Here is a 70,341-nt window from a genome sequence, read left to right on the forward strand (position 1 = left end):
TGTGCGACTGAACAACAACAAAAGTCTTCTCCAAAGAGTCAGGAGTGCACACAGGCTGAGCTCCTCAGCCAAAATCTACGCGCCTGCAGCAGTTCGTTAGAATTATCCCCTGTTAACCTCTCGTATCAGGTCTCAGAACGGCTTTAAGCCACCGAAACTGGGACTGCTTTACAGTGGAAAGACTGGATGGTTTTCACTACGGTTTTTACTGATGCCCGGGAGCTTTCAAAGGGTAATGATGTCGGGCTCGTTCCATTTGCTTGCACACAGAACAGACATTTTCGTCTTGCTATAAATGGCTTGGGGCCAGTGTTCCCTCTAAGCTGAGTTAGTGTGAGCCAGCTCACAGTTCTTTAGCCTCCGGCTCACACATTTTTGTCTCTGCTCAGGAAGGGATGGCTCCAGAGGCAAACTAATTTATGCAGTAGTCAAATCGCTCACTCACAACTTCAATGCCAGTAGCTCACAAAGTAGAATTTCTGCTCAGAAGACTCCACAGCTTAGAGGGAACATTGCTTGGGGCTGCAGTGGCTCAGAGGTTATGATGCTGAGCTGCAGACCGGAAGGTTGGTAGTTCGGCAGTTCGAGACCCGAGTGCTGCGTGAAGGAGTGAGCTCCTGTCTCTGGCCCCAGCTCCTGCCGACCTAGCAGTCTGAAAGCAAGAAATGGCAAGTAGATAAATAGGTACCGCTTCAGTGGGAAGGTAACAGCATTCTGTGCGCCTCGGCGTTTAGTCATGCCAGCCACATGACCACGGAGAAGTCTTCAGACAGTGCTGGCTCTTCGGCTTGGAAACAGAGATGAGCATCGGCCCCAAGAGTCGGATTTCAAGCAAGGGAAACCTTTACCTTTTATAAATGGCTTGCCTTAATGCTCCCCAGCAAAGTTGGAGGTGGTGGAACCGTTTCTTCTGTTTTGGGAAAGATCTTCATCCGGGAACAAGAATCCCTTTCCTTGTCTATAAAAGCCAGACCAGAAACCGCATGCCCACAGAGACTTGCAGAGGAAAGCAGGCAGGGGCAGCAACTATGGGGAACCTTTAAGCAAAAATGCGGGTACAGAGAACGACTCTGTCCAGCAGGAAATAGTCTTAGGATCATTGGTAGCAACAGGGGGATACCTGTTTGTTTCTGGGAGGGGAGGGGCTGTGGCTCAGTGGCAGAGCATCTGCCTTGAATGCAGGAGGTCCCAGGTTCAATCCCCGGCATCTCCAGTTAAAAGGATCAGGCGGTAGGTGATGTGAAAGACCTCAGCCTGAGACTCTGGAGTCTGAGTAGACAAAACTAACCTTGATGGACCAAAGGTCTGATTCAGTGTAAGGCAGCTTCATGGGTGTGGCACCCCCTGGGGAGCAAGCAGAAGGGGCAGTGATGCCATGTAGGGACTTTGGGATGACCAAGGTGGTTTTCCAGACTCCCATGAGGCCAACCAGGAATAGGAAGGGTTTGCAAGTCTGTTCCTCCACAATCATAATCAGGGGTCATTTCCTGCGGGATCGCACAGGAGCAGAGCTCTGGCAGTAAAGAGCCCAGGGGGCAGGCACATGCAACAAGCCCCACCCCCTGCTCCCAGCAGCCTTCAGTCTGAGCAAGAAGCAGCCAGGTACCGTATTTTTCGGACCATAAGAGACGCACCTAGTTTTTAGAGGAGGAAAACAGGGAAAAAAATATTCTGAACCCTGGGGCTCAGTATTTGGTCCATAAGATGCACACTCTTTTCCCCTCACTTTTTTTGGAAGAAAAAGTGCGTCTTATGGTCCAAAAAATACGGTAAGTTGCAGAGCACCCCCCCCCCGGCTCCCCAGTCCAAAACAGTCCAGAGGCACCTTTAAGACCAAGTTTTATTCAGGTACAAGCTCTCCCTCCTCTGCGAGGACAGATCTACACGTTCCCCCCCCCCCATAGCTAACAATCCAAAACAGTCCAGTGGCACCTTTAAGACCAAGTTTTATTCAGGTACAAGCTCTCCCTCCTCTGCGAGGACAGATCTGCACGTTTCCCCCCCCCCCCCAATAGCTAGCAATCCAAAACAGTCCAGGGGAGCCTGAGCGGGGGGTGTTGCCTTCTGACACACTTCCGGTGATGTCAGGGGGTGTGGCATATGCAAATGAGTTATGCGAATGAGCCCCTGCACCTCTTTTTCTACGAAATGACCCCTGGTCACAATTAAAGAGGGGGGTGGGGGTGGCAGAGAAGAGAGCCAGGCAAGTCATTGTGATGGATTTTCTTGGGTAAGGTTATGTTGACACCTGATCTGCACTGAAGCGCAATACACCACAAATGTCTGAGCAACCTGAGGCGCCCATCTACTCTGTTGTCCTTCAAGATCCTCTCCCCAGCAACTGGTTATTACTGGGCTTCTGGGGCTCCGAAGCCATACGACGTGGCCACACGACTGCTCTTACCTGGGCAAGGGTGAGCTATTCCATCCCTTCCGATGCACCTCCAGTCGACAGGGCTCTCATGAGCTGCATTCATCTTGGGCTGCTTCCGATGGCACGTAGCCTCCCGCTGGCTCGACCAGATAACCGTAGGAGAGCCCTACCATGATCTGTAGGAGGAGAAAGGGGAGGAAGAGGAAGGGAGGCCAGAATTCAGTCCCAGAACCTATTTTTGTCATCAAGGCAAGGGTGAAGAACTAGATGGAACCCCTTCCCAGAAGACCCTCATGGGCTCAGATCACTCAGGAGTCCTCAAATCCTACCTTTCCCAGTAAACCCTTTATAGGAACTCTCCGTCCTAAACACATTTAACTGAATGGAACAGACATTCTTCCCCCCTCTCCTCAACACCTCCAGCTGGATCTCCAGCCTGAGAGCCAGTTTGGTGTAGTGGTTAAGAGCGCAGACTCTAATCTGGGAGAACCGGGTTTGATTCCCCATGCAGCTGCGGGTGTGACCTGGGGTCAGTCACAAGTTCTCTCAGAGCTGTTCTCTCAAGGGCAGTCCTCGGAAGAGCTCTCTCAGCCCCACCTGCCTCACAGGGTGTCTGTTGTAGGGAGGGGAAGGGAAAGGGATTGTAAGCTGCTCTGAGACTCCTTCGGGTAGTGAAGGGCAGGGTATAAATCCAATCTTCTTCCTCCTCCGTTGCCTCACCCAGGTTCAAATTCTGGATATAAACTTCTGTGTGCATGCACTCTTCTTTAAATTAATTGAAACAGACTTCCTCAAGCCTTACATATGGGAAGGGAGGCTAGTTGCCAGCAAGGGCTAGTTCGAATCAAGATCCGTAAGTAACTGAGAGATAAGTATAACTAAGATAGGATTAAAGCAGGTTTGGAAGCGGTGGGGGAACTAAAGGTATAGATGAATTGGCTCCCAGCCATGTCAGCCTAAGAGCGGATGGCCTCATCTGCCCTGCTGATAGGGAACTCAGAAGGCATTTAAAGTTTAAATGCCTTCTGAACTCACCAAGTCAGTGGCACAACTCAGCGAGTGAACTCAAGGCATTTAAAGTTTAAATGCCTTCTGAACGCCATTATATCCTATGGGGTATACCCCATAGGGTATAACGAAGCTGAATAAATTTGGGTTTCCCGAATATTTACCCGAATCCCAATACAATACCAATATTGGAATTCAGGAATATAACAAAAACAAGAGAGTGACATATGAAAGACTTTTAGATAAAAATGACAATTTAAAAACAGAAGAAAAACTGGCCGCGCAAAGTATCAGGCTCACGGGGTGGGAAAATATTCAATTAAAGACAAGAATCAACAAAGATAAGAAAGTAGGATTTCACAGTAGTAATAATGAAAAAGGCATTTAAACTTTAAATGCTTCTGCACGCCATTATACCCTATGGGGACAGTCCCCATAGGGTATAACGAAGTTGAATAAATTTGGCTTTTCCAAATATTTACCCAGATCCCAATACAATACCAATACTGGGATTCAGGAATACTGATATTTTTGGGGTCCAATAGGCCTGAATCGGAAATGTCCTGAATATTTTTTTTTTGCACACACCCAGTTAGAAGGATGACCTCATCTCCTGACTTATTAGCATTTCTCCCCTTCTCTGAGTGGCATTATTTCTTTAAGAAACCTAAGACTGCTGAGTTCTGTGTTCCTGGAACTGGTAGGAACAGGGCATAAAGGGGACTCTCCCTTGGCCCGGGCAATTCTGAGTTAGTTTCTTCTCCCAGACCTTCTTCTGCCACCAACATGAGATGACGCTCCCTCTTCAGGACAGGTGAAGTATGACCCAGTTCCTCCTGCTCTGTTTTCCTTCCCCAGATCTTACTTCCGCATCTTTCCCCCCCTTCCTTACCTGCTCGTAAGTTCTGACCTGCCCCACATTCCTCTGAGTCCCACCCGGCAGGTTCCTTCACCCTCTGGCATCCCTGTTGTTCCACAGTTCAGACTGGAGTTCCCTTTTCCTTCTTGCATCTTCCCATCTCCCATCCGGTCCAATCTTCCATGTGCACACACACCCCTTTTGCACATTGGACCGACCCTAGGATCTCCCCCCCCAAAAAAACCCCACTAATCTGCACACCCTTGGAGGAACAGTCCCTTCAAATGTTTTTTGCAAGCCACACCGCGAGTGAACCCGGAAGGGTGCACCTTCCGGGTTCACTCGTGCCACGGCTTGCGGGACGCACTTAAAGGAACGACCTCTTGAAATGCTGAGCTAAAAAATTCGGCAATCCCAATTATTTCCCAAATCCCAATATCATACCAATATTGGATTCGGGAATATCAGGAAATACTGGTACTTGGGGGGTTCAATACACCCGAACCTGAAAAATATAGATTTATCTTTTCGTGCACACTCCTACAATGCATATTGTAATTACCTTGATTAGAGCAGAGGGGAAATCCTGGGGGGGGGGGAGGCCAGGAAAATTAGAATCTGAGGTGAGATAAGACTCCCATGTCCCTACTCAGCCCCGGAGGGGGGGGTCCATTGTTCTGAACTTAGTTTCAGAGGGCAGTCCTGTTGATCTGCGGTAGAAGGGCAGTGGGGGTTCAGGACAGACAAAAGGAAATACTGTTTTACACAGAGAGTGATTCAAATATGATGCAGTGGTAGCCACAGAAATAAAGAGGTTTAAAAGAGGCTGAGATAGATTCATGGAGAACAAGTCTATCAGTGGCTACCACTGGTTCCAGAGGAACTGGTTGGCCACTGTGTGAGACAGGAGGCTGGACTAGAAGGACCATTGGTCTGATCCAGCAGGGCTCTTCTGATGTTCTTATGAAGGCCTCTATGCCTTGTTATTGGCCATCCAGAGGAACTGGTTGGCCACTGTGTGAGAAGGGATGCTGGACTAGAACTATTGGTCTGATCCAGCAGGGCTCTTCTGATGTTCTTATGAAGGCCTCGGCCTCTGTGCTGTTGCTGGCCCTCCAGAGGAACTGGTTGGCCACTGTGTGAGACAGGATGCTGGACTAGAGGGACCACTGGTCTGATCCAGCAGGGCTCTTCTGATATTCTTAGGAAGGCCTCGACCTCTCTGCCCTGCTGTTGGCCCTCCAGAGGAGCTGGTTGGCTGCTGTGCGAGACAGGATGCTGGACTAGATGGACCACTGGTCTGATCCAGCATGGCTCTTCTGGTGTTCTTATGAAGACTTCAGCCTCTCTGCCCTGTTGTTGGCCCTCCGGAGGATCTGGTTGGCCACTGTGTGAGACAGGATGCTGGACTAGAGGGACCACTGGTCTGATCCAGCAGGGCTCTTCTGATGTTCTTATGAAGATTTCAGCCCCTCTGCCCTGTTGTTGGCACTCCAGAGGAACTGGTAGGCCACTGTGTGAGACAGGATGCTGGACTAGAGGGACCACTGGTCTGATCCAGCAGGGCTCCTCTGATGTTCTTCTGAAGGCCTTGGCCTCTATGCCCTGTTGTTGGCCCTCTAGAGGAGCTGGTTGGCCACTCTGTGAGACAGGATGCTGGACTAGAGGGACCTGATCCAGCAGGGCTCTTCTGATGTTCTTAGGAAGGCCTCAGCCTCTCTGCCCTGCTGTTGGCCATCTAGAAGAACTGGCTGGCCACTGAGTGAGACAGGATGCTGGACTAGATGGACCACTGGTCTGATCCAGCAGGGCTCTTCTGATGTTCTTATGAAGGCCTCGGCCTCTCTGCCCTTTTGCTGGCCATCTAGAAGAACTGGCTGACCACTGAGTGAGATAGGATGCTGGACTAGATGGGACTACTGGTCTGATTTGGCAGGACTCTTAACGTTCTTAAGATTTAGAGTCAAGTCCAGTAGCACCTTAGAGACCAACACGATTTTGGGGGGTATAAGCTTCCAAGAGCCAAAGCTCAGTGCTATCTGATGAAGTTTTGAGAGCTTATACCCAAAAAATCGTGTTGGGTTTCTACGCCGCTACATGACTCAGAACTAGCACCTATGGAAACATCTTTGGGTAAACTCTCAGGGTAACACAACACTAGGAATTCATGACTGACAACGGCTACTGTTTATGAATGAACGCCTTGTTGTACTTGAATGAATCGCTTGCTGTGACACTGCTGAGAAGCGTCCTTGCAAGGACAGCCATGCCTTTCAAATCGCTTTGAACCCGCCTCTTTATTTCCCAGCTTTCTCCACTTCTATTCTGTACCTTTGGTTGGATCGATAAAGACAGAATTGGTTCAGCGCCTGTCTCTTCCCCTCTCGGTCTCCTTCTGGGGGGAATATTAAACCTCAGCAGAATCTGCATATAGGTTAGAAGGTTCCTTTTACCATATGTGGTGGACTTGTGACAAAGCTGTGAATTTTTGGACGGAGGTCCATAATGAAATGCAGAAAATTTCGAAATGTACTTTTAGAAAAGAACCAGAAATACTACTTCTGGGTCTTAAAATGGAAGAAGTGAATGTGGCAAAGAGAACATTGATATGGTATCTGATTTCAACGGCTAGAATGATTTATGCTCAACGTTGGAAGCAAGAAAGAATACCCGAGTTATGGGAATGGATAAGGAAGTTGCTTTTTTATGGCAGAAATGGACAAAATGACAAGGGAACTAAATAACAAAGAAGATGAAGGATTTTTCGCAGACTGGAAGGACTTCAAAGATTATTTAGAGAAACACTGGGATGTTAAGAATAATTTGTTTTGCTTTAATAATAATTAAGAATTAGATTACAGATATGTTGGAAAGAAGACAACTATAGAAAATGTTACCTATGAGGTTGAAAAATACGAAAAAGGTTGCAAAAGAAACTGAGAACTTTTAAGTATGGTTTAAGAGGAGGGATAGAACCAGAGAATGGGACGTGGTGGGGGTGGGAGCGCTGCGGGACGCGTGAAGCAGGGGAGGGAGGGTGATAGGGAAAAGGGATATATTATGAATGGTGAAATGGTTAAATATTGGACTTGTTATATCCTGATAATAAAATTGTTTTTAAAAAAAAGAATCTGCACATAGGCAACTGTAAAAGATCCCCGGAGCCAAGGGTGGGGCCGCTGACACGTCTATGACATGAGTCTCTTTTTCTGATAACAGTGCAGATGCAGCCTCAACGTGGGAAGGTGAAGCCACTCTGGACGTGGCCAGAAACTACAAACCACGCACCCCCTCCTGCTACTCTTCAAGGCCTCTTCCCTTCCGCCTTGTCATTCAACTTTCCAGGGCTCTTTTTGTAGAAAAAGCCCAGCAGGAACTCATTAGCATAATAGGCCACACCCAACAGCAGGAACTCATTAGCATATTAGGCCACACCCCTGACAGCTCATTGGCACATTAGGCTGCACCCCCATGTTACCAGAAGTGTGGTTATCCAGCCACACCCACCTTTTGCTTGTTATTCTGTTTACCTTCTTTGTTGTCAAAACCCAGGGCCTTTTTTGTAGCAGGAACTCCTTTGCATGTTAGGCCACACACCCCTAATGTAGCCAATCCTAATGAGTGTCTGCTGTTGGGTGTGGCCTGTTATGCTAATGAGTTCCTGCTGGGCGTGGCCAACTCGGGAGCCAGCCGGAACTCCATTCCTGTGCGTTCCTGCCCAAAAATAGCCCTGCATCTTTCCCAAAAGGGCTTCTCCCGCCGCCGGCAACTCACCATCAATAGGGTCAGCAGCACCATCATGGCTCCTAACATGATGTACAGGTTCTCCGTCAAACTGCCCGCCCACAGCGGTCCCAGGATTGTTGCGATCCCCCCTACGGAGCGCCGGAGGCCTTGGCTGAACCCTGCAGGGGAAAGGGGTGGCAAAAGTGTTACAGGGATGCTTCATCACCCCCCGTGGCGGTCAAGTGCCTCCCACGGGGCTGGCCCGTCAGTCCCAGGGAACAGTTCTTTGCAGTGACAGAGGCTTGCAAAATCATGCATGGGGTAGGGAAGGTAGAGAGAGAAGTCCTTTTCTCCCTTTCTCACAATACGAGGACTCGTGGGCACTCCGTGGAATTAAGGAAGTGGTGGTGGCTACAAGCATGGACGGCTTCAAGAGGGAATTAGATAAACATCTGGAGCAGAGGTCCATCAGTGGCTATTAGCCACCAGGTATAGATGGAACACTCTGTCTGGGGCAGTGATGCTCTGGATTCTTGGTGCTTGGGGGCTGCTGTACCTTCCGACATTCCTATAGTCCTACCACCTTCTGATAATACAGTCTGGTCCACCTGGTCATTTTGGCCTCCCGAGACGGGACGTGGCCACTGTTCCCTCTAATTGTTTCCAAGGAAGAAGAGAAAGAGGAAGAAATTGGGATTTATAACCCGCCCTTCACTTGGAGTCTCAGAGCGGTTTACAAACTCCTTTCCCTTCCCCTCCCCACAACAGACACCCTGTGAGGTAGGTGGGGCTGAGAGAGCTTTGACAGAAATTGCTCTTTTTCAAGAACAGCTGTTATCAGAACTATGGCTTGCCCAAGGTCATCCAGCCAGGTGCAAGTGGAGAAGTGGGGAATCAAACCCGGTTCTCCCAAATTAGAGTCCACGCACTTAACCACTACACCAAACTGGAAGAAGAAGGGGGAGGAGAGGGAGGAGGAGGAAGAGGAAGAAGAAGAAGAGATTGGATTTATCCCCCGCCCTTCACTACCCAAGGGAGTCTCAGAGCAGCTTACAAACTCCTTTCTCTTCCCCTCCCCACAACAGACACCCTGTGAGGTAGGTGGGGCTGAGAGAGCTTTGACAGAAATTGCTCTTTTTCAAGAACAGCTGTTATCAGAACTATGGCTTGCCCAAGGTCATCCAGCCAGGTGCAAGTGGAGAAGTGGGGAATCAAACCCGGTTCTCCCAGATTAGAGTCCGCGCACTTAACCACTACACCAAACTGGAAGAAGAAGGGGGAGGAGAGGGAGGAGGAGGAAGAGGAAGAAGAAGAAGAGATTGGATTTATACCCCGCCCTTCATTTGGAGTCTCAGAGTGGCTTACAAACTCCCATCTCTTCCCCTCCCCACAACAGACACCCTGTGAGGTAGGTGGGGCTGAGAGAGCTTTGACAGAAATTGCTCTTTTTCAAGAACAGCTGTTATCAGAACTATGGCTTGCCCAAGGTCATCCAGCCAGGTGCAAGTGGAGAAGTGGGGAATCAAACCCGGTTCTCCCAGATTAGAGTCCGCGCACTTAACCACTACACCAAACTGGCTCTACACCAAACTGACTTACTGAGTGGAGCAGTTTCACATCCTGAGCAGAATGTAACCGCTCTCATCTTAAAATGGGCCATGGGTAGTGCCAGGCCCTGCCCGGCTCCAGAATGCTGCTGAGTGGGGCTTCCCGTGTGAATGCGCGGCTGCTAACGCACACAGCTTTGAGGGAACACTGGGCCACGCCACGGTCTTTTGCCTCTCGGAAGCCGTTGGACACAGACACAGGAGATCAGGCCCGCCAAGCAATCCAACGCTGCCGGAAAGCCAAGCTGTGCATTCAGCAAAGCCTGGCAGTAACCGGACCCAGGGGAGTACAGCCAGATCGGGAAGAGAACACACTGACCCGAGACACAGAAATCCGGGTGGAAATAAGACACTGCTCCCTGCCGTAGCCGCTACCGAGAAAAAAGAAGGAACGAAAGCGCTGCTAAGTTTATTCTGAGGTGGCACGTAGACAACCTGTGCTGCGCCAGCTACACTGGCTTCCAGTGGAGTACCGAGTCGAGTTCAAGACTTTGGTGTTGACCTTTAAGGCCTTGAGCGGTCAGGGACCAACGTATCCGTGGGATCGTCCCCTCCGGTATGTCCCCCGGAGAGCACTACGCTCCTGCTGGTGATCCCAGGCCCCAAAGACATCCAGCTGTCCTCGACCAGGGCCTTTTCAGCCCTGGCCCCAACCTGGCGGAACTCTCTGCCATCGGGGCCCTGTGGAACCTTACGCAATTCTGCAGGGCCCGTAAGGCAGGGAGGCCCTCAGTCACTGAGGGGGCCCAACATCGCTTAGTGATCCCAGGCCACAGGGAAGCCAGGCTTGCGGCCACCAGGGCCAAGGCAGGCCCGTAGCTAACGCGGGGCCCATGGGGCCCGGCCCCCTAGAAGTTTTTATGGGCCCCCTTCCTGAGCCTTGGCTCCCCTACCTCAGCTCCCCCTGATTGCCTGGCAGCCTGTTGGCAGGGAGGACAAGGGCAGTGATTTCAGAGGCTGTCCCTGGTGCTGTGCTGTGGGAAGAGGCACTGGGGCTCCTTGGGAGGGAAGCTGGACCCAGAGGCTGTGGCTGCTGCAGCCCTTGCCCTGGAGCCTTTGATTGGATTAGCAGGTGACCCCCCCCCCAGGCCCCCTCCCTAAAAAGTCCTTAGCTACGGGGCTGGGCCAAGGCCTTTTCAGTGGTGGCTCCTACGTGGTGGAATGAGCTCCCAGAGGAGATCAGGGCCCTGTGGGACCTCCCACAGTTCCGCAGGGCCTGCAAGACGGAGCTCTTCCGCCAGGCTTTTAATTAGGAGCCGCCACTACCAACACCACCGACTATTTGGTTGTAACAACGGGGTGATGGGATGGGCCCAGTATAAAGATCTCGCTACCAGTGTTCCCTCTAAGCTGAGTTAGGGTGAGTTGGCTCACAGTTTTTTAGCCTCCAGCTCACAGATTTTTGTCTTAGTTCAGGAAGGAATGCTCCAGAGCAAAGTAAATTATACATTAGCCAAATCGCTCGCTCACAACTTTAATGCCAGTGGCTCACGAAGTGGAATTTTTGCTCACAAGACCACACAGTTTAGAGGGAACATTGACGCTACACTATTGCCATGGGGTCGGGGCCGTTGAAGCGGGCTTTTGGGTACATCTACAGGTCACCATCTGATTCGATTGATTTGCTCAAATTGGTAACATCATTGAGCCCTTTGTTAAATATGGTTGATTTTATGCTGTTTTTAATGTTTTATTTGGCACATGTTGCCCTTATTTGTAAGCTGCCCTGAGCCCGCCCGTGGGGAGGGCGGGATATAAGTGTAATAAATAAATAATTTCAATAAGGGTTTAAATATATGACAAGACCACTCCTATATTTTCCCTCAAGTTCCTGTGCTGGGTCAGAAGCCTAAACTAATATCTGTGATGGGGTGGGACAGTTAAAGCTTATAAAATAAAGAAGAAATACACACCACTGAAAGGCAGCTCAGCCACTGAGGGGAACTAAAAATATTTTTGGCGGGAAAATCTGCCGGGGAGTGGGGTCTGCCGTACCCCTCTTTCGAAAAGCAGCATTCCAAACCTGCGGCCTGAAACGGTTTAGTCCATTCTACCCTTTCAGAATTCAGCTTCTTTTTGCCTGCTGCCTGTGTAGACCAGGTCACCATCTAGAGACCGAATAGGGATGCCGACATCCAGGTGGGACCTGGGGATCCCCCAGGAACTACAGCTCACCTCCAGACTACAAAGGTGAGTTCCCCTGGAGGAACCGGATGCTTTGGAGGGTGGACTCTATGGCACTGTACCCCACCTGAGGTCACTATCCCCGGGCTCCATCCCTAAATCTCCAGGAGTTTCCCAACCTGGATAAGAAACATAAGAGATGCCAATGTTGGATCAGGCCAAAGGCCCATCCAGTCCAACACTCTGTATCACACAGTGGCCAGAAATACCAGTGCCATCAGGAGGTCCACCAGTGGGGCCAGGACATTAGAAGCCCTCCCACTGTTGACCCCTCCCCCAAGCACCAAGAAGACAGAGCATCACTTGCCCCAGCCTGAGAGTCCCTATCTATCCCTTGTGGCTGATAGCCACGGATGGACCTCTGCTCCATATGCTTATCTAATTCCCTTTTGAAGCCGTCCATGCTTGTAGCCGCCACCACTTCCTGTGGCAGTGAATTCCATGTGTTAATCACTCTTTGGGTGAAGAAGTACTTCCTCTTATCTGTTCTAACCCGACCACTCAGCAATTTCATTGAGTGCCCACGAGTTCTTGTACTGTGAGAAACGGAGAAGAGTCCTTCTTTCCCTCCCTGCTCTATCCCAGGCATAACCTTGTAAACCTCAATCATGTCACCCCTCAGCCGTCGTTTCTCCAAGCGAAAGAGCCCCACTCTACCCCGCATCCCCTGCCACTGGCCCGGGGGACCTGGCAACCCTAAGACCGAAACAAAGAAGGTATCCATCTCAGGAATTCAAGCACGGTGCCAGTAAGTTTACCAAGAGAACCCTCAAGACTTGCACGGCAGGAGGTGCCCAAAGCTGGAGGAAACTCCAACAAAGGGAAGGAAGAAGTAGAAGTAAAGCAAGACTTATCTTATTTTACATGTAGTTACAACCGCTAGAATATTATATGCTAAATACTGGAGAAGAAAGGAGACGCTTTCCAAAGAAGAAATAATAACCAAACCACTTGAAACTGCTGAAATGGATAAATTAACTTTAATTTTTGAAAGGACATAAAGAGGAGGATTTTGAAAATACATGGTGAAAACTTCACAGACGGATTGAAGAATACGTTAAATGAAGCCAGAACATAACTGGAATAATGGACAATGAGAGTATCTATAATAAAATGTGCAAAGGTTTTATTTCTTTATTTATTTATTTGGGATTTGTATCCCGCCCTACCCAAATGGCTCAGGGCGGGTGACAAGCGGCAATGCCGAATAAAAACAATAAAACAATGTTATATACATAATAAAATTTGGTGCTCTACTATTCTACATTAAGTCCCCCTAGATATGCAACATCCCACATTGACGGCCAGTTTTATTAAATGGCGTGAGCGCCAGGAGTGATATTTTTCCCATCTCTGCCAGGGCGGCATCTACCCCCCCACCCAGTAATAGGGGTAGATGATAAGATGGTATCTCAGTGGTGGAATAGTGGCAGCGGCGGCTCCTACTCAAAAGCCTGGTGGAAGAGCTCCGTCTTGCAGGCCCTGCAGAACTGTATAAGGTCCCGCAAGCCCCGGATCTCTTCCGGGAGCTCGTTCCACCAGGTAGGAGCCGCCACCAAAAACGCCCTAGCCTTAGTTTGGGCAAACTTCACGTCTCGGGGGCCTGGGACTTCCAGGAGGTGGAGACGGGGTCCCCGATCGTTATAGATAACATTATAAAATGTAGAAATATACTTTTACTGAGAGATGTATGGATAACCTAACAGATAATTCAAAGAGCTGGAGAGATTCTCCCATTGTATGTTTGTGTGTATTATCGTTTGGTTTTGTTTGACTTTGTTCGTTCGTTATAAAAATAAAAATTATTTACAAAAAGAAAGAAAGATAGAAGCCGAGCTGACGGGTTGGGGAGGCGCCGCGAGCAGGCTTACCTTGCGTCCTCTCTGCCGTGACCTTGGAAAAGAGCGACACCTGGGAGACGGCGACAAAGGGCAGGCCCAAGACTTGCAGGAAGACGCCCACCACCAGCTCCGCGAGGAGCCAAGCAAAGCTGCCTGTGGGTGACAAGGAACACAGGAACATAAGGCATGAAGCCGCCTTATACTGAATCAGACCCTCGGTCCACCAAGGTCAGTGTTGTCTACTCAGACGGGCAGCAGCTCTCCAGGGTCTCAGGCAGAGAACCAGGAAGAGAGGATGGATGGAGAAGACCTTCTTGGAGGCCACCTGGCAGTTGAACACCCAATGCTCACAGCAGGAGTGGAAAGACCTCCTGCGCGGATCGGATGCCGCAGACGGAGCTTTCAGTTCGGCACCCAAATATTAACCAGCCCGCAGGCAAGAGTGACAAACGATACAAGCAATGTGGCAAGCTTGTGGCATTTGACATTCGGCAGGAGCGAGCCGCAGAGGCTAGATGTAACCTGCAGATTCTTCTAATGTTGTTCGTTAATGCATCTCAAACAAATTATTTTATATCTTGACTCAAGATGGGTAGCCGTGCTAGCCTGTCTGTAGCAGTAGAAAAGAGCAAGAGTCCAGGAGCACCTTAAAGATTAACAAACATTTGCGGCAGGGTAGGAGATTTGAGTCACTGCTCAAAGAGCAAGAGCCGAGTAGTACCTTAAAGACTAACAACATTTGCGGCAGCGTATGAGCTTTCGTGAGTCACCACTCAAAGAGCAAGAGCCGAGTAGTACCTTAAAGACTAACAACATTTGCGGCAGCGTCTGAGCTTTCGTGAGTCATTGCTCAAAGAGCAAGAGCCGAGTAGTACCTTAAAGACTAACAACATTTGCAGCAGGGTAGGAGCTTTCGTGAGTCACTGCTCAAAGAGAAAGAACCGAGTAGTACCTTAAAGACTAACAACATTTGCGGCAGGGTATGAGCTTTTGTGAGTCACCGCTCAAAGAGCAAGAGCCGAGTAGTACCTTAAAGACTAACAACATTTGCGGCAGGGTATGAGCTTTCGTGAGTCACTGCTCAAAGAGCAAGAGCCGAGTAGTACCTTAAAGGCTAACAACATTTGCGGCAGGCTGCGCACAACCTCGAATAAAATTTTATGGATCTTAAAGGTGCCACTGGACTCCAAATTTGTTCCAGAAACTTTTGTTGATTGTGAAAAGGTGAAGGAGTTACACTAAGCTTTGATAATACAAAGACATAGTTATCATCACTGTTCCCTCTGAGCTGAGTTAGTGTGAGCCAGCTCACAGTTCTTTAGCCTCCGGCGCACACACTTGTGTCTCCGTTCAGGAAGGATGGCTCCAGAGCAAACTAACTGATGCAGCAGCCAGATCGCTCACTCACAACTTTAATGCCGGTAGCTCACAAAGTAGGATTTTTGCTCACGAGACTCCACAGCTTAGAGGGAGCATTGGTTATCAGATCACGGTTGTATTTCGTTCTTTACCACCTGGAGGCTGGCAAGCTTACCAGCAAGGCAGTTCTTACATTCTCGGCATTTATTCCACCAGCGGGATTTCCTAAGGGCAGAATGGGCCTCCAAGGACGGAGTCCACTAAACGCAGGAACTGTGTGGCGAGCACAACTTCAAGAGCCTGTTTACTCAGAGAAGGGGAGCAGATCAGGGGAGTGAGAGATGCCCCCCCTTGTTACCTTGGGGTCGGGCAAGGAAGACCAAACACCAGATGCAGGCCACGTTGCAGATGACCAGGCCGACCACCAGGATGACGCGGTCCTTCAAGCGGGCACTGAGGCAGCGGACCAGGAAGAAGCCGCAAATGACCTGGAGGGTGACGAGAGAAGGGCGAGGACTCAGCCACGCCACGCAAACCGGCAGGCGTCATCACACCGAATATACGGAGTCACACGTTCCGGTGTGTGGCTTACACAGGTAGCAGTATTTAGTTTCTGAGAGCAGAGTTTTTAAATAAAGGAGACAGATGACTTGCCCTGGCCCGGGGGACCCAGGCAAGCCCCATCTCAGCTAAGCAGGGTTGTCCCCGGTTAGTACTTGGCCGGGAGACAGCCAAGAAAGTCCGTGGCCGCTACACAGAGGCAGGCAAGGGCAAACGGTTTGCCTCTAGACTTGGAAATCATACGGGGTCGTCATCATCGTCAGAGATTGGATTTATACCCCACCCCTCACTACCTGAAGGAGTCTCAGAGTGGTTTACAATCTCCTTTCCCTCCCCCTGCCCACAACAGACACCCTGTGAGGTAGGTGGGGCTGAGAGAGCTCTCTTGAGAACTGCCCGTGAGAGAACAGCTCTGAGAGAACTTGTGACTGACCCAAGGCCACCCCAGCAGCTGCATGTGGAGGAGTGGGGAATCACACCCAGTTCTCCCAGATTAGAGTCCACACTCCTAAACAATACACTGTAGTTATTGACGGCCCTTTCTATCACCATCATATATTCTACTGGCTCTTCTAAAAACCACCAATAAGATAAGAGAAGCCAATGCTGGGATGGGCCAGTGGCCCATCCAGTCCAACACTCTCTGTCACACAGTGGCCAAACATACCAGGCGCCATCAGGAGGGCCAGGACACTAGAAGCCCTCCCACTGTTGCCCCCACCCCAAGCACCAAGAATACAGAGCATCACTTGCCCCAGACTGAGAGTTCCTAACTATCCCTTGTGTTGTTGTTCAGTCACACAGTCGAGTCCGACTCTTCACGACCCCATGGACCACATCACGCCAGGTCCTCCCGTCTTCCGTCATGTTCCGGGGCCTGCTTAATTTCATGTTCGTTGCATCGAGAACACTGTCTAGCCATCTCATCCCTTCTTCTTTGACCTTCAGTCTTTCCCAGCATCAGGGTCTTCTCCAGCGAGAGCTCCCTTCTCATTTGGGGGCCAAAGTATTTGAGCTTCAGCTTCAGTCTCTGGCCTTCCAGGGAACAGTCAGGGTTGATTTCCTTTAGGACTGACTGATTTGATCTCCTTGCAGTCCAGGGGACTCTCAAGAGTCTTCTCCAGCACCATAATTCGAAAGCATCTATTCTTCGGCGCTCGGCCTTCCTTAGGGTCCAGCTCTCGCAGCCCACCCTCCACAGCCCGAGGGTCGTGTACGGGACAGGTCCTTACCTCCACACCGCAGAGGAAGTACATGAGGCTGTTCTCCAGCTCCCCAAAGTTCAAGTAGCGCTGGGTGATGGGTGTCACCATGGTCTAAAGAGAGAAACAGCACAAGAGTATTTATCATGGGGGGGAAACCCCAGGGTATACCCACCGCCAATGCTCCCTCTAAGCTGTGGAGTCTTGTGAGCAAAAATTCTACTTAATGAGTTGCTAGCATTAAAGTTGTGAGCGAGCAATCTGGCTCCTGCATAAATTAGTTTGCTCTGGAGCCATCCTTCCTGAGCCCTTCACTACCCGCAGGAGTCTCAGAGCAGCTTACAATCTTCTTTCCCTTGCCCTCCCCACAACAGACACCCTGTGAGGTAGGTGGGGCTGAGAGAGCTCTCTCAAGAACTGCTCCCGAGAGAACAGCTCTGAGAGGACTTGTGACTGACCCAAGGTTACACCAGCAGCTGCATGTGGAGGTGTGGGGAATCAAACCTGGTTCTCCCAGATTAGAGACCTTGCTCCTAACCACTACATCAAACTGGCTCTTCCATTGAGATGGAAGTTAGCAGTCCATACAAGTAGGTAGAGAGTAAGCAGCAAATCAGCATACAGCATAACCTTTAGGTGTTAAACAGATGCAAGGACCAAACTGGAATCACAAGTTTAGTTTGTGTGGTTATTCCAGTTTGGTCCTTGCATCTGTCAAACAACTTTATTATGCTGTATGCTAATTTCCTGCTCACCTTCTACCAGTGCTCCCTCTAAGCTGTGGAGTCTTGTGAGCAAAAATTCTCCGTTGTGACCTACTGGCATCAAAGTGGTGAGCTAGCAGTTTAGCTTCTACACAGATTAGTTTTCTCTGGGGCCATCCTTCCTGAGCTAAGACAAAAAGGTGTGAGTCGGAGGCTAAGAAACTGTGAGCTAGCTCACACTCACTCAGCTTAGGGGGAACACTGCCCCCCACATGATCAGTGCAACATGAGCACAAAAGGCAGCTGGACCACGGCATGGCACGTACCCACTCAGGAATAAGAGTATGAGATCCGTTCTGCATGGGGGAAGAGGGAACAGAGGGAGTTAATGCTACCATGCTCCTGTCTCCCTGATCTCTACAGGCACGCTCATTCCTTCCTTTTGCACGAAAGTCAAAGTGTGCGTGGGCTCAGATCTGACAAAGAAGACTCCTCCACCTTCAGAAAAATCGTCCAGTAAGGCTAGAGCAGGGGTGGCCAAACTGCGGCTTGGGAGCCACATGCGGGTCTTTCACACATATTGTGCGGCTCCCAACAGGACGGCTGGGGAAGTGAAGGGGAGGCATGCTTTCCCTCCCTCCCTCCCATCTATTTGCTTTCTTTGTTTCTCTCTCTCTCGCCTTTTCTTTCCACCTCTTTCCTTCTTTCTTTCCACCTCTCTCTCTCTCGCGCTTTTTCTTTCCACCTCTTTCCTTCTTTCTTTCCACCTCTCTCTCTCTCTCGCTCTTTCTTTCCACCACTTTCCTTCTTTCTTTCCACCTCTCTCTCTCTCTCTTTCTTTCCACCTCTTTCCTTCTTTCTTTCCACCTCTCTCTCTCTCTCTCTCTTTCTTTCCACCTCTTTCCTTCTTTCTTTCCACCTCTCTCTCTCTCACTCGCTTTTTCTTTCCACCTCTTTCCTTCTTTCTTTCCACCTCTCTCTTGCTTTTTCTTTCCACCTCTTTCCTTCTTTCTTTTCACCTCTCTCTCTCTCTCGCTCTTTCTTTCCACCTCTTTCCTTCTTTCTTTCCACCTCTCTCTCGCTTTTTCTTTCCACCTCTTTCCTTCTTTCTTTCCACCTCTCTCTCTCTTGCTCGCTCTTTCTTTCCACCTCTTTCCTTCTTTCTTTCCACCTCTCTCTCTGACAAATAAATATCATTAGCAAACAAATGAATATCATTGGACAAATAAATATCATTATCAATATCTGTATTTACCCCCTTTGTTTTTATATTTGGCAGGCGCATTTAATGTTAATAAAAAGCAAATGTGCATATTTTAAAAAATAAAAATGTATGTGTGATATTTGCTTCTGTCTTGCAGCTCGCAAACATCTGACGTTTATTCTATGTGGCTCTTACCCTGAGCAAGTTTGGCCGCCCCTGGGCTAGAGGAAGACAAGGAAGATCAGGGTCCAGGCGACCCTGTGACTTCCAGGCACAGACAGGAAGTGATGTCAAGTTGTACGCCATAGTGTGGTGTCCCTCCAAGCCGCCCCCCCCCAAAGGCTCCCGCTGGTTGCCAGCACTGAGCAGAAACCTGCGTGGCAATTGTGTACTTGAAATATTTACATCCTGCATTATCTTCGCCAACTCAAGGATGCTAACGAGGACAAAGATAGTCCAATGAACCAAATTAAGAACATGTTTAAAAGGCATTCTTGTTTGGGAGGAGACGGAGCTCTGTGTGCAAACTCCTATATTTGTGTGCAAACACCTAACACGAGAGGCAGTGTAGTGGTTAAGTGCACGGACTCTAATCTGGGAGAACCGGGTTTGATTCCCCACCCCTCCACTTGCACCTGCTGGATGATCCTGGGCAAGCCGTAGTTCTGTCAAGAGCTGTCCTTGAAAAAGAGCAGTTTCTGTCAGAGCTCTCTCAGCCCCACCAACCTCACAGGGTGCCTGTTGTGGGGAGGGGAAGGGAAAGGAGTTTGTAAGCCGCTCTGAGACTCCTTTGGGTAGTGAAGGGCAGGGTATAAATCCAATCTCTTCTTCTTCTCCTATTTTATCAATTTTTATCTTATTTTATTTATTGCAATTATATCCCGCCCTATCCGATGATGGGCTCAGGTTGCCTCGCGCCAGAAACAAAATACACTGAATATATAATTAAGAACCTGTTCAACAAAACAAGATGGCAGCTAAGAAACTTAGCATAACCAGGGGTCATTTCCTGTGGAAGCGCACAGGAGCGAAGTTCCGGCAGTAAGGAGCTCAGGGGGCAGGCACATGCAACAAGCCCCGCCCCCTGCTCCCAGCAGCACTCAGTTGGGCCATGAGGAGCAAGAAGCAGAGCCCCGCCCCCCGCCTTCAGGTACAAACTGTCCCTCCTCTGTGAGGGCAGACCTGCATGTTCCCCCCCCCCCCCCTGTTTGAACACCCAAAAACGACCGCGGGTGAGCCTGAGTGGTGGGTGTTGCCTTCTGACACGCTTCCGGTGATGCCAGAGGGTGTGGCGTATGCAAATAAGTGATGCTAATATTTTATGCTAATGAGCTCCTGCACCTCTTTTTCTACGAAATGACCCCTGAGCATAACATTACTCCAGAGCAGCCCAATACGCTTCCTGTCAGACGTCAGACCTACCTCCAGGGCCGTTTGATTGAAGAGGGTGATGAACTGGGCCGTGAGCAGAACCACCACTTCCTCCCTCAAGTACTCTGGAAGGACAGAACAGAGCTCATCAAGTCCCGCAATGCCGAAGCAGAGGGCAAAATGGCTGGCCCCACCTGCCCCCATCCAACTAAAAGGGAGACTGGAACCAAGGAGTCGGAATTTGCTGATCTGTTAGCAGCTGCGGTGGCTCAAGTGGTTAAGACGCTGAACTGCAGGCTGTGGAAGCTCAGCAGTTTGAGACCCAGGTGCTGCAAGACGGAGTGAGCTCCCGTCTCTAGTTCCAGCTCCTGCCAACCTAGCAGTTCGAAAGCAAGAAATTGCAAGTAGATAAGTAGGTACCACTTCAGTGCGAAGGTAACAGTGTTCCGAGCGCCTTGGTGTTTAGTCATGCCGGCCACATGACCACGGAAACGTCTTCGGACGGCGCTGGCTCTTCAGCTTTGAAACGGAGATGAGCACCGCAACCCTAGAGTCGGATTCAACTGGCTTTCGAGCAAGGGAACCTTTACCTTTACCTTCAGCAGCTGTTAGCAGCTTCCACTGTGGACGGCAGGTTTCCCCCTACAAAATACGTCAAGCTGCAGGCCCGCTTTGTAAAAACTTTTAGTGGCTTCCCATTCGAAAGAACTGATGTGGAAAAGCTTAACAGGTTTGTTTTTTTACTCGTGGAGAGAAGTGTCTTTTAGGACGTAACGAGGGACGTAGTCCATCCAGGACCTCGTCACCTATTCACACAGATCTGGAAAAGTTCCCCTGAACATTTTCTTCTCTCCCTTGCTCGATCCCTGGTTTATACTCTTTCGACAAGAGTTGGTCGTTGTTTTTCATTGTATGATACGCTGGGCTAAGATAATTCAAATGCACACTAGGATGAGTTGAACTTAACAGCTGTATTTGTATGTACATTTACTGTTGAGCATTGTTAGTTCCAGGGCTATTTTTGGGCAGGAACGCACAGGAACGGAGTCCCGGCTGGCTCCCAAGTTGGCCACGCCTAGCAGGAACTCATTAACATAATAGGCCACACCCAACAGCAGAAACTCATTAGGACTGGCTACAATTAGGGGGTGTGGCCTAGCATACAAAGGAGTTCCAGCTCCAAACAAAAAGCCCTGGGTTTTGACAACAACCAAGGTAAAGAGAATAAGAAGCAAAAGGTGGGCGTGGCTGGATGACCACACTTCTGGTAACATGGGGGTGTGGCCTAATATGTGAATGAGCTGTGCTTTCAGGGGTGTGGCCTAATATGCGAATGAGTTCCTGCTGTTGGGTGTGGCCTATTATGCTAATGAGTTCCTGCTGGGCTTTTTCTACCAAAAAAAGCCCTGGTTAGTTCCTTATGTAAGCTTCAGAGGACGGACTCTAAAGCATCACCAACCAGACTGAGCTCCGTCCCCTCTCCAAGTACCACCCCTACGTTTCCAGGAACCTCCCAAGCTGGAACCAGCAACCCGATCAGATCTTTGATACCGTGGTGTTCAGGCTGCTGTAGGCATTGCTAAAGCTTGAACACGTATGAAGCTGCCTTACACAGAATCAGGCCCTTGGGCTATCAAACTCAGTCTTGTCTACTCGGACTGGCAGCGGCTCTCCACGGTCTCAGGCAAGGGTTGCCAACTCCAGGTTGGGAAATATCTGAAGGTTTTGGGGGTGGAGCCTGGGGAGGGTGGGGCTTGGGGAGGGGAGGGACCTCAACAGGGCACAATGCCATAGAGTCCACCTTCCAAAGCAGCCATTTTCTCCAGGGGAACCGATCTGTCATAGAATCACAGTATCATAGAGTCCGAAGGGACCTCCAGGGGTCATCTAATCCAACCCCCTGCACAAAGAAGGAAATTCACAAATACCTCCCCTCACACAAGCATGGCCCAGAGGATGCCCAGAAGATGACAAAAAACCTCCAGGATCTCCAGCCAAACTGACCTGGAAAACAGTTGCTTCCTGACCCCCAAAGTGGCGATCGGCATTTCCCTGGGCGTGTAAGAAAGGGCCACAGGAACTAAGCCCTGAGGCAGCCCTTCCTGCCCTCCCTTCTCATGATCTGCCTCAGTTCACAGAATCAGCATGGCCGTCCGATGGCCCTCTAGCTTCTGCTTGAAAACCTCCAAAGGAGGAGAGCCCACCACCTCCCAAGGAAGCCTGTTCCACCGAGGAACCACTCTGTCAGGAAGTTCTTTCTCACGTTTAGCCGAAAACTCTTCTGATTTAATTTCAGCCCATTGGTCCTGGACCAACCTTCTGGGGCAACAGGAAAAAACTCTGTTTGATGATGGGGATCGAACCTGGGACCTTCTGCTTACGAAGCAGATGGTCTTCCATTGAAGCCCAGCCCCTCCCCTCAAGTTTCCTAGCCAAGACCAATGTTCCCTCTAAGCTGTGGAATCTTGTGAGCAAAAATTCTACCTTGTGATCTACTGGCATTAAAGTTGTGAGCGAGTGATTTGGCTACTGCATAAATTAGTTTGCTCTGGAGCCGTCCTTCCTGAGCTATGGCAAAAATGTGTGAGCTGGAGGCTAAAAAACTATGAGCTAGCTCACACTAACTCAGCTTAGAGGGAACACTGGCCAAGACCCAAGATCTTCTTAACTCTGCCTTCAGCTACTCTGCCATGAAAAGGGACTCACCTCTCCAGGCACTGAAGTTTCCAAAGGGGCTCTTCTCTCTCACACTGGCTGCCTCCTCATCCGCCAAGTGGCCGTTCGGCACGTAACGGCCCTCGTCCCCCTGGACAGGCCCCCGGGGTTCAGCGCGGGTGCTCCCATAGCCACCCGTCTCCGCCTCCCCCTCTTGGCCCCCCTCATGGCGCATCAAGGGCTCTTCCTCCTCTTCCAACACATCCGACGGCGTGGGCACGACCCTCTCTGAGCAAGGGGGTGGCAAAAGCGGGAGATCGTGGTACATGGTCATCACAACGAACTGAAGCAGAAGCCACACCAGACACATGAAGAGCTGGGGACATATGAGAAGAGAACAGAGAGAAAGAAATCTGAACACTTTCGTATAGTTCAGAGACAGCAGCACGGAAAAAACCCCACAAAGGGAAACAGCAAGAATGGGTGGCGGCTACGAGCATAGACAACTTCCAGAGGTGATTGGAGAAACAACTGGAGCAGAGGTCCATGAGTGGCTATTAGCCACTAGGTATAGATGGAACTTGAGAAACCTGTATAAGGGTCGAGAAGCAACAGTTAGAACTGGATATGGAACAACTGATTGGTTTAGCATAGGAAAAGGAGTACGACAAGGATGTATATTGTCACCTTGCTTATTTAATATATATGCAGAGTACATCATGCGAAATGCTGGCCTGGATGAATCACAAGCGGGAGTTAAGATTGCTGGGGAAAAGGTCAACAACCTCAGATATGCAGACGATACCACTCTAATGGCAGAAAGTGAAGAGGACCTAAAGACCCTCTTGCTCAGGGTAAAAGAGGAGAGCGCAAAAGTGGGCTTGAAGCTCAACATCAAAAAAAACTAAGATCATGGCATCCGGCCCCATCACTCCTTGGCAAATAGAAGGGGAAGTTGTGTAAGTAGTGACAGACTTCACGTTCCTGGGATCCCAGATCACCGCAGACTGTGACAGCAGCCATGAAATTAAAAGACGCCTGCTACTTGGGAGGAAAGCGATGGCGAATCTAAACAGCATGATAAAAAGTAGAGACATCACCCTGCCAACAAAAGTCCGCATGGTCAAAGCAATGGTATTCCCAGTAGTCATGTATGGCTGCGAGAGTTGGACTATAAGGAAGGCCGAGTGCCGAAGAATAGATTCTTTCTAACTATGGTGCTGGAGAGTCCCTTGGCCTGCAAGAAGATCAAATCAGTCAATCCTAAAAGAAATCAACCCTGACTGTTCCCTGGAAGGCCAGATAATAAAACTGAAGCTCAAATACTTTGGCCACCAAATGAGAAGGGAGCCCTCACTGGAGAAGGCCCTGATGCTGGGAAAGACTGAAGGTCAAAGAAGACGGGGATGGCAAAGAATGAGATGGTTAGACAGTGTCATTGATGCAACGAACATGAAATTGAGCAAACTTCAGAGGACAGCGAAAGACAGGAGGGCCTGGCGGGATCTGGTCCATGGGGTCGCGAAGAGTCGGACTCGACTGTGCGACTGAACAACAACAACAACAACAAATAGATGGAACACTATGTGTGGGGCAGGGATGCTCTGTATTCTTGGTGCTGGGGGGGGGCAAGAGTGAGAGGGCTTCTGGAGTTCTGGTCCTGCTGGTGGACCTCTTGAAGGCACCTGGGTTTTGGCGGGGGGGATTTCAGGGGTGTTCCAGGGGTGGGTGGGGACGTTGCCGACATGCTGATGTCACTTCCAGACGTGATGTCATCACATCGGTGGCATCAGGGGCGACGCTCTACTTTTTGGGCAAACCTCTACGGTGAAAGCAGCTACAAACCATAGAGTTTTGCCCAAAAAGTAGAGTGTCGCCTCAGACGTCGCCGATACGATGACGTCACTTCCGGAAGGGACATCGCCACATTGGCAATATCACACGGGGACGTCTGTTTGGGGGTGGGGCAGGAGCCCACAAAAGCGGGGGATTCCCCGCCCCCACCTGGGGACTTGCAAGCCTAGTAGTGGGGTGGAAAGCGGCGTTCCCTCTAAGGTGAGTTAGTGTGAGCTAGCTCACAGTGTTTTAGCCTCCGGATCACGCATTTTTGCCTTAGCTCAGGAAGGGATGGCTCCAGAGCAAATTAGTTTACGCAGCAGCCAAACTGCTCACTCACAACTTTAATGCCAGTCGCTCACAAAGTAGAATTTTTGCTCACAGGACTCCACATCTTAGAGGGGAGTGCCTTGAGGAAGAATCAAGATCTGCCCAGCAAACATGATGTTTTGTGTTAGACAATCCTCTGGTGCCACTACTCACCCCAGGCGATGTGTACTTGTTGACCACGAAGGGTCCCAGCCGGAAGTCAAAGAGACACAGGAAGAGGTTGCAGGCCGGCCCTGGAACAGACGTGGCAGGTCAGACGCCCACAGACAGGCAACATGGTGGCAGGAACCCAAGGGAAAGGCGGGGCATAAACAGCCAGACAAAATAAAGTTAATAAAGACCCAAGCAAGGGACAAAATCCTGGACATACGTCAGGGAAAGGTTCCGGGAGGGGCCAGCAGACGTGATCCATTAGACTCATTTTCACACATGCTAAACAAGGCAGTTTCAATCTACTCCAGCAACTGTTTGCGAGTAGATTTTGCCATTCCGCACGGTAAAATCCAGTTGCAAAGTGCTGTGGAAGTGGAAAAAAGAAGAAGAGGAAGAGGAGGAAGAGATTGGATTTATACCCCGCCCTTCACTACCCGAAGGTGTCTCAGAGCAGCTTACAAACTCCTTTCCCTCCCCCTCCCCACAACAGACACCCCCTGTGAGGTAAAAGAAGAAGAAGAAGAGATTGGATTTATACCCCGCCCTTCACTACCCAAAGGTGTCTCAGAGCGGCTGACAAACTCCTTTCCCTTCCCCTCCCCACAACAGGCACCCTGTGAGGTAAAAGAAGAAGAAGATAAGAGATTGGATTTATACCCGGCCCTTCACTACCCAAAGGTGTCTCAGAGTGGCTTACAAACTCCTTTCCCTTCCCCTCCCCACAACAGACACCCCCTGTGAGGTAGCTGAGGCTGAGAGAGCTCTGACAGGAACTGCTCTCTTTTTTTTCTTTTTTCTTTTTTCAAGGACAGCTGTGCCAGAACTATGGCTTGTCCAAGGTCATCCAGCCAGGTGCAAGTGGAGGAGTGGGGAATCAAACCCGGCTGCAGGCTGTGGAAGGTCAGTAGTTCAGCAGTTCGAGACCCGGGTGCCGCAAGACAGAGTGAGCTCCCGTCTCTAGTTCCAGCTCCTGCCAACCTAGCAGTTCGAAAGCAAGAAATTGCAGGTAGATAAATAGGTACCACTTTGGTGGGAAGGTAACAGCGTTCCGTGCGCCTCGGTGTTTAGTCATGCCGGACACATGACCACGGAAACGTCTTCGGACGGCGCTGGCTCTTCGGCTTGGAAACGGAGATGAGCACCGCAACCCTAGAGTCGGATTCAACTGGCTTTCGAGCAAGGGAAACCTTTACCTTTACTTAACCACGACAGCAAACTGGCTCTTGAAAGTGCATTATTTTGTGTGTGTGAAAGCACCAGCTGACGGCACAAAGAATCCCAAATTGGAGTGACCGATAGGAAGCTGAAGAATTTTCCCCACCATGGACAGAAGTCTTCCCAGTTCCCCCTCCCCAACAAAGAGGTTCACATTTGGCAACCGCCTTGGAGCCCCCGACACCCATCTCTATTGCCAAATAAGTGTGCCTGGAAAGGCACTGAAGGATCCTGTTTAACAGCCTGCAGGCATCCACTTACTTCATTCAAAATTTGCATCTCTCCCAATAGGGACCCAAATCAGCTTACACAGTTCCCCTCTCCTGTTCTGTCCTCACAACAACCCTTTGAGGTAGGTTAAGCTGAAAGGCTGGGACTGGCCTGAAGACACCCAAGCAAGCTTCCATGGCAGAGTGGGAATCCGAACCAGGTTTGATGCCCCACTCCTCCACTTGCAGCTGCTGGATGACCTTGGGCAAGCCACAGTTCTGATAAGAGCTGTCCTTGAAAAAGAGCAGCTTCTGTCAGAGCTCTCTCAGCCCCACCCACCTCACAGGGTGTCTGTTGTGGGAAGGGGAAGGGAAAAGAGTTTGTAAGCCGCTCTGAGACACCTTTGGGTAGTGAAGGACGGGGTATAAATCCAATCTCCTTCTCTTCTACTTCTTCTATAATCATCATCACCACCATCATTATCATTAGGGGAAAGGGAGCAACAGAACCAGCTTACCGATCAGCAGCCCAACCTGCCGGCAAGCCATGACCGCCGCAAACACCGTGGCTCGCTCCTGCGACGTGGTGGACCGCGTCAGGTGGCCGAAGATGGACGCCCCCGCTCCTGTCCCCACACCTGTCCGTCCAAGCACAGAGGAGACGGGAAGAGATGGCACCCACACATCCCCCAGTGGCCACCCCTTCCCAGGCCTGCAAAATATGCCTTAGAAGCCGTGCCCGCCTCTTACCCGCCACCAGCCGGCTGCTGAGCACCATCCATTTAGAGCCGTCGACGAAGTACATGAAGTTCCCTGAAAGAGAAGGCAGGGAGATACCTGTTAACATGGTTTACGGTCCTCCTTTCTCCCAGGGCAGATTACACACGATCAGTATGAACATAAAAATCGGGACATCCGATAACCAATGCATAGGGAAGGGCTGTGGCTCAGTGTTGAAGAATCTGCTTGGCATGCAGAAGGTCCCAGGTTCAATCCCTGGCATCTCCAGGGAAAAGGAACAGGCAGGAGGTGATGTCAAAGACCTCAGCCTGAGACCCTAGAGAGCCACTGCCAGTCTGAGTAGAAGAGGGAAGAAGAAGAAATTGGATTGATACCCCGCCCTTCACTACCCAAAGGAGTCTCAGAGCGGCTTACAAACTCCTTCCCCTTCCCCTCCCCACAACTGACACCCTGCGAGGCCGGTGGGGCTGAGAGAGCTCTTTCGAGAACTGCCCTTGAGAGCAATGCTCCCTCTAAGCTGAAGAGTCTTGTGAGCAAAAATCCTACTTTGTGAGCTACCAGCATTAAAGTTGTGAGCGGGCGATTTGGCTACTGCATAGATTAGTTTGCTCTGGAGCCCTCCTTCCTGAGCCGAGACAAAAAATGTGTGCGCCGAAGGCTAAAAACCTGTGAGCTAGCTCACACTAGCTTAGCTTAGAGGGAACACTGCTTGAGAGCTTTTTATCCTCACAGCTTTTTATCCTCCAGCTCACAGATTTTTGTCTTAGCTCAGGAAGGATGGCTCCAGAGCAAGCTAATTCATGCAGTAGCCCAATCGCTCGCTCACAACTTTAATACCAGTATCTCACAAAGTAGAATTTTTGCTCCCAAGACTCCACAGCTTAGAGGGAACATTGCTTGAGAGTACAGCTCTGAAAGAACATGTGACCAGTGTTCCCTCTAAGCTGACTTAGTGTGAGCTAGCCCACAGTTTTTTTAGCCTCTGGGGCTCACGCATATTTGTCTTAGCTCAGGAGGGACGGCTCCAGAGCAAACTAATGTATGCAGCAGCCAAATCGCTCGCTCACAACTTCAATGCCAGTAGCTCAGAAAGTAGAATTTTTGCTCACAAGACCCCACAGTTTAGAGGGAGCATTGTTTGTGACTGACCCAAGGTCATCCAGCAGGTGCATGTGGAGGAGTGGGGAGTCAAGCCCGGTTCTCCCAGATTAGAGTCCGCGGTCCTAACCACTACACCAAACTGACCTCGACAGACCAAGAGTCTGATTTAACATAAAGCAGCTTCATGTGTGCTCTGGGATTTGAGAAGTCTGGACCCACCAGGAAGGAACTGAAGTATTCACAAGACACACTCAGCAGTACGGAAGCCTCATAAATAGGATCCAACCTACAATAAAGCTATAGGCAGCAGTATAGACCACGGTCTCAAACACAGATCCAAGTAAGTGTGTGAACTGTTTTGTACAATGCTGCCCTAGCACCCGCACAAAAAAAGGCCTCAGTTTGGCGTACTTTGTGGAAAGCCAGGAGAGGGGGGTCCTTCCTGAGCTTCTCGGGCAGGCCGTTCCACAAGGTGGGGGCCACCACGGAGAAAGCCCAGGTGCGGGCAGCTGTTGATTTTGCTCATCTGCAGGTTGGGACTAGCTAAGGCAGGCTATCAGGGAAGACTGACGCACTAGTGGTATACCTCTTTGGGTGTGTAATGTACCAATCTCTGCCCGCGTGCAACACAAAGGCTCCACACGGTTAGGCTAAACCTCCGAGCTTCGCTACGAGGAACAAAGGACTAGCAGTGATGGCGAACCTTTTAGAGACCGAGTGCCCAACCTGCGACCCAAAACCCACTTATTTATCGCAAAGTGCCAACACGGCGATTTGACCTGAATACTGATGTCTTACTTTAGAAAAAACAACTCATATATTAACTTAAGATGATCCAAACAAAGTAAGGAAAGCAATCCCAAATGCTTTCATTTACTTAAAATTATTTGGCAGAGAATTCGACACTTTAATGATGGTCTGGGCCTGGCTGAGGCGATGGCACGCGTGCCCACAGAGAGGGCTCTGAGTGCCATCTCTGGCACCCGTGCCATAGGTTTGCCACCACTGGACCTGAGGATCCTAGCCCACACCAATCGGAGATCTAGGCTCCCAGCCGAGAGCCTGTGGAACTCTCGGCCACTGTAAATAGCCAATGACTCGAGTGGGGTGTCTTTTGGGTGTGGGGTTTTCAGGGGATATAAACCGGCCTGTGAGCCGGTAAAAGTTGTCTTGTTCTTACTGAATATAAGTCTTAGAGCTGAAATCACAAAGTATGTCTAAGGACTTTTCAGGGTGGAAGGGAAAAAAAACCTTTCTTTCTTTTATGCACTTGTGTCATGATCCCAGGGGGTCTCCGCCTTCCACCGCCACCACCCTGGACTTATGGTCCCTGTTGAGAAGGCCCCAGGGTACCCTCTCAAGTACATATAAAATGCCCCTTTTACAGCCGAGAACACACAGGCGTGATGGACCCAGGCAGAGAAAACAATTAAACAGAAAGGGTTTATTAAAAACAACACTGGGGCAGGGAAAACAAGGCAAGGCAAGGTGCTTAAAAGGGTATAACAGTGTGAAAAGGCAAAATAAACATAACCTAACTAACTAACGCAGCTACCTGAGCAGAGGTCCATCAGTGGCTATTAGGGACTCTGGGGCAAGTGATGCTCTGTCTTCTTGGTGCCTGGGGGGGGGCAACAGTGGGAGGGCTTCTAGTGTCCCGGCCCCACTCCTGGACCTCCTGATGGCCCCTGTTATTTTCGGCCACTGTGTGACACAGAGAGGAATTTCAGACAGACGATATAATCCAGGAGAGGAATGGTTCCCAAACAGTTTCTGGTCTGTCATTTCAGACAGAACCGTTTCCCTACCGGACTATATTTGTAATTTCAGACACAAACGCTTCTATCCCATTTAGGAAACAGGGCTGAAGCGTTTTACCTGTCAACCACTTCCAAGTAGTCTTCAGTTTCCTCTCCCGGTTCCGATGCGCTTTTTCCCACCGTTTTTCCCCCCCGGCGGCGGTTCCCGGGTTTTTTTTTTTTTTTGAACGTTCGCTTTATAGCGCTATAGCGGTATAACGCACCCCATTGGAATGCCTGGAGTGTTGTGTTATAGCACTATAGCGTTATAGCGCTCTAAAGCGAACGTTAAAAAAAAAAGCTGGAGATTGCCCGCACAGGCGAAAAACGGAGGGGGGAAAGCGGTGCAGTCTGAAATGGCAAACCATTTCAGATCCAGCGCTTTACCGGAAGGGGAAAGCCATGTGTGAAATGGCAACCCTATACCAGTTTACTTCATGGCGGATCAAAAACAACTTCAAAATGGGTTTAAACGGATAATGTGAAATTCCTCAGAGTGTTGGACTGGATGGGCCATTGGCCTGATCCAACATTTGTGTCTCTTATGTACTTCCAGGCCCCCAGCCTGCCTAGCACTCACGCTGAGCCCAGTGGAGATCTCCCTCTCTCCCAGACCAGCCTGTCCCCACGGTGAGACCAGGCCGCAGTGAGAGAGAACGCCCTGTTTTTCCTCAGTTAACGGCTAAGACCGACCCTACTCACACAGTTCAACCGTCTCCTCCCAGAATCTGCCTCTCTGATTGGCTATAGCCCGTTGCTAAGCCTTATGGGGACTGCAGGCTGTCTGCTCACTGCCATGCAGGTCTCTCCTGGGACCAGGCCGCACTAGGCCCTGCTCCCAGTCCTGCACAGATCATGACAGCTTGAATCCCTGATAGGGTGACGAGGGAGTTCGCCTCTAACTAACCAGTGACATTTGGATGTCAGATGCTGGGAAAGACAGAAGGTCAAAGAAGACGGGGACGGCAAAGGATGAGATGGTTAGACAGTGTCATAGATGCAATGAACATGAAGTTGAGCAAACTTCAGAGGACAGCGGAAGACCGGAAGGGCCTGGCGTGATCTGGTCCATGGGGTTGCGAAGAGTCGGACTCGACTGTGCGACTGAACAACAACAACAAGAACAAAGGAGCAACTGGACTCAAACTTCGTTCTGCTAAGGGTTGACAGGTCCTACCTGGCTGCCGGCAGGGGGATCCAGTCTCTTCTCCGGGATCTTCTGGTGCACGCTTCGCCCTCGCCATGATGACGTCACCCGGAAGTGACGTCATCAAATCGGGGACAGCACTCTCGTTTTTGGGCAAAACTCTATGGTTTCCTGCCATCAAAACCATAGAGTTTGCCCAAAAACTAGAGCATCACCACCACCCCCAAAGTTCACGACATGATGAAGTCACTTCTGGGCGATGTCATCACATCTGGGATGCCGCCTGGTGGGAGGAGACGACTGAGAGGTGATACGATAACCCTTTTTTGGTGCAGTGGTCAAGCGCGCGGACTCTAATCTGGGAGAGCTGGGTTTGATTCCCCACTCCTCCACTTGCACCTGGCTGGATGACCTTGGGCAAGCCGTAGTTCTGATAAGAGCTGTCCTTGAAAAAGAGCCGTTTGTCAAGAGCTCTCTCAGCCCCACCTACCTCACAGGGTATCTGTTGTGGGGAGGGGAAGGGAAAGGAGTTTGTAAGCCGCTCTGAGACACCTTTGGGTAGTGAAGGGCGGGGTATAAATCCAATCTCTTCTCTTCTTCTTCTTCAAGTACTTGAAGGGCTGTCATCTAGAGGATGGGTGGAGTTGTTTTCTGTTGCCCCAGAAGATCAGAGCAGAACCAACCGGTTGAAATTAAATCAGAAGAGTTTCTGGTGAGGCATTAGGAAGAACGTCCTGACAGAGCAGTTCCTCAATGTGGAAGAGGCTTCCTCGGGAGGTGGTGGGCTCTCCTTCTTTGGAGGTTTTCAAGCAGAGGCTGGATGGCCATCTGGCAGCAATGCTGATTCTGTGAACCTGGGCAGATCACGGGAGGGAGGGCAGGAAGGGTTGTCCCAGGGCTTAGTTCTTGTGGCCCTTTCTTACATGCCCAGGGAAATGCTGATCACCACTTTGGGGTCAGGCACATAGGCGTAATCTTCGTGGGGGCGGTGGGGCTTCAGCCCCCGCCGAAATTTTCAGGAAGGTGCTCAGCCTCCCCCGGGAGCCACCCTTGCTCCTAGCAAAGCAATGCCTCTGGCCCAGCCCCAGCCCCCCCCCGGGAAATTGGAAAGTCTACACCCTTGGTCAGGCAGCAATTTTTCTCCAGGCTGGGGATCCTGGAGGAGTCTGTTTGTTTGTCATCTTCTGGCTGTGGAACAGTGGTCACTGGAGGTGTGAGGGGGGAGGTATTTGTGAATTTCCTGCATTGTGCAGGGGGGTGGACTAGGTGACCCTGGAGGTCCCTTCCCAATCTATGATTCTATGCCAGCCTCCAGATGGGACTTGGGGAAGCCCCCAGAATCACAGCTCATCTCCAGGCTACAGAGATCAGTCACCTTGGAGGAAATGGATGCTTCGCAGGATGGACTTTATGGCAGGGGTCATTTCCTGCAGGAGAGCACAGGAGCGGAGCTCTGGCAGTAAAGAGCCCCCCACGGCAGTAAAGAGACCCACATGCAACAAGCCCCACCCCCTGCTCCCAGCAGCCCTCAGTCTGAGCAAGAAGCAGCCAGGTAAGTTGCAGAGCCCCCCCTGGCCCTAAACAGTCCAGTGGCACCTTTAAGACCAAGTTTTATTCAGGTACAAGCTCGCCCTCCTCTGTGAGGACAGATCTGCATCTTCCCCCCCCCCAGTGGAGCCTGAGCGGGGGGTGTTTGCTTGTGACACCATTCTGGTGATGTCAGGGGGTGTGGCATATGCAAATACTAATGAGTTATGCTAATGAGCTCCTGCACCTCATTTTCTACTAAATGACCCCTGCTTTATGGCATTGTACCCCACTGAGGTCCCCGTCCTCCCCCTCCCCAAACCTTCAGAAATTTCTCAACCTGGAGCTGACAACCGTACCCCAGCCCTTCCCTATCTAGCCCTATGCCCAGCGATGGTCCCCTCCAAACGTTGTCCACTTACCAGCTATCTGAAACAAGTTGGCAAAGAGGATGATAGTCTTTGTCTGACGGGTGCGGTCCGACCAGTACCCAAAGACCGGCCCTGTGATCAGTCCGGCGAAGCTGAAGGCGGAGATGGCCAGCCCCAGGAAGTAGGCCTCGCTATCAAGTGTCCGCAGGTAAGCCCAGATGGTGGGTAGGATCACCGCTGGGGGGGGGGAGGAAGGGGGGGGGAGAGGAAAAAGGGTCACCCAAAGAAAGGCGATCGTCAAGAGCAGTATCCTTCAGTCTTGTCAAGGAGACTGAGGCGCCTCCACCGCCCTGAAAAGACCCTTCCCCTTGCCCCCCCCCCATTCACAGAGGTCCCAATACAATTCCAAGGTGAAAGCGAAAAACAAAAGCATTTATTCCCTTTCTACTGAATAGCAGGCGTGATTGGATTAGGTGTGATATGTGATATGGAGAAGGGTAGTGAGTGTGGAGAAATCAGCACTGGTAATGAGACAGGAAACCTAGGTCTCCATTCAGTCCAGGAGTATGCATTGTCTTGAAATATACTGGATCAGATCATTGGTCCATCCGGGATCAGTATTGTCTGCTCAGACCGGCAGGGGCATCAGTGTTCCCTCTAAGCTGAGTTAGTGTGAGCTAGCTCACCGTTTTCTAGCCTCGGGCTCACACATTTTTGCCTTAGCTCGGGAAGGGATGGCTCCAGAGCAAACTAATTTATGCAGTAGCCCAATCGCTCACTCACAACTTTAATGCCAGTAGCTCACAAAGTAGGATTTTTGCTCACAAGACTCCACAGCTTAGAGGGAGCATTCCACATCATCTATTACCTGACCCTTTCAACTGGAGATGCCGGGGACTGAATCTGGGACCTTCTGCATGCCAAGCAGAGGCTCCACCACTGAGCCACGGCCCCTCCTACACACTCAGCCTAACCTACCTCACAGGGTTGTTGTGAGAATAAAACAGAGGAATGTTTTGGGACCCCCACTGGGGAGAAAGGCAGGGGCATACATGAAACCAATTCATCAATTAACAGGCCCTTTGCTGCCGGCTAGGGGAGAAAGAGATCCCTTGCCTTCCAAAAACTGTCAAGGCTGTTGGGAACCCCCAGCCCAGGTGAAAGCACAAATGAAAACGGTACCCATACCGATATTATATCTGAGAGAAAGGGGAGCAAAGGCTGTCCTGGGTAGGGTTGCCCACTCCAGGCTGGGAAACACGCCAATGCTCCCTCTAAGCTGTGGAGTCTTGTGAGCAAAAATTCTACTTTGTGAGCTACCGGCATTAAAGTTGTGGGCTAGCGATTGGGCTGCTGCACAAATTAGTTGGCTCTGGAGCCCTCCTTCCTGAGCTAAGACAAACATGGGTGAGCCAGAGGCTAAAAAACTGTGAGCCAGCTCACACTGACTCAGCTTAGAGGGAACACTCCTGCAGTTTTTTTGGGGGGGTCAAGCCAGAAAAGGGCACAGTTGGAGAGGAAAGGTCCTCAGCGGGGTAGAAGGCCGTAGACGCCACCTTCCAAAGCGGCCATTTTCTCCAGGTGAGCGGTCCTCCATTGCCTGGGGATCGGTTGCAATCCCGGGAGATCTCCAGCCGCCACCTGGAGGTTGGCAACCCTGCTCCCGTGGCTGGTGAGTCTTTGTGCCCTTTGAAAAGGGCGTTTGCAGTGGCTGTCCCCTCTCTGGAACCAGTTCCCTGGGGAAGTCCGTGCCCAGCAGGATCTCCCCGCATTCCATAGGGCAGGTAAAGCAGCTTTTTTCCCAGCAGCCTTCGGTTAACATTACGAACTGGCTGCTTTAATTCTCTGAGTAATTTAAGTCAGTGGCTTTTTTAAACTGGTTTCATTGTTTCGTTCATTGCATTTATTAGTATTATATTTTTTTTAATGCTGAAAGCCACCTGGAGTCTCCTGTGGGAAGAGGGTGGGGGAGATATACATTAAATTAAATAATAAATAAAAGCTCAGGCAGGATGCAAAGGAGCAGAAGAAAGGGAGGAGGAGATTGGATTTATACCCCGCCCTTCACTACCCAAAGGAGTCTCAGAGCGGCTTACAAACTCCTTTCCCTTCCCCTCCCCACATAGGCTTCCCAAGTCCTCCTGGGGGGCGGGGAAACCCCCGCCCCAGAGGCCCGTTCCCCGGCGGCGGATCGGGCCCCGGGGGGAACCCCACCCCAGCGTGTGCGTCACCAGGAAGTCACGTTATGACGCCGGGCACGCTGGGGGCGGGGCCACGGTCATCCAAGGGAATACTCTATGGTTTTCCCTTGGATGATCGTGGCCCCGCCCCCAGCATGCCCTGCGTCATAACATCACTTTCTGGTGATGTGTGTGCGGCGTGCGCTTTGCGCGCGCTCCAGCCACAGACCGGGAGTCCCCCGGTAAGTAGTTTTTACGACTTGGCAACCCTGTCCCCACAACAGACACCCTGTGAGGTAGGTGGGGCTGAGAGAGCTCTGACACAAACTGCTCTTTTCAAGGACACCTCTTGTCAGAACTATGGCTTGCCTAAGGGCACCCAGCAGCTGTGAGTGGAGGAGTGGGGAATCAAACCCGGTTCTCCCAGGTGAAAGTCCGTGCCCTTAACCACTACACCAAACTGTAATGTTTGGCCATGGGCTTTTCCTCAGAAGCAAGAAGTCTTCCCAGGCAGTCTACTTCTCCTAAGGAAGGGGAGGGGAGGAAATCCCAGAATCCCACTGTCCCCAAACCTCCTAGTGTTGTTACCCACCAGCAACTAGCATTCAGTGGTATACTGCCTTTGAACATGGAGGTTCCACTCAGTCATGGTGTCTACTGATGGACTGATTGTCTCAAATGCTAAGGCTTATCCTGACCCTCCACTGGCGGGCTTTAGCCTGATAATACTTGAAAGGGCCAAGTGGGCATACCTCCCCGGGGCTCTTTTTGTAGCAGGAACTCCTCTGCATCTTAGGCGACACACCCCTAATGTAGCCAATCCTCCAAAAGCTTACAGTAGGCCCCTGTAAGAAGAACTCTGTAAGCTCTGGGAGGATTGGCTACATTAGGGGTGTGTCGCATAAGATCACAAGGAGCTCGTGCTACAAAAAGAGCCCTCTCTATAAGCCGGTCCTCTCACAAACCACCAAGGCCCCTCCAAGTTATCTCGGTACCCCAAGCCTCCTCCTGTGCTGCTGTGCACAGAAGTAGCTTGGACTAGCCAGAGACAGCACAGGTCCAGGAAGCCCATGGCCTCATGCACCACCGATGGCCGAGAGCATGAAAACCCCTTTGGTCCACCATCCCCCTCTTCCTCGTGCCACCCGAAGTGGTCACCCAGGCGACTTGGTTGGAGAACCATCCCGATGAGCAAGCAGCCTACCAAGCTCCCATCCCTGCATTTATGCCCCCCTCCAAATAGAAGCGGAAAAGTTGTTGCCGGTTGGCCACTGTTGTTGGCTGGTTGGCCTCTCTGCCCTGTTGTTGGCCCTCCAGAGGAGATGGTTGGCCACGGTGTGAGACAGGAGGCTGGACTAGAGGTACTGGTCTGACCCAGCAGGGCTCTTCTGATGTCCTTATGAAGGCCTTGGCCTCTGTGCCCGGTTCTCGGCCCCCCAGAGAAGCTGGTTGGCCACTGTGTGAGAGAGGATGCTGGACTAGAGGGACCACTGGTCTGACCCAGCAGGGCTCTTCTGATGTCCTTATGAAGGCCTTGGCCTCTGTGCCCGGTTCTCGGCCCCCCAGAGAAGCTGGTTGGCCACTGTGTGAGAGAGGATGCTGGACTAGAGGGACCACTGGTCTGACCCAGCAGGGCTCTTCTGATGTCCTTATGAAGGCCTTGGCCTCTGTGCCCGGTTCTCGGCCCCCCAGAGAAGCTGGTTGGCCACTGTGTGAGAGAGGATGCTGGACTAGAGGGACCACTGGTCTGACCCAGCAGGGCTCTTCTGATGTCCTTATGAAGGCCTTGGCCTCTGTGCCCGGTTCTCGGCCCCCCAGAGAAGCTGGTTGGCCACTGTGTGAGAGAGGATGCTGGACTAGAGGGACCACTGGTCTGACCCAGCAGGGCTCTTCTGATGTCCTTATGAAGGCCTTGGCCTCTGTGCCCGGTTCTCGGCCCCCCAGAGAAGCTGGTTGGCCACTGTGTGAGAGAGGATGCTGGACTAGAGGGACCACTGGTCTGACCCAGCAGGGCTCTTCTGATGTCCTTATGAAGGCCTTGGCCTCTGTGCCCGGTTCTCGGCCCCCCAGAGAAGCTGGTTGGCCACTGTGTGAGAGAGGATGCTGGACTAGAGGGACCACTGGTCTGACCCAGCAGGGCTCTTCTGATGTCCTTATGAAGGCCTTGGCCTCTGTGCCCGGTTCTCGGCCCCCCAGAGAAGCTGGTTGGCCACTGTGTGAGAGAGGATGCTGGACTAGAGGGACCACTGGTCTGATCCAGCAGGGCTCTTCTGGTGTTCTTACGAAGGCCTCGGCCTCTCTGCCCTGTTCTCGGCCCTCCAGAGGGACTGGTTGTCCGCTGTGTGAGAGGAGGCTGGACTAGAGGGACCACTGGTCTGATCCAGCAGGGCTCTTCTGGTGTTCTTATGGAGGCCTCGGCATCTATGCCTTGTTGTTGGCCCTGCAGAGAGACTGGTTGGCCACTGTGTGAGAAAGGATGCTGGACTAGATGGACCCTCACTGGTCTGATCCACCAGGGCTCTTCTGATGAGAGAAACAGCCCTGGAGAAGGCTCCTACCCTTGTCCTGCCTTAGCCCCGCCCTCGCTTTCCCTGGCCCCGCCCCAAAATACAGGAGGGAGCACCTGCCTGAACAGCACTAAGCAAGAAATGCTTGGCCGTGCTGGAAAGCCAGACAGGAATGTCCCAGCACCTGCCACAGTGAGCCCGGGCAAGGATGAGCCAGGAGTAGGGCCTGGAGATCTCTCACTATTACAAGTGACATTTTGACATCCTTGGAGAAAATGGCTGTTTTGGAGGATGGACTCTGTGGCATTCTACCCTGCTGAGGTCCCCACCCTCCCCAAATCCCATCTTCCCAACACTCCACCCCCCAAATCTCCAGGTATTTCCCCACCCAGAGCTGGCGACCGTAGTGCAACCCTCCCCGCAGTGAGCCTTCCTTCTCTGTACCGCCGGCTTGTGCCCACCCCTCTCTTTGGACCAGGATGGCCCCAGCAGGGGGTGGCCCCGGATTCAGGTGGCCGCCCCCCCAGGCCAATGGCCCACCAGGACTCTTCCCGGCAGGGCTCTTTTGGTAGAAAAAGCCCAACAGGAACTCATTAGCATAACAGGCCACACCCAACAGCAGAAAAGTATTAGCATGTTAGGCCACACCCCCATGTTACCAGAAGTGTGGTCATCCAGCCACACCCACCTTTCCCTTCTTATTCTGTTTACCTTGTTTGTTGTCAAAACCCAGGGCTTTTTTTGTAGCAGGAACTCCTTTGCATGTTAGGCCACACACCCCTAACGTAGCCAATCCTAATGAGTTTCTGCTGTTGGGTGTGGCCTATTATGCTAATGAGTTCCTGCTGGGCGTGGCCAACTCGGGAGCCAGCCGGAACTCCGTTCCTGTGCGTTCCTGCCCAAAAATAGCCCTGCTTCCCGAAGACCTTAATGGCCAACCCGCCTTTCCCCTCTCGACCTTCAAGCGGTCACTGAGTCGCGAGCAAAGCCGGCAACATTCAGGGACTCCTTCGTAGGCAGCCTATTTTGTGCCAGCGTGAAGCAACCCAGCCCGTGCCCTTTCGCCCACTATCCGACCCCTCCTTCGCTCCTCAGCCTGGAGTTGAGCGAGCGTGCATCCTTCTCCTGACCCTTCCCCGGAAGATGTGGTTACAGAGTCCGCTTGCAGTGTGTAAAATATTAAAGCGGGCGATCTATGAAACCCGGGAGGAAGAATGCCAAGCAAGTGACATGCCAGATAAGGCTTGAGTTTGCCAGGAGTTCAAGGGCACGGGGCACTGCAAGCTGAGGAGGAGGAGGAGAAAGAGATGAAGAATGTTTTGTATTTTGTCTGTGTGTGTGCATGTGTGCGCATGAGTGTGTCTGCACCTGGAAGTCACGTTGACCTCTGGTGACTGACCCCTCCAGGAGGCCTGGAGGATACTCAGAGAGGCAGCTCAATAAAGCCTGCCCCGGCAGAGGTCGATTCGGGGAATCGCCGTTCCCCCGGGTGAGGGGCGGGGGCGGGGCACATGATGAAGCCCCGCCCATTGCTTCCGGCCGCCCCGCTTCCGGCCCTCATTCAGCCAGGAGGAGGCAGTGAATTTCATGTGTTAATCACTCTTTGGGTGAAGAAAGACTTCCTTTTATCCGTTCTAACCCGACCGCTCAGCAATTTCATGGAGTGCCCATGAGTTCTTATATTGTGAGAAAGGGAGAAAAGTACCTCTATCCCTACCTGCTCTATCCCATGCATAATCTTATAAACCTCAGTCATGTCACCCCTCAGTCGTCGTCTCTCCAAGCTAAAGAGCCCTTCGAGTTGCCCTTTTCTGCACTTTTTCCAAAGCTATAATATCCTTTTTAAGGTGTGGTGAGCAGAACTGCACACAGTATTCCAAATGAGGTCGCACCATGGATTTATACAGGGGCACTATGATATTGGCTGATCTGTTTTCAATACCCCTCCTAATAATCCCCAGCATAGCACTTGCCTTTCTACTACAACTCCAAGATCTCTCCCTTGATCAGTCTCTGCCAGTTCAGACCCCATCAATGTGTATTTATATTGAGGATTTTTGGCTCCAATGTGCATCACCTTGCACTTGGCCACATTGAACCCCATTTGCCATGTTGACGCCCACTTGCCCATCCTTGACAGACCTCAGCCTGAGACCCTGGAGAGTCGCTACCCATCTGAGTAGAGAATACTGACTTCGATGGACCGAGGGTCTGATTCAGTTGAAGGCAGCTTCGTATGTTCAAGATGCTACTGGACTCTTGCTCTTTTCTACTGCTACAGACAGACAAACACGGCTACCCAGTGGTAGCAGTGGGCTGTGGCTCAGTGGCAGAGCCTCTGCCTGGCACGCAGAAGGTCCCAGGTTCAATCCCCGGCATCTCCAGTTAAAAGGACCAGGCAGTGGGTGATGGGAAAGACCTCGGCCTGAGACCCTGGAGAGCTTTAAAGAGGGGCTGTGTCTCAGGGGCAGAGTATCTGCTTGGCATGCAGGAGGTCCCAGGTTCAGTCCCCGGCATCTCCAGTTAAAAGGACCAGGCAGAAGGTGATGGGAAAGACCTCCGCCTGAGACCCTGGAGAGCTGTCAAGAGGGGCTGTGGCTCAGTGGAAGAGTATCTGCTTGGCATGCAGGAGGTCCCAGGTTCAGTCCCCGGCATCTCCAGTTAAAAGGACCAGGCAGAAGGTGATGGGAAAGACCTTCCCCTGAGACCCTGGAGAGCTGTAAAGAGGGGCTGGGGCTCAGTGGAAGAGTATCTGCTTGGCATGCAGGAGGTCCCAGGTTCAGTCCCCGGCATCTCCAGTTAAAAGGACCAGGCGGTAGGTGATGTGAAAGACCTCTGCCAGAGACTCTGGAAAGCCACTCCCAGTCTGAGTAGACAAGATTGACCTGGATGGAGCAATGTTCTGATTCAATAAAAGGCAGCTTCATGCGTTCAACTTGCCCAAGGCCAACAAGCAGCATTTGCACATCAAGGATTTCCCACACGCAGCAATTACTGCTACACCACGCCTGTCCTAACCACCGTAAGTCTCACTTATGGAGCTTGATCCCAAACCCGGTTCTCATTTAGGGCTGACTGCCCCCCCTCCAGATTTGTGGGAAAGTTCTGGGGGAGGGGCACTCCTGGCCCAAAGAACAAGTCAGGCCCCAGTGATGCAAGGACACTTCCAGCGACGACCAAGACAGCTCCGCCCAAGCCAACCCGACTCCTGGCAGAAGGGAAGGAGGTGAAGGCAGGATCCAAGTTCCAAGCAGTGTTCCCGCTAAGCTGTGCCTGTGAGCAACTGCTCATTAACCCAGGAATAGAGATGTAAAATTTCTGGAAATTTTGAAGCTCGGAAAAAAAAACCTGTTTTTTTTTTGGGGGGGGGGGTTCTGAAAAAAAGGAAATTTCCGGAAAAATTGAAAAAATGCTACATTAGCATTTCTTTTGTCTTTTCTAGATTGAAAGTCATTCTGTTACTTTAGGAACATACAAATATGACTATGGACATTTTTACTTGGCATGAAATTATCATAACTAGCATATTAAAAATATACTGTATCCAAACAATTATTACAAACAGAATACCCAGCCACATGCAAAAACAAAACTGAAACTTTTTTATTTTCTTCTGACAATCGCACCTCCTAAAGGAAGAAATGCATCTTGTTCTTGCATTGGAGAGTTCAGTTTGTAACCTAGGACTTGCTTGTCCTCAGTGCACAGAAATTAGATCAATCTGATACCATACATATATATTTTATAAATGATTTGGAAAATATTTGACACCTTGTCTTAAAATATTTTATTCATCATGTTAAAATAAAATGTTCCATAATTATTTTTTTTTCTTTTCTTTTTTCAATTTTTCGAAAAAAAACAAAAAGGCTTCAGGAAAAAAAATGGGGAAAAAACAGTTTTTTCCCGGGCCTTCACATCTCTACACAAGAAGCCCTGCTCAGCACGATCTGGAGCTGCACAGGTCTTGTGCGGTGTGTGAACTGGGAGCTACACTCGCGGTTCTTCTGCCAAAACCTGGTAGGGCTCAAGGTCTCAAGCTGTCAAGAGCAACCTGTTTCTCTCTATCAACATTCCAAGCCCTTTACGCTTAAAAGCTCATCTCTTCAGTCTCCGGTTCGCCTCTGGGAAAAGGGAGGGAGGCACCCGTTAACAACGGCTGCTCCACAGTTCAAATCTTGAAAGGTCTCAACAGAATTTATTGAAGATGATTACAAAAGAAAAGTTACTGCTCACTGCACCCTAGCAGTGAGTATCAAACACACGGCATTCACAGCGTTTCCTGCTCCCTGGCCCACAGTAGCCTGGAAAGTAAGGTAAGTTCTCTGCAGAAAGACATCTGATATTAAACTGTCTGTCCCCCACTCAAGGCCAAGTAGCTAATTATTATTTGCAGCTGTGGAGTTCTTAAAGAAAAAGGTCTTCTGCAAAAACAGTTCCCAGGGTTGGAGCTGAAACCACTTAGAGTGGGAGGGCTTCTGGGCGTTCAGGCTCTGCTGGTGGACCTCCTGAGGGCACCTGGGTTCTGGCCACCGTGTGACACAGAGTGTTGGACTGGATGGGCCATTGGCCTGATCCAACATGGCTTCTCTTAGGTTCTTATGTGTCCGGGGCAGTAATGCTCTGTATTCTTGGTGCTTGGGGGGGGGGCAAGAGTGGCAGGGCTTCCGGAGTTCTGGGACCACTGTAGCGACCGGCCTGGGGTGAATAGAACTGTATCCTTCCCTGGTTAAGATTGCCATTTTGGGTCGGTGGGGAGGAATACAAGAGCTCCATAAACCTGGCCAGGACCCCCACACAGTCCCAGAAATCTTTTGGATTCGAAGCCCTGGCAAAGTCACAGTCAAGGTGCCAACAACTGGCCTCCCCCCCCCCCCCCCCCCCACTTTGGCAATCCTAGTTCCCCTGGAGGAAATGGCTGTTTTGGAAAGCAGAGCCTATGCAATACAATACAACAACCTTTATTGGCTTTATGCACTAAGAAATATACAAGACATAAGGAGTACTCCAGTTAACACATAACTCGCTTTTTAGAAGCCAGATATAGAAAAGTTGCCACCATTTCAATAGTTAGAGCTTATCAGCTGTCACTCAAGGGCACTCTCCACCTCCATTTAACCAGGAAACTTCAAAACTAGCTGGGACCTCCTCCTCCACAACAGTTGGGCAGCAGCCCAATGTGGAAAGCACAAATTACTTAAAGACAGATTACACTCAATTATTGCTTAAAGGCATATGCTTCCAATACGATTTATAGGAATATTGCGCATAAAGACTGAAATATAAATCCTATAGGATGACCTACATACATAGCATAATCTCTTTAAGTAATTTGTGTTTTCCACGGTGTATGCAGGCTGTGGAAGGTCGGTAGTTCAGCAGTTCGAGACCCGAGTGTGCCGCATGACGGAGTGAGCTCCCGTCTCTGGTTCCAGCTCCTGCCAACCTAGCAGTTCGAAAGCAAGAAATTGGAAGTAGATAAATAGGTACCACTTCGGTGGGAAGGTAACAGCGTTCCGTGCGCCTCGGTGTTTAGTCATGCCGGCCACATGACCACGGAAACATCTTCGGACAGCGCTGGCTCTTCAGCTTTGAAACGGAGATGAGCACCGCAACCCTAGAGTCGGACTCGACTGGCTTTCGAGCAAGGGAACCTTTACCTTTACCTATCTCAGTGGTCCCATTGTATCCAGTGTTGGTGTAACAAGGGAGCTGGTTGAAAACCCCTGTCCACACAGGGCCAAAGATGTGCACTTGTGTGTATTAAGTTGCTTCCGACTGTTGGCGATCCTGTGAATTAATGACCTCCAAAACATGCTCTTGTTACGAGCCTTGCTCAGGTCGTGCAAGCTGAGGGCCGCGGCTCCCTTGACTCAGTCAATCCATCTCAGGTAGGGTCTTTCTCTTTTTCTCCTACCTTCGACTTTTCCTAGAATTATTGCGCCAAATATATTATTCCCTAATTCAATTACCATTGCATCGCTCATTGACTGTCTCATGTTCTCCGTTCACCCCAGTGTGGTGTGGTGGTTAAGACCGATGGACTCTAATCTGGACAAGCGGGTTTGATTCCGCACTCCTCCACGTGAACCCAGCTGGGTGACCTCGGGTCAGTCACAGCCCTTTCAGAGATCCCTCACCCCAAAAAACAAGTCTAGGTCGCCACCTAGTGGTGCCTAACGCTAAAAGTGCCAGACTGCCAGACCATCTTAGGATCTATACACACTGCCATAATTAATTAAATCCATTTTAGATCCTGCCTCCCACCTTCGCAGCAGGAAAAGCCAAACTATAAAGTAAAACAAAATAAATAGGATGGGTTAACACATACTAAACAGTTTGGTGTGGAGGTGGTTAAGAGCGGCGGACTGTCATCTGGAGAACCGGGTCTGATTCCCCACTCCTCCACATGCAGCCAGCTGGGTGACCTTGGGCCAGTTGCAAGTTCTCTCAAGAGCAGTCCCTGAAAGAGCTCTCTCAGCCCCACCTACCTCAAGAGGGTGTCTGTTGTGGAGAGAGAAAGGGAAGGAGATTGTAAACCACTCTGAGACTCCGAGTGAAGGGCGAGGTACAAATCCAGTCTCTTCTTCTTCCCCCAAGTCCACAACTGAACTGAGACCATTTGCAAAGAGTCAGAGCCATGGTTAGAGTGTCAGACCCTAGCCTATGGGAAATGCAGGTTCAAATCTCCACTATGCCATGGAAGCTGACCGGGTGGTTTCAAGCCAATCACGCACACCCTTCAGCCTGACCTACCTCACAGGGTTGGTATCAAGGTTGAAACAGAGGAGAGGAGAACAACAGAAGCCACTTTGAGGGGGGGGTAGTCTGGACTTAAAATAAGTACACATATTTATTTCCCAAAATGTACCTGCCCACCTTTCTGCCCTCCCAGCTGCCCACGAATGCCCGCTCTGGGCAGGGCACCTACCATACTCGATGCCCCCGGCCAGGAACAGCAGACCGATGGTGAAGGTGGTCAGCTTTTTCTTCCGTTGGCAATCCATGCACCCGGCGTTGGTTTCTCGCCCCCTCCCCCCCCCCCGCAAGGAAAAGGGAGGGCGGGGCCGAAGATCAAAGGCCCGAAGACATCAAAGGCCCGGAGACGTCACTGGGCACGGGCGGCAGCGGCGGGGGGCATCCCTGCGGGCACGGCGGGCACTGGGCGGCGACGCCCGGCCCGCTCTCCTTGCAGCGGCTCTTCGCTCGGCGAGCCGGTGGAACTTTAAGGGCTCTCCGGGGGGCGGGGCCACGCTGGCCGGCAGCCAATGACGGGCGCCTCCCGGCCTCCCGGTGGCCAGCCCTCTGCCTGCTGCTACCTGGCGGCGGGAGAGGCAGAACGCGGGCGTCCAATCAGACCGCGCGCCGCCCTGGGAACGCCCCGCCCCCCTCGCGAAAGGACGACAGAGCAGAGAATCTCCGCCCTGGTCCACTGCGGGGACGCCAGTAGGCGCCTCGGGGCCGAAGGACTGTACAAAACAAATCGCAATCAATCAATCAAAAAATTAAGCCACGGGCGGTCTTTTCTTTTTACGAAAGACAGCCAAATGCGCCCAAATTCCTGTGCGATCTTTCAGGTCCTCGGGGTTGCTTGCCACCCTCCAGGTGAGTAAGTAAACAAAAAAACCACCTTGCTATTGTTTGGCAAACTGCTCAATCATTATTATCACGCATTTATATTATGGTACAAATTACGAAACGCATTCCAAGACAAAGCATGCAAATAAGTGTCCTTCTGAACCAAACTGTCCCTCTTCAATTACTGAATAGCTTGCATAATAATATCGCGGCTGTTTTTCGTTTACTTACAATCTACCCCGTGATCTCACGTTTGTATAACCTCCAGGTGAGGCCTGGAGATCTTCCGGAATCATAACCCATTTTCAGACTACAGGAAATCGGTTCCGGCAGCTTCAGAGCTTAAAGTATTCCATGGGTTCCGAGGTGGAAAAAATCCCTCCCCAAATTTCCCTCCTCCATAGATTCTGACCCCAAATCTCCAGGAATTTCCTGGACTGGAGTCGGCAACTGGAAGTCTTCATTGGATCACATTCTGTGCACCTTCGTGTTTAGTCATGCTGGCCACATGACCATGGCTTTCGAGCAAGGGAACCTTTACCTTTGCCATCAAGTCACAGCTGACTTATGGTGACTCCGTAGGGCTTTCAAAGCAAGAGGCAAACAGTGGTGGTTTGCCTCTGTGTAGTGACCCTGGAGCTGGTCCATGGGGTCGCGAAGAGTCGGACTCGACGGTGGGACTGAACAAGAACAAAGTGACCTTGGACTTCCTTCGTAGTCTCTCATCCAAATATTTACCAGGACTGAGTTTGCTTAGCTTCTGAGATCTGGTAAGACTGAGCTAGCCTGGGTTAGGCATCATAAAGGGGGTGACATGAATACACAAAATGGCTTTTAGCCCTGTACACACGATATAATGAATACACGTTTCATCTATGTACAGCATACACTCAACTTTTTTTGATATATCCATCCAGTAGTTCATACATTACAGTGCAAGTGCGTATGAAGTAATGTGTGATGTAAACCCCACACTTATCTAGGAGCCAGTTTGGTGTAGTGGTTAAGTGCGCAGACTCTAATCTGGGAGAACCGGGTTTGATTCCCCACTCCTCCACTTGCACCTGGCTGGATGACCTTGGGCAAGCCTAGTTCTGGCACAGCTGTTCTTGAAAAAGAGCAGTTTCTGTCAGACTTCTCTCAGCCCCACCTACCTCACAGGGTGTCTGTTGTGGGGAGGGGAAGGGAAAGGAGTTTGTAAGCTGCTCTGAGACACCTTTGGGTAGTGAAGGGCGGGGTATAAATCGAACCTCTTCTTCTTCTTCTTCTTCTTCGCCCTGTTCGGTGAGTGAGTTCTAGTGAGATGAACACTCACAGTTCTTTCTGACAAACCAGGTGTAGATGCAAGATTTATGCATGTTCACTTGCAACATTTTTTAAAATTTAAGTTTTATTAATTTTCAAACTGTTTCAGTTTAATATCAATACAATAAAGCTTTTCAATCAATCAATATTCAATAAAGTCACAGTAAAACAGTTGTTTAAGCAAGGAACTAATGTAGACATTTCAAACGGAGTTAGATTCTATACTTTATGGGTAAAATGTCAAATAATTTAATAGAGCTAATCTCATTGACCATATGTAAAAAAAACCACGGCTAGACATTGCAAGAGTTAAGTGCAGATTAAAGATAAATCAGTTTAATATATATAGGGTTACAAGGTTGGAGATCTTGTTTTGCTATGAATTCCATAAACGGGAACCATTTTTCCACAAAGTGGGAGATTTTGGGATATATTTCCGAGTGTAGTAAACGATCTGTAATCACTTGTAACATTTGTTGAAGGGCCTCCTGACACAGACCACGGGTCTCTCAAGAATATCACAGGCCCTCCAAGGTCTCAGGCAGAGGTCTTTCACATCACCTTCTACTTGATCCTTTTACCTGGGATCAAACCTGTGATCTTGCATACAAAGCAGGTGCTCTATATTTTGTATTTATATCTTGTATTTATGCACTCAAACATGCCAACACAGGGCTGTTACAATTAGTCCTCTTCTTCCTTTCAGCGCTCAACCCCACGCACATTTACTCAGCCTGAGATGTCACTGAAATAAGCATACTTTGCATTTATATAGCTCTTGCAGTCTTCATGGCCCAGGGGTCATTTCCTGCAGGAGCGCACAGGAGCGGAGCTCCAGCAGTAAGGAGCACAGTGGGTGGGCACATGCAACAAGCCCCTCCCCCTGCTCCCAGCAGCCCTCAGCAAGAGGCAGCCAGGTAAGTTGCAGAGCCCCCCCCCAGTCCGCCTTCAGGTACAAGCTCTCCCTCCTCTGTGAGGGCAGATCTGCAGTCCAGTGGAGCCTGAGCGGTGGGTGTTGCCTTCTGACACACTTTTGGTGATGTCAAGGGGTGTAGCATATGCAAATAAGTTATGCTAATGAGCTCCTGCACCTCTTTTTCTACGAAATGACCCTTGTCATGGCCCATTGGAAAACTTAATTTTGTGGTCATCTGTACAGCAGCCCCGTAAGGTGGTGTTGTTGTTCAGTCGCACAGTCGAGTCCAACTTTTCGCGACCCCATGGACCACATCACGCCAGGCCCTCCCGTCTTCCGTCATGCTCCAGAGTTTGCTCTTTTACCCTGAACAAGAGGCTCTTTAGGTCCTCTTCACTTTCTGCCATTACAGTGTTATCGTCTGCATATCTAAGGTTGTTGATGTTTTCCCCAGCAATCTTAATTCCGGTTTCTGAATCATCCAGGACGGCATTTCGCATGATGTACTCTGCATACCTCCATGGTAAAGGTAAAGGTAAAGATTCCCTTGCTCGAAAGCCAGTTGAATCCGACTCTAGGGTTGCGGTGCTCATCTCCGTTTCAAAGTCGAAGAGCCAGCGCTGTCTGAAGACACTTCCGTGGTCATGTGGCCGGCATGACTAAACACCAAGGCGCACGGAACGCTGTTCCCTTCCCACCGAAGTGGTACCTATTTATCTACTTGCAATTTCTTGCTTTCGAACGGCTAGGTTGGCAGGAGCTGGAACTAGAGACGGGAGCTCACTCCGTCATGAGGCACACTCGGGTCTCGAACTGCTAAATACCGACCTTCCACAGCCTGCAGTTCAGCGTCTTAACCACTTGAGCCACCGCAGCTCCTCACCTGGAAGATAGGCCAGTATAATTAACCCCATAGTACAGAGGGGAGGAAGGTTAAAGTCAGCACCTAGTCCTGTTTAATGAGTTCATGGAAGAGCCGCAAGATTTGAATGGGAGACTTTGCAGATCTTACCCACCACATCCAGCTGGTTCAGCAATGAGTATGCAGAACTGTGGAAGAGGAAAGCTTTTCAAGGTTCGCATGTACAACAAGGCAAGCTTCACCTGCTGAATTTCTGCCTGCCAACACAGCCCAGGAACCCCTCCTTCTCCAAGTTATACTGAGGTCAGAATACCCAAGTTTCAGGTTTGGGGCTGGTCTTTCTCTTTCTTCATTAACGGCACCAGAAAAGCCTTGTCCAGGCATGCCAATGCAAGGATGGGGAAAGCTTTGCCTTTCTTGCCGAACTAGCAATACGCCAATGCTCTTCCTCGAAGAGAAGAAGAAAAGAGACTGGATTTATACCCCGCCCTTCACTACCTGAAGGCGTCTCAGAGTGGCTTACAAACTCCTTTCCCTTCCCCTCCCCACAACAGACGCCCTGTGAGGTGGGTGGGGCTGAGAGAGCTTTGACAGAAACTGCTCTTTTCAAGGACAGCTCTGCCAGAACTATGGCTTGCCCAAGGTCATCCAGCAGGTGCAAGTGGAGGAGTGGGGAATCAAACCCAGTTCTCCCAAACTACAGTCCACACACTTAACCACTACACCAAACCGGCTCTCTTGAGTGAAAGTGTTGGAAGGGCAGAGCGCCTTCAGACAGGCCTGAACAACTGGTGCCCCCAAACAGCTGAATACAGCTTGCCCACCACACATTCAGTGTTCCCTCTAAGCTGAGTTGGTGTGAGCTAGCTCACAGTTTTTTACCCTCCAGCTCACAGATTTTTGTCTTAGCTCAGGAAGGACGGCTCCAGAGCAAACTGATTTATGCAGTCACCAAATCGCTCGCTCACAACTTTAAGGCCTGTAGCTCACAAAGTAGAATTTTTGCTCACAAGACTCCACAGCTTAGAGGGAACATTGCACACATTGCGCCCTGAAGCATGCTTTATAGTCCTCCAAGTTTTGCAACCATAGGCAGGAAGCAAAAAACAAAAAGCCCAGGGGTGGCATAGAAAGTCTCAGGCCAAATGAAGGCATGGTCAGACTATGCTAAACTATGTCAAGTTAAGAGGCCCTGTAGCATCACCAACTCTCTCCTTCCCCCCGAACAAAGTTTGAGTCCAGTGGCACTTTTAAGACCAACAAATCTTAATTAAAGTATAAGTTTTCGTGTGCAAGCACGTTTTTCCAGATATCATTGTATCCAGGGGTCATTTTGTAGAAAAAGAGGTGCAGCAGCTCATTAGCATAACGCATTAGCATAACTCATTTGCATATGCCACACCCCCTGACATCACCGGACGTGTGTCAGAAGGCAACACCCACCGCTCAGGCTCCACTGGACTGTTTTAGATTGCTAGCTATTGGGGGGAGGGAAACGTGCAGATCTGTCCTAGCAGAGGAGGGAGAGCTTGTACCTGAATAAAACTTGGCCTTAAAGGTGCCACTGGACTGTTTTGGACCGGCAGGCCTGGGGGAACTCTGCAAGTTACCTGGCTGCTTCTTGCTCTGCCTGAGGGCTGCTGGGAGCAGGGGGCGGGGCTTATTGCATGTGCCCGCCCCCTGGGCTCTTTACTGCCGGAGCTCCGCTCCTTTGCGCTCCTGCAGGAAATGACCCCTGATTGTATCTGAAGACATCTGCGTGCCCATGAAAGCTTCTACCCAGAATTAAACTTGGTTGGTCTCAAAGGTGCCCCACTGGACTCAATCTTTGTTCTGCTGCTTCAGACCAACAGGGCTACCCACCTGAATCTATCTCCCCCGCCGCAGTAATTGTTTTGTGTTTAGGAGCCACTGCCAGTCCGAGTAGACAATGCTGACCTGGGTGGACCAAGGATCTGATTCGGTGTGAGGCAGCATCACGTGTTCATGTGTTGGGTTGCCAACCTCCAGGTGGAGGCTGGGGAGCTCCTGGGATTACAACTGATCTCCAAGCAAAAATATGGCCACTTTGGAAAGAAGAAGAAGATTTATACCCGGCCCTTCACTACCCAGAGGAGTCTCAGAGCGGCTCACAGACTCCTTTCCCTTCCCCTCCCCACAGCAGACACCCTGGGAGGTAGGAGGGGCTGAGAGAGCTCTGAGAGAAACTGCTCTTTTTTCAAGGACAGCTCTTATCAGAACTATTTATTTATTTATTTACCCAAGGTCATCCAGCCAGGGGCAAGTGGAGGAGTGGGGGAATCAAACCCGGTTCTCCCAGATTAGAGTCCGCGCACTCAACCACTACACCAAACTGGATGTGATGCTGTGATCACACACACTAGATAATCCACTTCCAATGCACTTTCCAGCTGGATTTTGCCGGTTCACACAGTAAAATCCAGTTGGAAAGTGCATTGAAAGTGGATTATTTAGTGGGTGTGATCGCAGCCTAGCAGTAGAAAATCAGGGCCACCCCCCAGCATACCATGTCTCATACTTATGCTAAATTTATGCTACATTTTCTTGCAATCCTAGTCCTATTACATTGCTTATTAGTTGTCTCCAATGCTCCCTCTAAGCCATGGAGTCTTGTGAGCAAAAATTCCACTTTGTGAGCTACTGGCATTAAAGTCATGAGCGAGCAATTTGGCTCCTGCATACATTAGTTTGCTCTGGACCCATCCTTCCTGAGCTGAGACAAAAATGTGTGAGCCAGAGGCTAAAAAACTGTGAGCTAGCTCACACTAACTCAGCTTAGAGGGAACACTGGCTCTGTCCTATTGACCGCATCGACTTAGCGGGTGGGCCGCCTTGCGTGTCATACAGTTGCCAGTCTCCCTGTGGTGGCTGGAGTTCTCCCGGAATCAAAACTGGTTTCCAGGTAGAAGAGATCACTTCCCCTGGAGACAATGGCAGTTTTGGAAGGTGGACTCTATGGCATCATACCGCACCGAGGCCTCTCCCATCCCCCAAACCCCGCCCTCCCTAGGCTCCACCCCCCAAATCTCCAGGCCTTTCACAATCCAGAGTTGGTAACACTAGAAAGGCAGACTATCAATCACACAAATAAATGATCAGCATCAGGGCTATTCTTGGGCAGAAAAGTTCCAGCTGGCTCCCGAGTTGGCCACGCCCACCAGGAACTCATTAGCATAATAGGCCACACCCAACAGCAGGAACTCATTAGGACTGGCCACATTAGGGGTGTGTGGCCTAACATGCAAAGGAGTTCCTGCTACAAGAAAGGCCCTGGGTTTGGACAACAAAGAAGGTAAACAGAATAAGAAGCAAAAGGTGGGTGTGGCTGGATGAGCACACTTCTGGTAACATGGGGGGGCGGCCTAATGTGCTAATAAGCTGTGCTGTCAGGGGTGTGGCCTAATATGCTAATGAGTTTCTGCTATTGGGTTTGGCCTATTATGCTAAAGAGTTCCTGCTGGGCTTTTTCTACAAAAAGAACCCTGATCAGCATCATCTAAAAGGCGCTACACAGTAAGGAAACTTTCCAGCTTACTTCTTTCCCTACTAACTAGTCATGCTGTCGTTTATTACAAGAATAATCCCAACCGAACTTCCCAGCGTCCCTGTGCGCATGTGCAAGAGAAGACCCATCCACGCACCCCGCCCTCCTTTCCCGTATGGACTCGCTCCACTAAACTCTGTGCCCAATACCAACATGGCCGTTTTAGCGTCATCCGCCTGACGTCATTTTCAGGCGCCCGCGCGGAAGAACCGACCCCCGTGTGCTGCACATGGGAATGTGCCGCTGAGCCTGCGAGCCGTTCGGGGCGTTGCTGGGAGCTTCTCTGCCTCGTTGCTCCGGCTCTGCTCTTTATTGTATTTATTGTGCGTGTTTCGCCATGGCCGGGATTCTTTTCGAGGATATTTTCGACGTGAAGGACATCGATCCGGAGGGCAAGAAGTTCGATCGGGGTAAGAGAGGGGAAGGGAGTCTCTCTTTCCCCACTCTCCGGCGCTTGCTTTTGTTACTCTGCCTTTTTCGGGGCCGGGACTTCTTCCTTTCTCCCGTCTTTCCTCCCCAGGAGCTGGAAACGTTGCCGGGTTTTCTCAGCTTCTCTTGTGTCGCATTCACGACATCCCTGCGGGGTAGATCCGCAACTCTCACGCCGGGAGCGAGTTGCGTCCGCGCATCGTTGGACGTAGTGTGATTGTTTGCCCCTAAAACTGGACTTTCCCACGAGGAAAAAAACCAGTCCAGTTGTAAATGATTGCGATAGTCAGTGTCCGGTGGGTAGCCGTGTTTAGATGCCGTCGAAGTGCAGAGCAAGTTTGGAGTCCAGTCGCATCCTAAGAAGTTAATCAAAGAGTGATTAACACTTGGAATTCACTGCCACAGGAAGCGGTGGCGGCTACAAGCATGGACGGCTTCAAAAGGGAATTAGATAAGCATATGGAGCAGAGGTCCATCAGTGGCTATTAGCCACAAGGTATAGATAGGGGCTCTGGGGCAAGTGATGCTCTGTCTTCTTGGTGCTTGGGGGGGGGGCAACAGTGGGAGGGCTTCTAATGTCCTGGCCCCACTGGTGGACCTCCTGATGGCACTGGTATTTCTGGCCACTGTGTGATACAGAGTGTTGGACTGGATGGGCCTTTGGCCTGATCCAACATTGGCATCTCTTATGTTCTTAAGTTCCATCAACATTTTCCAGGGCACAAGAATTTTGTGAGTCAAAGCTCACTCTGTCAAAGGAAGATTCAGGTGGGGGTAGGCGTGTTGGTCTAAAGCAGCAGAACAACTGTTTGCATCCAGTGGCACCTTTAAGATCAACCAAGTTTAATTCTGGGTATAACCTTTTGTGTGCAAGCGCACTTCTTCAGATACTATTAGATTGGGAAATTATGCCCAGAAAGCTTATATATCTGAAGAAGTGTGCATGCACACAAAAGCTTGTACCCAGAATTAAACTTGGTCGAAGGTGCCACTGGACTCAACATTTATTCTGTCAAAGAAGGAAGTGAGCTTTGATTCATGAAAACGTATACCCTGGGAAATGTTGTTGGTCCTTAAGCCGCTGCATTTAATTTTACAGATACTATGGACTGCCAATAAAAGACCAATAAATGGGTTCTAGATCAAATCAAGCCAGAACTCTCCCTAGAAGCTGAAATGACTAAACTATGGCTATCGTGTTTTGCTCACATCATGAAATGACAAGAAGTGTTGGAAAATGCAATCATGCTTGGAGAAGTGGAAGGCAGCAGGCAAAGGAAGACCCAACATGAAATAGATGGACTCAATCAAGGAAGCCGCAAAGGCCCTCAGTTTGCAACCCCTGAGCAAGACTGTTAGCGAGAGGATGTTCTGGGGGTCATTCACAGGCTCGCTGTCAGTTGGAAATGACTTGACAGCAGGGGTCATTTCCTATAGGAGTGCACAGGAGCGGAGCTCCAGCAGTAAGGAGCCCAGGGGGCGGGCACATGCAACAAGCCCCGCTCCCGGCAGCCCTCAGTTGGGCCACGAGGAGCAAGAAGCAGCCAGCTAAGTTGCAGAGCTCCCTCCAGTCCAAAACAGTCCAGTGGCACCTTTAAAACCAAGTTTTATTCAGGTACAAGCTCTCCCTCCTCTGCAAGGACAGATCTGCACGTTCCCCCCCCCCCAATAGGTAGCAATCCAAAACAGTCCAGTGGAGCCTGAGCGGTGGGTGCTGCCTTCTGACACACTTCCAGTGATGTCAGGGGGTGTGACATATGCAAATAAGTTATGCTAATGAGCTCCTGCACCTCTTTCCCCCCTGCTTGACAGTATCTAACGCATTCATGCGCAGCTACTGGTCTTGAATTTTGTTCTTTCTTAGTGTAGAGTCCAGTTATGACTGCATCCACCTATAGTTGCCAAATTTGGGTTTATCTGATGCTAAACAGAAGCCATGCAAGTTTTTTTCTGTAATGCAGTTTGGGAGTACAGAAAGCTACACAATTGAATATTGCCATCTCCCCTCCTCCTTTCCCGTGTGCTTTTCTGCTCTTTTCCTGTATCACACAACTCTTACGCCTTGGTCCAGGTCTACCTGTACCAGAAGCCAAAATTGTTATTCATGGAACCTTTGTGACTGGGTCTGCTCAGGACTCCCTGGAACACAGGCCGGTAATTGTTAGGCAGAACTAAGTCATTTTCATGAGAAGGACATGCCAATTCTTAATCTGTAGCTAAAGGGTAACTGATTCGAGAACAAAGCAAATGGGTTCATTGTTCATGTAGAAAAAGGAAATACTACTTTACACAGGGAGTGTGGAATCCACTGCCAAAGGATGCAGTGATGGCCACAGGAATAAACAGCTTGAAAGCGGGATTAGGTAGATTCATGGAGGAGAAGTCTGTCAATGGCTACTGCCCATGGTGACTGAGGGGAACCTCCACATTCAGAGGTACTAATCCTCTCAATCCCAGAGCCAGGAGGCAACATCGGGGGAAGGCCTCGGCCTCCCTGCCCTGTTGTTGGCTCTATGGAGGAACTGGTTGGCCTCTGTGTGAGACACAATGCTGGACTAGAGGGACCGCTGGTCTGATCAAGCAGGGTTCTTCTTGTGTTCTTCCAAAGGCCTTGGCCTCTCTGCCCTGTAGCTGGCTGTCCAGAGGAACTGTTTGGCCACAGTGTGAGGTGGGATGACTATTGGTCTGATCCAGCAGGGCTCTTCTGATGTTCTTATGAAGGCCTCGACCTCTGTACTCTGTTGTTGGCCCTCTGGAGGAACTGGTTGGCCACTGTGTGAGGTAGGATGCTGGACTAGATGGACCACTGGTCTGACCCAGCAGGACTCTTCTGATGTTCTTATGAAGACCCCGGTCTCTATGCCCTGTTGTTGGCCGTCCAAAGGAACGAGTTGGCCACTGTGTGAGAGAGGATGCTGAACTAGATGGACCATTGGTCTGATCCAGCAGGGCTCTTCTGATGTTTGTATATAAAAGCAGCCTTTTATGTAGTGTGAGATAGAGAAGCGTGAGATATACAGGCAACTGTTGAGTCATTGGTAAGAGATTATCAATGCCCATTGAGTATGCGTGTTAGAACCCACAGCCAACAATGAAGTACACGCATTCAAGAACGGTAATACTTTTATTGCAGAGCTATAGATGCAGTAACATAAGCACTGTTAAGAATGGTGGCGGCCCCATGGGCATAATAGGATATAGGGTATTCGTATGTACCCCCCCCCACACACACAGCACTGGCCAATTAGGCGCCCTCCCGCGCGTGGGATAAAGCTTGGAGACCGTTAGGTAGCTAAAGCTGAGAACCAACACTCTCCCACGGCACCTAGGAAAAACCCAGACGATACAACTCCCTCCTGCACATCTGTATAGATAAGCATTTCAGCGCACAGCAGAAAAAGCACAGAAAGGAATGCAGTAGCAATTAACCAGACACAGACCGAGCTCCCCAACCCCCATGGCGGCGTAGCTGACAATGCGTCAGTTCAGGTTTATTTTAAACAATTGAAGCTTTGTGCTTGATTTTTTTAAAACGTGCTGGAATAGGATTTGGGAGACCCAGGTTCAAATCCCCCCTCTGTCATGGAAGCTTTGCTGGGCGACCTTGGTCCAGTCATACAGTCTCAGCCTAGCCTACCTCACAGGACTGTTGTAGAGGTAAAAGAGAAGAGGAGAATGGAGTAAGCAGCTTGTGGTCCCCATTGGGTTTAAAAGAGGCGTGTAAATAAAAGAAGACATAATTTTGAATCCGCTCTGGAGTGGGGAGGCTGGTGTAGCTGCTCCTTCTTTGAAGCTAGTTCCGATTGTACACTGCCGAGCACTCCTAATGAAGAATTCTGACAGGTATTGGATGCGTTAACTGGGACAAAAGGGGGGGGGGGGCGAATGAACCTATAAACCTGGGATCCAGAACCTGAAAAGGTTAGTCAAGTAGAAAAGAGGGCCAACAATAAAAGCTTAATATATCTATAGTATATAAAAAGATACATGTATTTCTTAACAAAGAATTGAAAAACATATAAGGCCCAATCACACCTCATGTAAAAATACCAGAATCTAACACAAGAGGGCCAATGGACTTGACCTGATGCGTTTTGGCCTGCATAGGCCTTCTTCAGAGGTCAAACACAGTGAGGGACATATTGGCTTATACAATAGTACAGTACAATCATACAGATATACAATATAAATACCAGAAGGACCAGAAGAAAGTTGCTGTAAAAAATAGAAAAATGGGAAATGAAATACATACCGTACTGCACATAGTGCACGGTAGGGCTGCCAAGCCGCGGCGGGGGATCCGTGCGTCTTCAGAGGATCCCTGCCGCGGGGGACAGCGATACGCGTTGCACCGCCGTTGCCAGGATGTGACGCTACGCGTCACTCTGGCAACGGGACTCCAAACAGCCCCGTTGCCAGAGCAGATCCGTGTGAAGATGCACGGATCCCCCGCCGCGGCTTGGCTGCCCTAGTGCATGGCCCGCAAAGTCATCATTAAGCAGCTGCCATAAGAGTGACGAGCGGAATAACATCTAAAGACTTTATGCTGGGAGCTGGAAACCCATCTGAAAGCATTCCTTCTGATTGAATTTTAACTCCCGCCAGCACTTTAACTGTTATGTTTTAATTTGTATTATGTATGTTTTTATCATGTATTTATGTCGTTGGAAGCCACCCTGAGCCTGCTTTGCAGGGAGGGCGGGGTATATGGTAAATCTGACAATAAATAAATAAATTTTAAAAATACAATAAAATGAATAAATAAATTATAGGTAAAAGTAAAGGTCCCCTTGCTCGAAAGCCAGTCAAATCCGACTCTAGGGTTGTGGTGCTCATCTCCGTTTCGAAGCCGAAGAGCCAGCGCTGTCCAAAGATGTTTCCGTGGTCATGTGGCTGGCATGACTAAACACCAAGGGGCACAGAACGCTGTTCCCTTCCCACTGAAGTGGTACCTATTTATCTAGTTGCAATTTCTTGCTTTCGAACTGCTAGGTTGGCAGGAGCTGGAACTAGAGACGGGAGCTCACTCCATCATGCGGCACACTCGGGTCTCGAACTGCTGAACTACCGACCTTCCACAGCCTGCAGTTCAGCATCTTAACCACTTGAGCCACCGCAGCACCTTAAAATTATAATTATAAGTATATTCTACTAAAAAACATATTGACTTACTTCCAAAATGAAGACACTAGGCACAGAATAAAAGTACAAATGAGGCCTCCAAGGTCGTTAATAAATACATGTATCTTTTTATATACTATATATATTAAGCCACCCTGTTGGTCCTTTCACAGTTTCCCGACTCCACTGCGAGAGCGAGTCCTTTAAGATGGACCTGATCCTGGATGTGAACGTACAGATCTATCCCGTCGACTTGGGTAAGTGGGTGAGGTGAGGGTTGGGATGTCACCTGAAGCCGGAAGAGGGCCTGGAACTGCGTGTACCCGGCTCCAACGATCTGCCTAATTCACACTCTATTCCCAAAGCGCACCTTTGTCTGGCGTCTTTCTGGATGCTCCTGAGGTTTTCCACCTACACCTTTTCTATACTTGAGCCACTCATCTTCTCCTTATTGGATGAAGTAAAGGACTCCTAGCTTAGGACATAAGAACTTAAGAGGAGCCCTGCTGGATCAGACCAGTGGTCCCCTCCAATCCAGCATGCTGTCTCACACAGGGGCCAACCAGTTTCTCTGGACGGCCAACAACCGGGCACAGAGGCCGAGGCCTTCATAAGAACATCAGAAGAGCCCTGCTGGGTCAGACCAGTGGTCCCTCCAATCCAGCATCCCGTCTCACACAGGGGCCAGCCAGTTCCTCTGGAGGGCCAACAACAAGGCAGAGAGGCCGAGGCCTTCATGAGAACATCAGAAGAGCCCTGCTGGATCAGACCAGTAGTCCATCAAGTCCAGTGTCCTGTCTCACAGAGTGGCCAACCAGTTCCTGTGGACAGCCAACAACGGGGCAGAAGGGCTGAGGCCTTCATAAGAACACAAGAAGAACCCTGCTGGATCAGACCGGTGGTTCATCTAGTCCAGCATCCTGTCTCACACAGTGGCCAACCAGTTTCTCTGGACAGCCAACAACAGGGCAAAGAGGCCGAGGCCTTCCTAAGAACACAAGAAGAGCCCTGCTGGATCAGACCAGTGGTCCATCTAGTCCAGCATCCTGTCTGACACAGTGACCAGCCAGTTCCTATGGACAGCCAACAACAGGGCACAAAGGCCGAGGTCTTCATAAGGACATCAGAGGAGCCTTGCTGGATCAGACCAGTGGTGCATCTCATCCAGCATCCTGCTCACATAGTGGCTAACCAGTTCCTCTGGAAGGCCAACAACCGGGAATAGAGGCCAAGGCCTTCATAAGAACATCAGAAGAGCCCTGTTCAGTCAGACCAGTGGTCCCTCTAGTCCGGCATCCTGTCTCACACAGTGGCCAACCAGTTCCTCTGGGCCTCCAACAACAGGGCATAGACGCCAAGGACTTCCCCTGATGTTGCCTCCTGGCACTGCGATTCAGAAGCTGACTTATTATTGTTATTATTATTAGCGTATGGCAGTGTGTATAAAAAAAATATGGACACACACAACCCAATCAGTTAAACAAGTATAAAGCCAACAGTCGTGATAGTCTGACCCACAATCAAACAGTCATAAGACTTACAAATACACACAAATACAATACCTTTATTGGCATAAACATAAGACTTATAAAGAATGCTGTTTAGGTATTGCAATCTAAAGCACTACAACATGATATACAACATCGCCTCCGGATTACATAACAACGTTTCAAAAAATGAATCTTCTTCAGGAGATATTATAGTGGTGCCAAAGCTCTGTTTCATAAATGTTAGACAACAAGTCTTAAGAATATTAAATTCAGATAGGACGCTGATCTCAATTAACATTCAGGCTCAAAATATGCTGCTATGTTTCTACTGGATCCCGGGCATCTCTTAAGACTCTTATGATTGTTTGATTGTGGGTCAGACTGTCACGACTGTTGGCTTTATACTTGTTTAAGTGTGTATAGTATAGCCAGGAGATCCTAAGATTGTCTGGCAGCCAGAAGTGCTAGCTCTTTGAGTGTTATGCACCACTAGGTGGCGAGCTAGACTTGTTTTGAAGGTAAGAGATGTTTCAGAGGTGGTTTGCCATTGCCTGCCTCTGCATCACAACCCTGGTATTCCTTGGAGTTCCCTGCTTACTGTCCAAGATCTGATGGGGTTGGTCTAGCCTGGGCTATCCTGGTCAGAAACTGACCACCTCTGGACTAGAACACCTGGACTAGATGGACCACTGGTCTGATCCAGAAGGATTCTTCTTATGTTCTTGAAATACCAATAAGAGCACTGAGGATAAAGTAATAAAGCTAAGTATCTCACCTAAGCACAATTACAAGCACTGGTTCAGAGCCGCAGTTTATGGGACAAGACTTTGTCCAATAGAACTGCAAAGTCCAAAACAGGGACTCCGGCCTACCTGGTGCACCCAGCATCAAGAGGTGTTGCAAAGTTAGATGTAATCCAGAAAAAGGGCAAAACTAGAAAGAAAGATCTTTCCGTTATGCCCAGCAACCAATTTTGGCATGATTTTATTTGACCAACCAAAGATAATGACCAGTGATGTAACTCAACCAGTGGGGTATTCAACAACAGCAGCCTTTATTGGCATAGCAGATTAGAAGACGACGAGGAAAAGGAGATTGGATTTATACCCTGCCCTTCACTCGGAGTCTCAGAGTGGCTTACAAACTCCTTCCCCCTCCCCTCCCCACAAGAGACACCCCGTGAGCAGTGTTCCCTCTAAGCTGAGTTAGTGTGAGCTGGCTCACAGTTGCTTAGCCTCCAGCTCATACATTTTTGTCTTCGCTCAGGAAGGAAGGATCCAGAGCAAACTAATTTCTGCAGTAGCCAATTTGCTCGCTCACAATTTTAATGCTAGTAGCTCACAAAGTAGAATTTTTTCTCACAGCTTAGAGGGGAGGGTGGTGTAAAAAATCAAAGTAATAAATAAATAATAAAACATTGCCTGTGAGATAGGTGGTAAATCCAAACAACAAGGGGAAACGGCTGGTGTCACAGAAGTCCCAAATATACAAATTCCACTAGTAGAAAGCACCATCAAAGTTTGCCAAAACAATATATTAAACCATTATAACGTTGGTGGTGCCACAACAACGACATTTATGCATACCGTAATTGTAATAAGGCATTAGATATAATATTCCTCCTTTGAGAACCTATGATCCAATTTCGTGGGCACTCCATGAAATTGCTGAGCGGTCGGGTTAGAACGGATAAAAGGAAGTACTTCTTCACCCAAAGAGTGATTAACACTTGGAATTCACTGCCACAGGAAGTGGTGGCAGCTACAAGCATGGACGGCTTCAAAAGGGAATTAGATAAGCATATGGAGCAGAGGTCCATCAGTGGCTATTAGCCACAAGGTATAGATAGGGACTCTGGGGCAAGTGATGCTCTGTCATCTTGGTGCTTGGGGGGGTCAACAGTGGGAGGGCTTCTAATGTCCTAGCCCCACTGGTGGACCTCCTGATGGCACTGGTATTTCTGGCCACTGTGTGATACAGAGTGTTGGACTGGATGGGCCTTTGGCCTGATCCAACATTGGCATCTCTTATGTTCTTATGATCCGCTCCTTACACTATGAACATTTTGGTCTGTTGAAATTGCTGAAATCAGGGTGAGTGTATTTTTCAGGCATTTTTTTAAAACAATTCTGTTTTTCATATGTGTTTTTGTGGCTAGGCATTTGTGTAAATCTCTTCACAGTTCCACTTACACAGCCGGCAAACTGAAGAAGTTGAAGGGAACGCATCTTCCAAATATCTAGAATGGGCGTCTTTGCAAACGCTGTTTGGAAAATGTTATAACTATGGGGACTCCTCCTATCAAGTTATTAAGTTACACTGAGTACATGGACTTGATGTCTTATCTTCAGAGGAGGAATATTGTATCTAATGCCTTATTACAGTTACAGTGGCATGGAAATATTCTAAGTAAACAGGCAAGGCTAAGAGAATGTGATTGGCCCAAGGACACCCAGCAATTTTTTTAATGGCAGGGTGGAGATTTGAACCTGGGATATTCCTTATGGTCTGGCCGGCTGGTCTGAGCTGAGATTCTCACCTTTGACTCCTCGTTCTCTTCTCTGTTGCAGGTGACAAATTCCGCCTCGTGATCGCCAGCACCTTGTACGAAGACGGGACCTTGGACGACGGGGAGTATAACCCCACTGATGACCGACCCTCCAGGTAAGAATGGGAGAATCCACAAGAGGGGAGGAACCGTAGCTGCAGTTGAGTCACAAATCAGAGTCGTGGCCTGATCCCTACTGCGTCTGGAATATGGGTCGAATTTTCAAAGATAGGACCAGGGAAAGCAACCTGTGGAGGGTCAGAGAAGTCTCTGCTGTGGTTCTGGTTCCCTTTCAGACATGTTAGGATCAAATTCTATCTACTGTAGACTGTGACCTTCCAGCCACCAGGGCTGCCTATTAATAGGGATGGGCATGAACCACATTTTTATGGTTCAGTTCATGGGTGAACCATGAACCGATAGGTTGGTTCGCAAATTGAACAGTTTCATATTGGTTCGGGACTCCCTGCTTTCTGCTCCCCACTGCTTTTGGGGGGAGCAGAAAGCAGGGGTTTAACTGGCTCAGAGCCATTTGAACCTGCTTTCTGCTCCCCACCACTCAGCTGTTTTTCATAAAGAACAGAAAACAGGGTGCTTTCTTCGCGAACCACCATGAACTGCCTTAAAATTCGTGGAAGTTCACGGCAGCTCTTCAGTTCGCGAACATTGCTTTGCGAACCACAAACCAGTCAGAATTCATCACAAACATTTGTTCGTGAGCCAGTCCATGGCCATCCCTACTTATTAACTCAAAGCGCTGCACTGTTTGCAGGTCTGAAACCAGAGCCATTTGCTACTTTTGTACAACGTATTACTTTGGGAATCCCTCAAGCCATAGATCTCAGGAAACCCCTCTAGAATTTCTCTGCTGCTGTAGCTCCTCCTGGACCAGAGAGGGCTACCTAGAAGGGTCATGGTGGTTTACCTTCCTGGGTTGTCTAGGGACCTTGCCACATTGTCTAGGGAGCTCCACGAGACATCGAATGGAGACAGGCAGAATCTCCTGGGCCACAAAACTTAACACTGTTTGAAAAAGAGGTGCTCAGGTGATCAGAGAATCTGTATTAAGTGCCCTAAGCTGTGCTTCGAATGCTTAAAAATTGGAGTTGGCAGATTCAGGCCATCTGCTTCTTTAAATGTCATTTAAATGTGTGTTTCAGTTACGGTGGAATACAAAAGGCATTTCCTGAAAACAAAGAACCATAATAAGTGCCTGAGGTTGTAATGATAGGGAAAATATACAATTTCAGAGAGAGTCGGGTGAGCAGCCATGTTGGTTTGAAGCAGCAGAACAAAGTTAAGAACATCAGAGAAGCCAAAGTTGGATCAGGCCAGTGGCCCATCCAGTCCAACACTCTGCCACACAGTGGCCAAAAGTACCAGGTGCCATCAGGAGGTCCAGCAGTGGAGCCAGGACACTAGAAGCCCTCCCACTGTTGCCCCCCCCCCCAAGCACCAAGAATACAGAGCATCCCTTGCCCCAGACCAAGAGCACCTATCTATACCTTGTAGCTAAGAGCCACTGATGGACCTCTGCTCCATATGCTTATCCCATTCCCTCTGCTCCATATAAGAACATAAGAGAAGCCAAAGTTGGATCAGGCCAATGGCCCATCCAGTCCAACACTCTGCCACACAGTGGCCAAAAGTACCAGGTGCCATCAGGAGGTCCAGCAGTGGAGCCAGGACACTAGAAGCCCTCCCACTGTTGCCCCCCCCCCCAAGCACCAAGAATACAGAGCATCCCTTGCCCCAGACCAAGAGCACCTATCTATACCTTGTAGCTAAGAGCCACTGATGGACCTCTGCTCCATATGCTTATCCCATTCCCTCTGCTCCATATAAGAACATAAGAGAAGCCAAAGTTGGATCAGGCCAATGGCCCATCCAGTCCAACACTCTGCCACACAGTGGCCAAAAGTACCAGGTGCCATCAGGAGGTCCAGCAGTGGAGCCAGGACACTAGAAGCCCTCCCACTGTTGCCCCCCCCCCCAAGCACCAAGAATACAGAGCATCCCTTGCCCCAGACCAAGAGCACCTATCTATACCTTGTAGCTAAGAGCCACTGATGGACCTCTGCTCCATATGCTTATCCCATTCCCTCTGCTCCATATAAGAACATAAGAGAAGCCAAAGTTGGATCAGGCCAATGGCCCATCCAGTCCAACACTCTGCCACACAGTGGCCAAAAGTACCAGGTGCCATCAGGAGGTCCAGCAGTGGAGCCAGGACACTAGAAGCCCTCCCACTGTTGCCCCCCCCCCCAAGCACCAAGAATACAGAGCATCCCTTGCCCCAGACCAAGAGCACCTATCTATACCTTGTAGCTAAGAGCCACTGATGGACCTCTGCTCCATATGCTTATCCCATTCCCTCTGCTCCATATAAGAACATAAGAGAAGCCAAAGTTGGATCAGGCCAATGGCCCATCCAGTCCAACACTCTGCCACACAGTGGCCAAAAGTACCAGGTGCCATCAGGAGGTCCAGCAGTGGAGCCAGGACACTAGAAGCCCTCCCACTGTTGCCCTCCCAAGCACCAAGAACACAGAGCATCACTTGCCCCAGACCGAGTGTTCCTATCTATACCTTGTGGCTAACAGCCACTGATGGGACCTCTGCTCCATATGCTTATCTAATTCCCTTTTGAAGCCTTCCATGCTTGTAGCCGCCACCACCTCCTGTGGCAGTGAATGCCATGTGTGAATCACTCTTTGGGTGAAGAAGGACTTCCTTTTATCCGTTCTAACCCGACTGCTCAGCAATTTCATGGAGTTCCCACGAGTTCTTATATTGTTCGAGACCAGTGGCACCTTTAAGACCCACCAAGTTTTATTCAAGGGGTGAGCTTTCGTGTGCAAGCACACTTCCTCAGACACAGCGAAATGGAACTTACCAGTTATCACTCTCTATCTATATGTATGGACGGATAACTTCCATTTCAGTGTGTCTGAGGAAGTGTTCGCGCACACGGAAGTTCACACTTTGAATAAAACTTTGTTGGTCTTCAAGGTGCCAGCTGGACTCAAACTTTGTCTTGATTTCAGAGAGAATAATACTTTAAAAAAAAAAAACAATCCACCCTAATGCTCTCTTCGTCCTGGCTTGGATCGCCCAGGCGAGCCTGATCCCGTCAGATCTCGGAAGCTAAGCAGGGTCGGCCCCGGTTAGTACTTGGATGGGAGACCGCCAAGGAAGTCTGAGGTTGCTATGCAGAGGTAGTTGCAGAGGGTTTTCCTGTTGGTCTGCGGTAGAACAGCCAGGATTGAGCCCCGGAACACTTTAGAGACCAACAGTTTTGGTTTTTTTGAGGGTATGAGCTTTCGAGAGCTCTGAGTGCGAATCTAGCTATGCAGAGGCAGGCAACGGGAAATCACTTCTGAATGTCTCCTTCCTTGAAAACCCGAAGGGGCCTCCGTAAGCCGGCTGTGGCTCGACGGCACCTTCCACCACCACCAATCCTCTCTTGTAATCTCCTTCTTCCTCGCAGAGCCGACCAGTTTGAGTACGTGATGTACGGGAAGGTATACAGGATCGAAGGGGACGAGACGTCCACGGAGGCGGCCACGCGACTGTAAGTGTCCCCGCTTCTGTCTCTCGCACAGATACAGTATTCCGGTATGCTGGAGACCCCAGGAATTGGATTGAACTCTCAGAGCACGCACGTCCTGTCTCTGGTGTGGGGGTCCTGTCCCTGAATCTACCGTACCAACCTGCCGTATACTGAGCCAAACGGTTGGCCCATTCAGGCTAGCGTGGATTATGCCGATCGGCAGTGACTCCATGAGGTCAAGCGCAGCAATCTTTCCTCTTTATTGATAATGCCGGGGATGTCTGGGTCAGGGATGCTCTGTATCCTCGATGCTTGGGGGGGCAACAGTGGGAGGGCTTCTAGGGGTCTGGCCCCGCTGGTGGACTTCCTGACGGCACCTGGGTTTTGACCACTGTGTGACACGGAGGGATGGGCCGTTGGCATGATCCAACATTGGCTTCTTTTAGGTTCTTATATGGAGTAGAGGTCCAGCAGTGGCTATTAGCCACACGGTACGGCTGCGGTGGCTCAAGTGGTTAAGACGCTGAACTGCAGGCTCTGGAAGGTTGGTAGTTCAGCAGTTCGAGACCCGAGTGTGCCGCATGACAGAGTGGGCTCCCGTCTCTAGTTCCAGCTCCTGCCAACCTAGCAGTTCGAAAGCAAGAAATTGCAAGTCGATAAATAGGTACCACTTTGGTGGGAAGGTAACAGTGCTCTGTGCGCCTTGGTGTTTAGTCTTGCCGGCCACATGACCACGGAAACGTCTTCAGACAGCGCTGGCTCTTCGGCTTTGAAACGGAGATGAGCACCGCAACCCTAGAGTCGGATTCGACTGGCTTTCGAGCAAGGGAACCTTTACCTTTACAGGTGGAATATTCTAGGGCAGTGATGCTCTGTATTCTTGGTGCTTAGGGAGGGCTTCTGGAGTTCTGGCCCCACTGGTGGACTTCCTGATGGCACTTTGATTTTGACCGCTGTGTGACACAGAGTGTGAGACGGGATGGGCCATTGGCCTGATCCAACATTGGCTTCTCTTATGCTCTTACTTGGAACATTCCACACAGAAGGCAAGGATGTACTCTGTTACAGAGCTATCATTCTTCTTGAAAAGAATTAATTGTATGGCATTGTGTGTAGAATAGCCGGGAGATCCTAAGTTTGTCTGGCAGTCGGAAGTTCTAGCTCTTTTAGCATTACGTGCCACTTTGTGGTGAGCTAGACTTAGAGGCTAGACAAGAGACGTTTCAGAGGTGGCTTGCCATTGTCTGCCTCTGTGTCACAGCCCTGGTATTCCTTAGAGGTCACCCATCCAAATACCAGCCATGGCCGACCCTGCTTAGCTTACAAGGTCTGATGAAATCAGGCTAGCCTGGGCTATCCAGGTAAGGGCATTTGGAAAGAAAAACGAACTTCAGCCCAGAGAACTCTGGCAATGCAAGCTTCAGGTCATAGAAGCTGGTACTCTGGAAAGTTTTGTCAGTCTTTAAGTCGCTGCTGGATTCAAGTTTGTTTCCAAAGGCATACCGAGTCTGCTCTTGGAATTAGTTCCTGTACATGTTCTGTGTGCTACACATTCAGATGTTTCTAGGGTCCCTCCTTGGCCTCTCCGCTTGGAAAGGTCTTGCATCCCAGGCAGTGCTCTCCCTAAGCTGCGGAAGTCCTGTGAGCAAAAATTCTACTTTGTGAGCTATGAGCATTAAAGTTGTGAGCGAGCGATTTGGCTGCTGCGTAAATCAGTTTGCTGTTCAGCCCGTCCCTCCTGAGCGAAGCCAAAAATGTATGAGCTGGAAGCTAAAAAGCTGTGGGCTAACTCACACTAGCTCAGCTGAGAGGGAACACTGCTCATCGGATCTCAGAAGCTAAGCAGGGTCAGTACTTGGAAAGGAGACCACCAAGGAAGACTCTGAAAGGGAAAGCAATGGCAGACCACCCCTGCTTCTCGCTGGCCTGGAAAGCCCCTTGCTGGGGGAAGCTAAGCAGGGTCAGTCCTTGGAAGGGAGACCACCAAGGAAGGCTCTGCAGAGGAAGGCCATGGCCAACCACCTCTGCTTCTCGCTGGCCTTGAAAGCCCCTTGCTGGGGGAAGCTTAGCAGGGTTGGTACTTGGAAAGGAGACCACCAAGGAAGACTCTGCAGAGGAAGGCAGTGACACAGACCACCTCTGCTTCTCACTGGCCTACAAAGCCCCTTGCTGGGGGAAGCTAAGCAGGGTTGGTCCTTGGAAGGGAGACCACCAAGGAAGGCTCTGCAAAGGAAGGCCATGGCCAACCACCTCTGCTTCTCACTGGCCTTGAAAGCTCCTTGCTGGGGGAAGCTAAGCAGGGTTGGTACTTGGAAGGGAGACCACCAAGGAAGACTCTGTAGAGGAAAGCAATGGCACAGACCACCCCTGCTTCTCACTGGCTTTGAAAGCCCCTTGCTAGGAGAAGCTAAGCAGGGTTGGTACTTGGAAGGGAGACCACCAAGGAAGGCTCTGCAGAGGAAGGCCGTGGCCAATCACCTCTGCTTCTTCCTCACCTTGAAGTCCCCTTGCAGGGGGGAGCTAAGCAGGGTTGGTACTTGGGTGGGAGCCCACCAAGGAAGGCTCTGCAGAGGAAGGCCGTGGCCAATCACCTCTGCTTCTTCCTCCCCTTGAAATCCCCTTGCAGGGGGGAGCTAAGCAGGGTTGGTACTTGGGTGGGAGACCACCAAGGAAGACTCTGTAGAGGAAAGCAACGGCACAGACCACCCCTGCTTCTCACTTGCCTCGAAAGCCCCTTGCTGGGGTCGCTGTAAGTCATCTGCGACTAGACAGTGCTTATGTAACATAGTATACTAGTGGCATAATTCTTTATGGCAGGCCTGGCTTTGGCGGGGAGGGCGGGGTATAAATGAAATAAATAAATCAGCGAAGGCAAGAATGTGTGAGCCGGAGGCTAAAGAAGCGTGAGCTAGTTCACACTAAGTCAGCTTAGGGGGAACGCCGGTCACAGGCTTTGAGAAAAGCCCCTCCCCACCAATGCTCCCTCTAAGCTGTGGAGTCCTGTGAGCAAAAATTCCACTTTTGTGAGCCGCTGGCCTTAAAGTTGTGAGCGAGCAATTTGGCTGCTGCATGAATTAGTTTGTTCTGGAGCCGTCCTCCCTGAGCTGAGACAAAAATGTGTGAGCCGGAAGCTAACAAATTGTGAGCTAGCTCACACTGACTCAGCTTAGAGGGAACACTGGTCCCCACCCAAGATGTCGGGGAGAGCGGCTGCTGGTGGCTTCTTGGTGCCAGGCGGGTTCCCCGTGCCGGGGCCACGTCTGCCTCCCTGGCGCCGTTCTCACCTCTGCCTTCCTTCCTCCTCCAGCTCCGCCTACGTGTCCTACGGCGGTCTGCTTATGAGGCTCCAGGGAGACGCCAACAACCTGCACGGCTTCGAAGTGGATTCCCGGGTCTACCTTCTGATGAAGAAACTAGCCTTCTAACCAGCTGTGGGGCAGGGAGGGGACCACCTGGACTTTATGGGGGCGGGACAGCTTTGCTGCTTCTCGTGTAGATGGGGCAATGCTAGCTGGAGGGAGGGCGGCGGGGCACGAGTGCGAAGCCTGCCACCCACCCCCGGTGGTCGCCCGTCTGTCCTCCTTGCCATGGAAATGTTGAATGGGCGAGCTTCTTTCTCTGCGAAGGAGGACATCCCGGGGAGGGTTGCTCCTCCCACTCGCTCCATGGGCGGAGCTATGCAAACGAGCGTCGGTCCCTTCCCGTGGGTGGAGCTTCGCCCCGCATTCCCAGTCTTGCCTGCTCCCCGGCGAGGTCTGCAGATCTCTTCCTCTTTTTTATTGCCTTTCTAAAACCATACTTGGAACATTTCGGAAGGAGTCTTGCTGGCCGGCCGGCCTGCCTTCAGTGGCCTCTGCTCAGCAGCGATAATGAAGAATTTCCCTTTTCTACAAGCCCAGCCCCCCCCAAAAAAAACGCCAACCTTTATCCATCCCTCCATCCACAACTTCACAGAGTAGAACTTTTTCACCTCCTCCTCCTGCTTCAGCCCCCAGAAAAATTTATGGGGCACTCGGTGGATTTTCGGAACAGCACGGGGGACAGGGGGTGGGTGTTCCGCAGCAGGAGAAAATGGTGGAAGTTGCCTCTTGTGCCAACGGAAGTGTCATCCACTCCCGCAAAAGAACCACCGGTCGCTTCTGACATGTCAAGTAAGCTGAGGAGGGGGGCTGTACTTTGTATTGGTTCCTGAAGGGGCATCTCCTCAAGGCACTGAATTGTAGTTTTGTTACTGTCATTAAACAGAGATGTCTGGGTTTTTTCGTATTTGGCCTTCTGTCGTGTTCTTGGGCTTTTCTGCCTTCTCATTCCCCTCGCGTGCATGTTCCTGTCGCTTTCTTTCCTGTTTTGCTCCTTCTAGTGGTCGATTCGATATTATCCTGCTTGACGTCCAGCATCAAAATCTGCAGGGAGATACGGTGGGTACAGCGGTCTAATATCGAATTGACCACTAGAGGGAGCTAAAGGCATGCGGGAAAGGGAAAAAAAGCACTGAAGCCCCTTGTTTCCTGTGAATGTCACCTCTTGCTTTTTTAGAGAAAAACTGGCACAGAGGAGAGCTTCAGATTTGATTGATGCAACAATGGGTGAGAGGTTAACCTCCCTCCCCCTTCTTCTTCCCTTATCTGAATTGGGTCTTTCTCCTGCCCCACCTCCAGATAGTTGAAGCCCCAGAAGCTAGAAATTACAGCTCCTGTATCTATCCATGTTTTTACCTCCACCATTTTCCCAAGGTGCCCATAGCATGGTAGTGATTCTCCTCTCCTGTTTTTAATCCTTACAACCACCCTGTGAGGTAGGTTCGGCTGGCAGAGTAACCAGGCCAAGGTCACCCGGTGAGCTTCATGACTGAGTGTGGGATTTGAACCTGGGTCTCCCAGTCCTGGATGGCAAGCCCAGTCTCATCAGATCTCCAAAGCTAAGCAGGGTCGGCCCTGGTTTGTACTCGGACGGGAGACCTCCAAGGAAGTCCAGGGTCGCCACGCAGAGGCAGGCAAGGGCAAACCACCACTGTTTGTCTCTTGCCTTGAAACACCTGATCCTCTTGGGGGGTTTTCCTTCTCAGGTCCCTTGGACCCGAACGGGAATCCCAAATATTTCCCGAATCCAAGTACCATACCAGTATTGGGATTCAGGGAGATTGGGAAATACTGATATTCAGGGGGGGGGTTGTAGAAAAAGCCCAGCAGGAACTCATTAGCCT

The 70,341-nt window shown here is 50.3% G+C and overlaps 2 protein-coding genes and 1 non-coding gene across 3 annotated transcripts; 2 read left to right on the top strand and 1 right to left on the bottom strand.

Annotated features, from left to right (window-relative positions):
- The first annotated feature begins 1,141 nt into the window (after nucleotides 1-1,141).
- Nucleotides 1,142-1,213, top strand: TRNAS-UGA. Its single transcript has one exon. It is a non-coding gene; the product is annotated as a tRNA-Ser (tRNA).
- Nucleotides 1,214-2,460: 1,247 nt separating this feature from the next.
- On the bottom strand, nucleotides 2,461-45,086 carry LOC107123559. Its single transcript, XM_015426809.1, has 12 exons — nucleotides 44,703-45,086; nucleotides 33,136-33,321; nucleotides 27,149-27,211; nucleotides 26,917-27,036; nucleotides 24,975-25,054; nucleotides 22,707-23,031; nucleotides 20,052-20,125; nucleotides 16,752-16,835; nucleotides 15,317-15,446; nucleotides 13,630-13,752; nucleotides 8,016-8,146; nucleotides 2,461-2,550 (listed from the first exon to the last, which is right to left on the bottom strand). Exons 1-12 carry the CDS (start codon nucleotides 44,776-44,778, stop codon nucleotides 2,461-2,463), a joined length of 1,482 nt encoding a protein of 493 aa, XP_015282295.1. The 5' UTR covers nucleotides 44,779-45,086.
- A 7,164-nt stretch (nucleotides 45,087-52,250) lies between these two features.
- POLR2H (polymerase (RNA) II (DNA directed) polypeptide H) lies at nucleotides 52,251-68,624 on the top strand. The gene is made up of 5 exons (XM_015426987.1): nucleotides 52,251-52,407; nucleotides 57,721-57,804; nucleotides 61,608-61,701; nucleotides 65,076-65,159; nucleotides 68,446-68,624. The coding sequence occupies exons 1-5, from the start codon at nucleotides 52,335-52,337 to the stop codon at nucleotides 68,561-68,563; spliced, it is 453 nt and encodes a 150-aa protein (XP_015282473.1). The 5' UTR covers nucleotides 52,251-52,334; the 3' UTR covers nucleotides 68,564-68,624.
- The last annotated feature ends 1,717 nt before the right edge of the window (nucleotides 68,625-70,341 follow it).

The sequence above is a fragment of the Gekko japonicus genome, unplaced genomic scaffold (genome assembly GCF_001447785.1).
Source record: "Gekko japonicus isolate JY-2015 unplaced genomic scaffold, Gekko_japonicus_V1.1 scaffold238, whole genome shotgun sequence".
Taxonomy (NCBI): Eukaryota; Metazoa; Chordata; class Lepidosauria; order Squamata; family Gekkonidae; genus Gekko; species Gekko japonicus.

Coding starts and splice junctions, on each gene's coding strand:
- LOC107123559 (XM_015426809.1), bottom strand. CDS start 44,778: ATGGATTGCCAACGGAAGAAAAAGCTGACCACCTTCACCATCGGTCTG. Junction 27,212..33,135: donor CAACTTGTTTCAGATAGCTG/GTAAGTGGACAA, acceptor CTTCTCTTTCAG/GGAACTTCATGTACTTCGTC. Junction 27,037..27,148: donor CAGCAGCCGGCTGGTGGCGG/GTAAGAGGCGGG, acceptor TTGGACGGACAG/GTGTGGGGACAGGAGCGGGG.
- POLR2H (XM_015426987.1), top strand. CDS start 52,335: ATGGCCGGGATTCTTTTCGAGGATATTTTCGACGTGAAGGACATCGAT. Junction 52,408..57,720: donor GGGCAAGAAGTTCGATCGGG/GTAAGAGAGGGG, acceptor GTCCTTTCACAG/TTTCCCGACTCCACTGCGAG. Junction 61,702..65,075: donor ACTGATGACCGACCCTCCAG/GTAAGAATGGGA, acceptor TCTTCCTCGCAG/AGCCGACCAGTTTGAGTACG.